Source organism: Caretta caretta, chromosome 11 (genome assembly GCF_965140235.1).
Source record: "Caretta caretta isolate rCarCar2 chromosome 11, rCarCar1.hap1, whole genome shotgun sequence".
Taxonomy (NCBI): domain Eukaryota; kingdom Metazoa; phylum Chordata; order Testudines; family Cheloniidae; genus Caretta; species Caretta caretta.
The window spans coordinates 3834917-3907005 of NC_134216.1; the positions used below are offsets into that span (position 1 = coordinate 3834917).

The window sequence follows — 72089 nt, forward strand, 5'->3', positions numbered from 1 at the left end:
ACCCATGGCAGTCCCCTGAGACCTGAGGGAGACTCTTCAGTGCCGGCTGGTGGAAAGTCTGAGGGGCAAGCCAAGGTCTGCGGGGGGTGGGCAGCTGCCCCCTTGCAAATGATGCCTCTGCCCCCATCTCCTTATGTATGGGGAAAATACATATAAAAAGTCACCACCTCAACCTCTTTTAAATTCCTCCTCAAAACCTGTCACGAAGGCTTCCGATCCCTCCCATCCCAAACTGGGTAGGCGAGTGGAGAGCTGATGAGTCCATTTTTCAGCTAAACACTTCTTCATGCTACCTCTGTCTCCAGTGTCTTCTCCCCCTTTCATCTAGACTGTGAGCTCTCTGGGGACGGGATTGTCTACTTCGTTATTCGTCCATACGGTGCCTAGCACAACGGGGCCCTGATCCTGCCCTGGGGTTCCTAGACTGTTTTAACAATAACAACAGCAGGTTGGTTTTACTCCATTCCCTGAAACAGCCACCACTGCCCACCGTTGGGGTAGGATACCAGAGTGGAGGAGCCACTGTCTGCTCTGGTAGAGTGGTCCCATGGCCTGGGATCTCCTACCGCGCTGTGAAAGAAGCAGGGCGCCTCCCCCGCTTTCTGGCCCCTGCCCCTGCATGCAGACAGTGTGCCCACGCTGCCCTGAAGCCCGTCTTGCATCAGTGACAAGTAGCCACCCACCCCGCCAAGCCTCGGAGACACAGGCTCTCTTGCGGTGGCGGCCGCACTCCTCCCAAAGCCGCAGAGATGATTTACAAGGGCTCCTCCTTCTCTTCGCAAAGGTAGCAGGTAGCCAGGGCTGGGCTGCAATATTTATCTATTTTTATTATTGACCTTTTCCGAAACCTCGGCAAATGCTTCTTTTCTTTTCCAAAACACAGCAGCCGCGCTGGGGACATATCAAAAGCTGACGCACTCGATTTTTTAAAGTATTTTATATTGTATTTATTTATTTCCAACGCCCTACCAAAGAGCCAACCGGATGGAATTGTATTTTGGAAAAGCATGAGAAACAGATGCGAATGTGCGTGAGTCAGACGAGGCATTCTCCAAAATCCCCTCGGTTGGAAGAGCGGATTTAGAAAGACATTTCATGCTGGCAGCCTCCCGAACTGTTACAAAGAGCCTCGGCAGGAAGACAATCCATGTAACTGTCTAAACAAACAAACAAGCATTATGCACAATTTCAAAAAAGCAAAATCCCTTGAAGGGGAATTGCAAAACTAGAACTGGGATGAGCAACCAGGGTGGGATCCTTTTTTGCTCTCTCATTAATCTGTTTAATAATTTTCATTAGAGGGGATTGGAACTCAGCACCTCCCCTTGTCCTATGCTGGGGTTAGAATCTGGGATACAGACTTTCTGCGATATGTGCTAATGCCTTGTTGGGGGCCCTGGGAGACTAAAGTCCTGTCTCTATCTGCAGAACAGGCTGCAGCAAGCGAAAGATTTCTCCATGCCTCCGGTGGAAAAGAAGGGCCATACTGCATCAGACCAATGGTCCAGCTAGCCCAGTATCCTGTCTTGGATGGTGGCCAGTGCTGGATGCTTCAGACGGAATGAAGAGAACAGGGCAAACACTGAGTGATCCATTCCCTGTCATTAGATGGGGTGGGATCTGAGTTACTACAGAGAATTCTTTCCTGGGTATCTGGCTGGTGAATCTTGCCTATATGCTCAGGGTTTAGCTGATCGCCATATTTGGGGTTGGGAAGGAATTTTCCTCCAGGGCAGATTGGAAGAGGCCCTGGAGGTTTTTCGCCTTCCTCTGTAGCATGGGGCACGGGCCACTTGCTGGAGGATTCTCTGCTCCTTGCAGTCTTTAAACAACGATTTGAGGTCTTCAATAGCTCAGACATAGGTGAGTGGGTGGGTGAGATTCTGTGGCCTGCGTTGTGCAGGAGGTCAGACTGGATGATCATAATGGTCCCTTCTGATCTTAATATCTATGAATCTATGAATCCACTCCCAGCATCTGGCAGTCTGACCACGGGGTTGTGTCCCTGTCTAGCTTGGCTAGTAGCCATTGATGGACCTATCCTCCAGGAACTTATATCATTTGTTTTTGAACCCCATTATAGTTTTTGGCCTTCACAACATCCCCGGCAAGGAGTTCCACAGATCGACTGTGCGTTGTGTGAAGAAGTATTTCCTTATGTTTGTTTTAAACCTGCTGCCTGTTAGTTTCATTGGGTGACCCCTGGTTCTTGGGTTATCTCAAGGGGTACCAAGAGGGTCACTTGAATTGGTGGATGTTTGCCTTCTAGGAACTGGACTGTGAATACCAATTAGTTTCCTCCGGGCTACCGACAATTTTCCGTCATTCAGACTTAGAGTATATTTGAATCAGCAATTTAGCAATGAACGATGCCTTAGGACAGTCCATATTCTCAGAGCTACCCACCATCCTGTCATCCATCTCTGAGGAATATTTATAAGTGGAATGTGCTAGACGGAGCCCTGTCTTGTTAACACTGTGCTAACAAACTGAAGGAGGAGAGATTGAGATGATTTCCCTGCTTCTCACCAATTCCCCAGTTCTCGGTGCTTATACACAGGCTGGCTGCACAGGGTTTAGCTCAGGCTAAAACAGAACATTATTGTGGGAGCCCCTTGTTATACTGTTGACAGCGCATCACCGGTATCCTGTGACACAATAGAGACCTCTGGTCTGCCACCAAAGCTCCATGCACACTTATATAAATAGGATTTGGTGTGATCCAATTCCTGAGGGTCTTACTCAGCTCTTAGGAGAGGCTTCTGTTGAAGTCTGTGTGCATTTTGCCCCAGTTAGAACTGAGTTAATGCAGACTTCAGGATCTGGCCTATCTGGAGCTGAAGGTGCTTGGCACCTTGCAGAATCAGGCCTTGCTAAATGAAGCAGATGGGAATGATATTCACAGATGGGCAGATTCTTAGGTGGTATAAATCAGCAGAGTTCTTCAGCTGAAGGAACTTAGAAATTAGCTTGTGGAACTCATTGCCACAAGATATCACTGAGGTCAAAAGTGTAGCAGGGCTGAAAAGGGGGTTGGTCATTTCTGTGGATCAGTGCTGCAGCCAGAGTTACAATAGTAGAAACTAGGACTAAGAGATTTGGAACTGTTGAAAACCTTCCTTCCAACTTCTAATTCATGGGAGTTAGAAAGAAACTTTCCCTGGGGGCAGGTTATGCCATAACTGCTGAGTTCTTGCACTTTCCTCTGAAGCCAGTGCTGGTTGTTGCTGGTGACAGGATTCCAGGCCAAATGTACCATTATTTCTGATCCAGTCTGGCAATTCCTAAGTTCTGTTGACTTCCATGGACCTGCATCTATTTACATATGGCTCTGGCCCCATATGTAGATTTCAAATATCAGAAGTGACCCAGGCTTCCCAGATATTCTGACCTGGACCCACCAGATGGGCCTGTGCTGTGGTGTCAGACCATTTATTATTATTTATGCACTGATTATTACCTGCCATTGTGATGGTTAATCCCCAACAGTATGCCTGGGAATGGGACACGGTGCCCTATAGAGCAGACAAGCACAGGGAGACTCAGAAGATAGATTGATCTCTGTCCTGGCCTTTGCCCCCTTTTCCCAGCCTGAAGGCTGCTCTAAATTACCCTGTCTCGCAATGGCCACCAGGAGCCATTAGCGCAGCTTGGGATTGAGTCCTGACCAGGCCCCCTTCTTCCTGGTCATGCTCCCTACTCTCGCTGAACGGAGGGATCCCCAGGGCTAGTCTTGTTGGCTTTCAAGCACTGGCCTCGTGCAAAGTGGCCATCCAGGATCAGGGCCAACATGTGGGTGACTGGGATTTTACTGATGCTGTTTAGCCATGTGCGGCCTTCGTGGTGGAGGGATGGGAAAGGAGAGCGAGCGTGTGTGTCTGGCATGCTGAGCTCGAGAGGGAGCTCCCAGCAGGGGCATGAGGACAGCAGATGGTGAAATCATTAGCCTGAGATTATCGCTAGAGGTGAACTAGGATAGCAGGATCTATCTCCAAAGCTCAGGGACAACAGGGTTTGGTTTGGGCCCGTCTCAGACTATAACTTCACTGCAGGATCCAGCAGAAAGACACAATAGGCCCAAGGGGAAGAGCACTCTTATTCAAACACCAATAATTGCCGTAAAAGCAGAGAGGACGCGGTGACACACCTGCCAAGTACATGTTTTAAACAATAACGCTCTCTCTCCTTTTTTTTTCCAGTGGGAAAGCCCCTCCCATTTTAAAATGTTATCTAGTGCTTTTATTCCCTTCTCCTTGAGACAGTCCATCTCCTTGCAGCTTCCCTAGCACAGTGATTATGGTAGCTTCTCTATGTGAGAAACACAAGAACCGAACCCTCAGATCATTTCCTCTGCTAGCAAGGACGTGAGCTAGCCTCATAATGGCAATTGCCCTGTAAAGATAAAGGATGGACAATAGTGATCAGAGGTGGACCCATGCCAGCATACTGGATCCAGACGCCTTTTGGAAAAGGTTTCTGGCAGAGATTAGAATTTTGCGGCTCCAGGTCTGCTTCATTGTTTTTATGGGTCAGGGAAAGTGTGGGCCCCTTACTCAGTGGGGGAGGCAACCTCGTGACAGATGATGTGGAAAAAGCTGAAGTACTCAATGCTTTTTCTTGCCTTAGTCTTCACAGACAAGGTCAGCTCCCAGACTGCTGCCCTGGGCAACACAGTATGGGGAGGACGTGAGCAGCCCTCAGTGGTGAAAGAACAGGTTAAGTACTATTTAGAAAAGCTGGAAGTGCACAAGTCCATGGGTCCGGCTCTAATGCATCCAAGGGTGCTGAGGGAGTTGGCTGATGTGATTGCAGAGCCACTGGCCATTATCTCTGAAAATTCGTGGTGATCGGGGGGGGGGTCCTGGATGATTAGAAAAAGGCAACTATAGTGTCCATCTTTTAAAAAAGGGAAGAAAGAGAACCTGGTTTAGTTGGGGATTGGTCCTGCTTTGAGCAGTGGGTTGGACTCCTGAGGTCTCTTCCAACTGTAACATTCCATGATTCTATGGAGCAACCATTCATAAAGAACCATTAAAAATGGGTGGGTGGCTGGGTCATTGTAACCATCGCACAGAGAACGTTCCTTCTGGGGTCATGATGTTTTCATGTATTTGACCTGTCCCAGGAGCAAAAGTCCTTGCCCCGCCGGATCCATTCGGTGCGAAGCTGGGGAAAGGTTCTGCGTTAGGAAAGAATCCTGCTCCCAGGCAGTGAAACTGCAGCAGAACCGTTCCAAGGTCACTTCTGCAGCTTCCATGTCTGCTGCCTCCCAGATCTCAAGGATGCAGTGAGGCTGGTGGATCTGTGCAGTGGTCCTGCTACACATCCCAGGAGATGGCAGCATCACTCACTCATACGTGCCAAGCAAGTACATTATACCTGCCCTGCTTCCTAAATCCCATAACATTTTGCACAGAGAGATTTCACAGCTGTGGGATCTGCAACACCTAGGAGGAGGGTCCGCTCCTTGTGCGGACTTCAGAGAATCTGCCTCCTCTACAGGACTAGAGCAGCTTCTTTGTACTTGACGTTTCCATGTCATGGGGAGCACAGGGCAAGATTTCGCCCCATGCAACAGCACCGAGTTCAGATTTGTGATGGGAACTCCCACAGATGCTGATGGGAGCTGCATGCTTATATCCAAGGGCTGAATTTGCCCTGGCAACAGTGCATGAGTGCTTGAACCACGTGTAATAAATATGTTGTAAACTTCAACACTGGGGCATTAGTTTATGCTCTCACCAAGGAAATGCTTTTTTTTAAAAAAAAATCCAGGCCAGATTTTGACCTTTTACATAGTTAGACTGTAAATAAACAGAGACTCATGGAGACTTCTAAGATGGAGACCTGGCAAGGCATCTTTGCAAAATATGAAAAAGTTAACTTTTCCAGCTGAGTAACGAGGCTTTCAAGTTGTGTGGACTGTGTGACAGCACTAATTGGCAAGTGATAATTGGCAAATTTAGGAGCTAATCCTTCAATGGGGAAGTAAAAAAGGCATTCAGCAATAATCCCCCTTGGAACAAAGACAGGAAATTCAATCTCTTTGCAGAGTCCAAAGTTAGACCAGGGGCCATGGAGTTGAGTGAACAGCGTCTCCAGGGATTGCATTTGTAAACCATAAGAAGATTAAGAAAACTCACTCCCACAAAACAGCCTCATCAAGGGGACTTTTTTCCCCCCTTAGTCAAATCCCATCTGCTTTCATGTTGTAAAACCTCCAAGACTCATGGCAGCAAGGCATCATCCTGTAATGCAAGGTTTTGTTTTCTCTTCACAGTGGCTTTAAATATATAGATGACGCAGAGCAAATAAATGGTAGGGCTTCCCTGAAAGGCCTTTGATGTATCACACTGCCCCTGGAATGGTTAGGTTTCTTCCCCCAGTGCTACCTGATAGTTCCCCACCCCACCCCACCCCTCCACACTTCTGGAAACTCTGCATATATTGGCTCAGAAGAAGACCTCCGAGTGCTGGACTGGAAACGGATATGAGTGAGGCAACAAGAACAGAGAAATTGCAGCCGGGCAGGGTTGCTTGGAATCAGCCCTGTGACTCAGCTGAATGTCAGAAGGAGCCCCATTGTAGAGCAGAAGGGCCAAAAGCACACACCATTACTCCAGTCCTGGGCGGCTACTCTGTCCCTCCGCAGCGATGTGCCACTTGGTTTTGTGCCCACGGAATTCAGCCTGCAAGCAACTGCTCTTCACGACTGCTGTGCATGCCGAAGGAAGATTCAAGGAGATGGAAGAACCCTGGGATGAAGTGTCCTGATTTGCCGGTGTGTGCGCGTTAGGGGCCTGATCCAGCTCCATTAGATGTCAGTGGGAAGATTCCTGTTCTTGAAAAATCGGAGAGGGTGCGGAGAAGAGTCACAAAAATAATTCATGGGATAGAAAAATGACTCGCAGTGAGCACCTGAAGGAACTCAATCTCTTTAGCTACCTAAAAGAAGATTAAGAGGTGATTTAGTGCCCAAGTTCCTCCAAGGAGAGAAAATCCTGGGTACTAAAGAATTCGTTACTCTAGCAGAAAAAAAGGCATAGCAAAAACCAATGGCTGGAAGTTAACGACAGGCAAATTCATATTAGAAATAAGGCCTGGGTTTTTAACAGTGCACATGGTTAATCACTGGACCAAACTGTCAAGGGAGGTGGTGGATTTTCCCTCTCTTGAAGTCTTCAAATCCAGACGGGATGTCTTTCTGGAAGACGTGCTTTAGCCAAACACAAGTTACGGGTTCAATGGAGGAACCACTGTGTGAAATTCCCTGGCCTGTGCCATGCACGAGGTCAGAGTAGATGATCTAATGGTCCCTTCTGATCTTAAGATCTATGAATCATTGTCCTCAGTGGGAGATGGCTCCGGTCCTAGATTCAGGCTCTGGGCTTTGGCAAGTGGCCAAGGCAGCATTTGGGGATTGTTGCAAACTGTTCTACCTTTCACCTTGATTGTTCTGCTTCCTGAGATACCAGAGAATCCCACGGAGGACTCATAGATCCAAAATTAACAGTTGTGTAACCCTTTGGGTTAACCAGCAGTAGCAATGACAGTTTCTTCATGACCTCCAGCTGGAGAAAAAGCCTCTCTGTCATTGCGGATTGGAAGAACTACACAGCCGACGATGAAGATTAGTTATCCAGGCTGCTTCCTTAACCTCTTTTATGCTAGGCTCTCTTTCCTGAATTCCTTTCTTCTTGTAAAGTGAATTTAGTACTCGGGAAAGGTTAGCAATTGAGAGGGGAAGGAAAGGGTCTGGCAGACTGTTTGCAACTGTGTTCTGTTTGCTTTTGTTAACATCCCTTTAACTTGATTGACCAACTGGCAGTTTGGAGAAACGATATATCTGTTATACAGTCACTCACCTTGCCCTTGCGGTTAAGGTCCGAGAGTTCTAAGATGCAACAAAACCAGCGAACGCCAAGCTAGACATTCCTCTACATTTATAAGATGAAAAATCAGCTGGGAAAACGATCATTTCCAAGGCCTTTCCTCTCCATCATAAAGAAGCAAAAGGGCACAGTCCTAAGGTTTTAAAAAATCTTTTGCAAGGTAACCCTTAAGCTGCCCTTAAGGTCAGCCATTACTGATGGTGTTTTGTTTACGGGGGCGGCTCTACCAATTTTGACGCCCCAAGCAGTCGCCGCCGAATTGCCGCTGCCCCCGGAAGAGCGCCCAAAAGCCGCCGCGGGACATGGCCTGCCGCCCCATTCTCAATGCCGCCCCAAGCACCTGCTTGGAAAGCTGGTGCCTGAGCCGGCCCTGTTTGTTTAACCTGAACACCTGCCCACTAGGAACTACATTGAGATCCCGAGCTCCCTTCACAGAAACCAGTGAAGATCCATCAGTGCATAGCTACTTGTAATGAACCCTGGCTTCAGACATAAAGACACCACATTCACCAGTGGGTCTAGGGACCTGGGACGTTCAGCCCCAAGCAGACAAGGCCCAGCCATTTGCACAGACATCTTATCTGTGGGAACATGACCAAGCACTTCAAGAGAAGATAGCAGCAGATAGTCTGTGTCCATGGAATGAGCAAAACCAAGGCCTCATTAATGGAGCTTTAACTGTATAGAATACACTTAGATGTTGTAAGTGCTTTAAGAAAGCGTGGAACACTGCAGAAAAGTTAAAAATTTGGTACTCCACTGCAGGCCAGGTGGCGTGGAAGAAGTTTGTTTTCCCTCCTCAAATACTGTTGCAAGACAATGCAAGGTCCGGAAAGGGCCGGACTTGCACTGCTGTTTGCACCGGGGGACACTTGCATGTCTTACAGACAGAGTTGCTGGTATGTGGTTTCATTCTAGGAGCACAGTCGACAAATTTGCACAGTACGGTTGAGACCCTGGGATGCTGGTAAAGTAAAAACAGCGTATACTGGTGATAACAAGTGTTGTGTGGTGGTCCACTTTCTGGTTTCTTATCTTAATTGGCCTATGTTCTGTTTCACACATAAATCTCCCATGATAATAAATTGAAAGAATTTTATATTTTGTGCCAATGTGTTCTAATGTAATAAAATCGAAGATTGCCATAAAGGCAGAAGAATCTTATAATGTAGGATTACACCCTGACGGGCTATGCCAGATAAGATGAGCTTGCATCCCCGGGTTCGTACTTTGAGCCTGGTATACATGGTAGGTCAAATTATCACAACTACTGCGATTTGGGAATGTGTTGCTGGCTAGTTAACTTAAAAAAAGAAAGCACAAAAAGATAGGAGTATGATGCAAATGAAACAAATGCTGGGGCAGGGAGTAGGGGTATGGGGGAAGGTCGGGGGTGCAGCCTCCAGGCGGCGCTTACCTCAAGCAGCTCCCGAAAGCAGTGGCATGTCCCTACTCGGGCTCCTATTCGTAGGGGCAGCCAGGGTGCTCCATGCACTGCGCCCCCCTCAGCTCCCATTGGGAACCGCAGCCAATGGGAGCTGCGGGGGTGGCACCTGCGGACAGGGCAGCGCACAGAGCTGGCTGGCCGCGCCTCCGCATAGCAGCCAGAGGGGGATGAGCCGCATGAGATAAGCACCACCCGGAGCCTGCACTCCAAGCCCCTGCCCCAGCCTTGATCCCCCTCCTGCCCTCCGAACCCTTTGGTCACAGCCCGGAACACCCTCCTGCACCCCAAACCTCTCATCCCCAGCCACACCCCAGAGTCTGCACCCTCTGCCACAGCCCTCACCCCCCCTGCACCTCAACACCCTGCCCCATCCCAGAGCCCCCTCCTGCACTCCGAACTCCTCAGCCTTAGCTTGGAGACCCCCTCCTGCATCCCAAATCCCTTATTCCCAGCCCCGCCCCAGAGCCTGCATCCCCAACCAGAGTCCTCACATCCCCCGCACGCCAACCCCCTGCCCCAGCCCAGTAAAAATGAGCAAGTGAGTGAGAGTGGGGAGAGTGACAGTGACAGAGGGAGGGGAAATGAAGTGAGCGGGGGGCAGGGCCTCAGAGAAGGGGCAGGGCCTTGGAGGAGGGGCAGGGCAGGGGTGGGGCAAGGGCCTTCGGTTTTGTGTGAGTAGAAAGTTGGCAACCCTACCTATACCCACCCCTATGCTTGAGTCTGATCAACTCAACGTAGCTTTGCTACATGCCAAATAAAAGAGACCTGAGTGACGAGACTGGCATCGGACTGAATTCTTGGGGAACCAAGTGGAAGAGGTCTCGGGGGAACCCCAACACTCCGTCTTTAATATATTTAGCCACATACCATTTCAGTGAGGTAAGGCAGTGCTACTATCCCCATTTTGGAGAACGGAGGCACAGAGAGATTGTGACGCATCCAAAGAGTTTGTGGCAAAACAGGGAATTGAATGCTGGTCTCCTGAGTCACAGCCTAACATCCGAACCAGTGGACAACCCTTCCTTTCACCAAGCCATTTCTAGTACTAACCAGAGGTGAATGAATTTGACCTTGAGGCTGACGACTCCAAAGCCCCATTCATCATTTTTCACAAACCAATTGAAAAAATCACTCTGCTAGTTCCTGCCCAGCATACAGTTATCCCTCCAAGGTGTATATTGGCTTCCCAACATTCAGCAAGTGCATGTGTAACCCACACGCCTTCTCGGTGTGGTGTTCAGTCCCAGTGAGTGGCACTGAGACCATGTAGAGAGAGAGAGAAATTGAGTCCGCTCTATAGCCTTAGCTAACAGCCAGTTGGCTTTTAGCTCATGCAGTGAGCTCCAGAGGTCCCAGGTTCGATCCTGCCTGCTGACAACCGGGATCTGTCGGTGTTACACATGCATGGATCTTTCTGTGTTGTTTTAACTTACTGTTACTGGATAGTTTCGGAGGATAGGTTTTGCCTGGTCACACTTAGTTTGATTGCTGTATTTACAGGAGGCAGATTTGAAATTTCAAACCTACTGGTGAAATAAGCTCAGATTGCAGGACGTGGTAGGGCAAGGAGTCTCTCATTCGGGGACTGATCCAAGTTCCATTGAAGTCAACAGAAATATTTCCACTGACTCCAGCCAGACTGTGCCCTTTGTGAAGGGAACGATAAAACGGTATATTATTGTCATTTGCATTAATTCCATTACTTTGTTTACATCGCACCACAAATGTGGGGAGAGAGAGAGAGACTTCCTTTGTGTTTGTGGATCTTATTTTTGGAGTTAGACTGAGCAGGTATGTCAGAGTGGTTAAGCACTGGAATAAATTGCCTAGGGAGGTTGTGGAATCACCACCATTGGGGATTTTTAAGAGCAGGTTAGACAAACACCTGTCAGGGATGGTCTAGATAATACTTAGTCCTGCCTTGAGTGCAGGGGACTGGACTAGATGACCTCTTGTGGTCCCTTCCAGTCCTATGATTCTATGGTAAAAACAGAAACAGTTCCAGTGACAAGTAACATCTTCCTTCTTCTTTGACTTGTCCCATCTATCGGGATTAGTGATCTTGTTCTTCATCTCCAAGTGTTCTTGTCAAGTGTGTCTCCCAAACTGACTCTAACCTTCTTCATGTCCTCCTTCATCTCTTTTTAGGCCTTTGACCTGGTCTTTGTCCTGTGACCACTAGCTCTGGAACTCTCTGGACAATAACATAGAATCATAGACACGTAGGACTGGAAGGGACCTCAAGAGGTCACCTAGTCCATTCCCCTGCACTCAAGGCAGGACTTAAGTATTGTCTAGACCATTCCTGACAGGTGTTTGTCTAACCTGTTCTTAAACACCTCCAGTGATGGAGATTCCACAACCTCCCTAGGCAATTTGTTCCAGTGCTTAGCTACCCTGACAGTTAGGGAGATTTTCCTAATGTCCAACCTAAACCTCCCTTGCTGCAATCTAATGGCTTCTTGTCCTACCCTCAGAGGTTAACAAGAAAAAAATTTCTCCCTCCTTGTAACGGTGTTCAAGTACATAAAAGATTGTTATCATGCCCCCCTCCCCCGCCTCAGTTCTCTTCCTCAGACTAAACAAACCCATTTTTTTAAATCTTTCCTTATAGCTCATGTTTTCTAGACCTTTAATCATTTTTGTTACTCTCCTCTGGACTTTCTCCAATCTATCCACATCTTACTGGAAATGGAAAAAATATATCCCACATCTCCTCATCTTACATGACCCAGGCATCTCAGTCGATACTCCCTCTGCTTTTCCATGATGGGGGCTTTGTGCATCATGGCTCGTACCATTTCCCCACGTAGCCTGTCAGCGCTCATCTTACCCATCATCCACCTGAGCATTCTCATTTTGACAGTGTAAAGTAGTTCTCTCTTCCTCATTGGCCGGCATTCCAATCTGACAGCACGGCTGACCTAATCATGATCTTGAACACTGTTCTCTTTAGTTTACCTGTCATATTCTTATCACAGAGAACTCCCAACAACTCCGTCTACTTACACCAAGCGCTCTTCATGAGGCACCCTACTTCCGCATCCACATTCCCATCGTGGCTCAACATGGAACTGAGGCATTTAAATTGTTGCACAGACTCCAACTCCATACCCTCTAGTTTTACTGGCCTTTCATTGTCCCTCTCAATGAACAGTGCTTCATCTTTTGTCAGCTGATTACTAAACCATCTTCTCCTAATTCAGCCCTCCATATTTCTAGGTCCCTTCCCACTTTGTATGTATCTTCACGGCACAACATAATGTCATCGGTGAACAGCATACTCCATGGAGCCTCTCCCCTGATCTCCTGGACCCAGGGTCTACTAAAGTCACAAATTAAAATGAACTTAAGATCCTTGATGTAGTTCTACCCTCACAGTGACTGACTCATGGTGGCCACAGCTGCTTCTCACTACTGTTGTGGCTACCCTTCTACGTGTCTGTGATAGTCTGAACATACGTCTCCAGCAGATTATGTGGCTGCAGGCACCACCATAACAATTCCATAGAAACTCTGTCATAAGCTTTCTCGAAATCCACAAACACTAAGTGGAATTCCTTGTGTTTCTCCCTGTACTTCTGCAATGTTCAGGCTGAAAACACGGCTTCCATTGTTGACCTTCCTGGCAACAACCCTCCTAATTAATTGTGGCTTACTCAGTGCTCTGGCTCCTCCTGAAGTCTTTTCTCGATAATTCTTTGCAGACATTTCATCGTGTGACAAATGAACTTGATGGTTCGGTAATTGCTACGGTCTTGCACTAGGGATATCTTTCCAGCTGCAAAATATGAGAAGGATAATTTTGCCCATTTTACAGATGGTTAAAGGAAAGCCTGGAGAGATTGAGTGACCTGCCCAAGGACACAGATTGAGTCTGGGATGGAACCCAGGAGTCCCGACTCCCAGGCCTAAGACTATGCTGCCTTGTCCCAGCAAAGGTGGATTCTCAGAGAAATATCACACCAGCGACAGACTTGGCCCATTGAGACTTGCATGCTTTCCATCAGAAGCCTTAAACAGGCTGATATTTGAAATTCAGCCTGAACTCATGCAAAACATGACCCTATCTTGCCACAAGATTTATCAGTTGGCAGTGCAAAGTTTCTGACAGCTCCAGAGTTAAGTGAGTGGCGTCCGATGGTGCATGTCTTTGGCTCTGCTGGTACTTCCGTCTTATTTCAACTAAAAAAAAATCCCCCAAAACCCCAACTCAACAGCGTACATTTCTGTTACCATTCCCCTTCTCCCCTGTTCACCTACCTGCATGTACATCTGCAATATAAATCATGTGGATTTATCCCATAGGAGTCACCGAAGGGAGTGTCTTCTCCAGCTAGATCCAGGCGCCAGCACCTCTGGGCTCTGCAGCTCACATGTCTAGACTGCTCATGAGATAACATCCTTCTCGCCGCAGGTGCTAACCCTCAGGGCACAGATTATTAATGCATAAAACACAGAGGGAGGATTGCACCACTTTGCCCCACTCGTTCCCTTTTTATTTATTTTTTCCTCTGCAAGAATCCATTTATTTTAACCCTTCGGACCCTGTGAAGAAGCCACTTCGCTTTTTGAACTCCTTGCCTCTTACATTTCCACCCTTGGGCTTATAACACTGTGTCTGCAAAATCAGATCAGCTGGGTGCGCAAAGCACTTAAGGCTTCTAGACAGACTTGGATCCTGGGACACCTGCTCCTTCTCCCTTAGAGAGTAACAGCTCTCAGGCTAGGTCCTCAGCCCCACTCCTGACTGCTTGGAAACGCTCAGACAGCAAAAAACAGCTGACACATTGTCCTAAAGAAGCAGCTGTGATTCCCCAGCACAGGGGAATCTCTAGGTGGCATAAATCATAAAATCATAGAATATCAGGGTTGGAAGGGACCTCAGGAGGTCATCTAGTCCAACTCCCTGCTCAAAGCAGGACCAATCCCCAACTAAATCATCCCAGGCAGGGCTTTGTCAAGCCTGACCTTAAACCTCAAAGGAAGGAGATTCCACCACCTCCCTAGGTAACACATTCCAGTGCTTCACCACCCTCCCAGTGAAAAAGTTTTCCCTAATATCCAACCTAAACCTCCCCACTGCAACTTGAGACCATTACTCCTCGTTCTGTCATCTGCTACCACTGAGAACAGTCTAGAGCCATCCTCTTTGGAACCCCCTTTCAGGTAGCTGAAAGCAGCTATCAAATCCCCCCTCATTCTTCTCTTCCGCAGACTAAACAATCCCAGTTCCCTCAGCCTCTCAAAAATGATTGGGGGACTGGAACACATGACTTATGAGGAGAGGCTGAGGGAACTGGGATTGTTTAGTCTGCGGAAAAGAAGAATGAGGGGGGATTTGATAGCTGCTGTCAGCTACCTGAAAGGGGGTTCCAAAGAGGATGGATCTAGACTGTTCTCAGTGGTAGCGGATAACAGAACGGGGAGTAATGGTCTCAAGTTGCAGTGGGGAGGTTTAGGTTGGATATTAGGAAAAACTTTTTCACTAGGAGGGTGGTGAAACACTGGAATGTGTTACCTAGGGAGGTGGTAGAATCTCCTTCCTTAGAAGTTTTTAAGGTCAGGCTTGACAAAGACCTGGCTGGGATGATTTAGTTGGGGATTGGTCCTGCTTTAAGCAGGGGGTTGGACTAGATGACCTCCTGAGGTCCCTTCCAAACCTGATATTCTATGATTCTATGTCCATTGAAGGGCAGGACAAGAAGTAATGGGCTTAATCTATAGCAAGACAGAGAGTTAGGTTAGATATTAGGAAAAATGCTCTAAAAAGAAGGATGGTTAAGCTCTGGAATTGGCTTCCAAGGGAGGTTGTGGAATCTCCATCGTTGGAGACTTTTAAGAAGAAGTTGGACAAAGACCTGTCAGGGATGGTCTAGGTTTACTTGCCTCAGCACAGGGGGCTGGACTACACATCCTCTCGAGATCCCTTCCAGCCCTACATTTCCATGATTCTATTAATAGAATTGCCTTATGCCTAGTGACAAAAAACAGATCCAGGCTTCTCTTTTCCTAAGCGTTGAAAACCTTAGGGGACATGCAGAATCATACCTATCCCATCACAATTGTAAAGCTCCATTGGTGGCTGGAGATGATGATGTTATTAATAATGATGCAGAAAAGAAAAAAAGTGTTCAGTAAATATTTTTGTTCTCTAATTGCAAAGAAGCAGGATGCCGTGCTGTATCATATGAGGATGATGAATACTTTAGAAACTAAGGAGGATGCTAAATATCTAGTAGGGATAAATATTTGAAAAATCAGCAGGCATAGATAATTACATCCAAGAGTCCTAAAAGAGCTTGCCAAGATCTCTAGTCTGCTGATGTTAATTTTTACTATATCTTGGAATACCAGGAAAATTCCAGAATACTGGAAGAGTGCTAATGTGGTAGCAATACTCAACAATGACAAGGGGGATGGCCCACAAAAACTATTGGCCCTGACATCAATCCCAGATGAAATAATGTGAAAGCTGAAATGGGATTCAATTAATAAAGAATTAAAGGATAGAAATCTAATTAATGCCAGTCAACACTGTTATAGGGAAAACAGGTCTTGTCAAACAAATCTGATTTCATTCCTTAATGAGAATATAAGTTTGGATGAAAAGGGTAACTGCGTAGTTGTAATGTGCTCACACTTTTGCAAGGTGTTTGACTAGGTACCACCCCATATTCTGATTAAAATAAAAGTTCTATGTAATATGAATAAAACACACATGAAATGAACTAAGAACTGTCTGTCTGAGGATCCCAAAAGTAGTTGTCAATGGGGAATCATCATAGAATGCGGGGGTTTTCTATTGCGGTTCCAGAGGATTGGTTCGAAGCCTTACTCTATTCAATATTTTCATCGACTATGGAAATAAATATAAAATCATTGTTAATGAAATGTGTGGAAGATACAAAGCTTGATGCAGAGATAATTAATGATGAGGGCAGGGCAGTCATACAGAGTAATCTGGATCCCTTAATAAACTGGGCCTAGTGAAATAAAATGTGTTTTAATACAGCCAGATGCAAGGTCCTGTATCTAGGAACAAAGAATGCAAGCTGTATTTACAGAATAGGAGAATCTATCCTGAAAAGCAGTGACTCTGAAAAGGATGTAGGGGTCATAGTGGACAAGCAACTGAAAATGAGCAACCAGTGCGATGCTGGGGTAGAAAGAGCTCATGTGGTCCTTGGATGTATAAAGAGGGGAGTAGTTAGCAGGTGTAGGGAGATGATTTTACACGGCATTGGTGAGACGGATACTGGAATACTGCATCCAGTTCTGGTGTCCACATTTTAAAAAGGACGTTGAAAAATTTAAAAGGACACAGAAAAGAGCCAGAATAATTATTTAAAGGCTGGAGGAAATGCCTTAAAGTGAGAGATTCAAAGAGGTGCATCTGTTTAGCTTATTCAAAAGAACATTTTAGAGTTGACTTTTAGAGCTCACTTAGCTGGGAGGAGAGGGAGATATGCTGGAAGGTAGGGATAGGATCCAGAGTGACCAAGACAAATTGGAGGATTGGGCTAAAAGAAATCTGATGAGGTTCAACAAGGACAAGTGCAGAGTCCTGCACTTAGGACGGAAGAATCCCATGCACTACTACAGGCTGGGGACCGAATGGCTCGGCAGCAGTTCTGCAGAAAAGGACCTGGGGATTACAGTGGATGAGAAGCTGGATATGAGTCAACAGTGTGCCATCATTGCCAAGAAGCCTAACGGCATATTGGGCTGCATTAGTAGGAGCGTTGCCAGCAGATCGAGAAAAGTGATTATTCCCCTCTATTCAGCACTGGTGTGGCCACATCTGGAGTACTGCATCCAGTTTTGGTCCCCCCACTACAGAAGGGATGTGGACAAATTGGAGAGAGTCCAGTGGAGGGCAACAAAAATGATTAGGGGGCTGGGGCACACGCCTTACGAGGAGAGGCTGAGAGAACTGGGCTTATTTAGTCTGCAGAAGAGAAGAGTGAGGGGGGATTTGATAGCACCCTTCAACTACCTGATGGCGGGTTCCAAAGAGGATGGAGCTAGGCTCTTTTCAGTGGTGGCAGATGAGAAAACAAGGAGCAATGGTCTCAAGTTGCAGTGGGGGAGGTCTAGGTTGGATATTAGGAAACACTATTTCACTAGGAGGGTGGTGAAGCACTGGAATGGGTTACCTAGTGAGGCGGTGGAATCCCCATCCTTAGAGGTTTTTAAGGTCAGGCTTGACAAAGCCCTGGCAGGGATGATTTGGTTGGTGTTGGTCCTGCTTTGAGCAGGGGGTTGGACTAGATGACCTCCTGAGGTCCCTTCCAACCCTGATATTCTATGACTTGATTACAGTGTATAAGTACCTCCATGGTGAGACAATACCACGTACTAAAGATCTTTTTAATCTAGCAGAGAAAGGCATAAAATAACCAGTGGCTGGAAACTGGATCCAGCTAAATTCAAATTATAAATAAGGCACACATTTAACCCTGAGGATGATTAACCATTGGAATAATCAAGAGAAGTGGTGGATTCTCCATCTCTTCAAATCAAGCCTTGATGCCTTCTGGAAGATGCTTTAACCAGACTGGTGAAATGCAAAGACCTGTGTTATACAGAAGGTCAGACTAGATGATCTTATAAATGCTTCTGGCCTTAAACTCTATGTATCTATGAACTTTCATCGTCATCTCCCTGTTGTTACTTGAGGGCTGACTATAGTGTTTGACCCAAAATGTGCTGGAGTCATCCCATCCTTCTACTCTTAACTGTTGGGCAAATTCAACTCTGCAGTAAATCCAGTAAAGTCAGTGGCATCCAACTGGAATGATCTTGCTCCATGCTTGATTGTAAACTCCTCAGGGTGGACATCTTGTTTTCTTTAGATCTAGTCAATAAATGGAAAAGATCTTTCAGGGGATATTCCAAAATCATTTGTGTAGGCAGGTTTTGGGAAGGAACAATTTTTCAGTTATTCAAAACTTTTCACAAAAATGTTTTTGAAAAAAATTAAGTTTTGAAAATGTTCATTTTGGGGCTTTTATTCCTCTTTGTCCTCTGCCCCTTCCCCCAGCTTCTTTCCCTCCTTTTTCTTCTTTCCATTTTGTCACTGAAAAAGGGTGGGGGGAATAAAAAATGAAAGGTTTTTTTTCCATTTTCCAATTTCATTGAAAACATGATTTTTTTTTTTAAAAAAAACCTACCGTTTTTGGCACAGATTTTTGGTTTTTTAATAAAGGCTATCTTTTTCAATCTTTTTTTTAAACACAGCCTCCTGTTTCCATACTTATTTGCAAAGTGCTTATTCCATGTTGGCTCTCTGTAAATAAAATAATAATAATAATAGCCAATTGCAAATGATTAATCACAATGATGCACCTGCTCTCAATCCAGGCCCCATAGCCCAGTGTTTACATTGGGAAGCAAAATGTCAAACAGGGTTTTTACAGCAGTCAGCCAATTTCACAATCTTTCCCCGACATCCCCCTTGTCCTCTTTCCTGGACTCTTAAGCACTGAGGACAAGGTGGAATCTCTTGGTCAATCAGAGATTATTCAGCTCCTTCCCAAACACCATCCCTTTCAGCTGAACTCATTGAAATAAAAGGGTATGTTTACATTGCAGTTAAACACCAGCAGCTGGCCTGTGTCAGCTGACTGAGACTCACAGGGCTCTGGCTGCGGGACTGAAAAATGGTGATGTAGATATCTGGGCTTGAGCCGGACCCAAGCTCTGGGACCACATGTAGGGGGAGGGTCCCAGAGCCTGGGCTCCAGCCCAAACCTGTATGTCTACACTGCAATTTTATAGCCCTAGCCCCGTGAGCTCAAGTCAGCTAACATGAGCCAGCCGTGGGTGTTTAATTACAGTGTAGACATACCCCAAGAGAAACAACATTCTGCAAACAGTCTTCAGCTGGGGTCAGGTCTTCCTGATTCATGCTTAGCATTTCCCAAGGCCCAAATATTAATCATTTTCAGACCAGTGTAACTTTAAAAGGGAAAGAATGTGATCCAAATGACGGCAGGATGGCTCGGGGGAGAGGAGCTGGATTCTGGATCTTTTCCTTTCAGCGTCACTGGTTTGACTCCTGCCCAGGTCATGAGCAAGTGGATGTCATGGTACCTGTACTGGCTGCTTGTTGATGGAAGTGAAATGAGAAGTAAAGGGTCCTGAACATCTTGCTTATCCCTAGATGTAATCCCTATAGGCCAGGGGTTAAACACACCAAGAGGGAGGAGTGTGGGTTGGAGAATTGAGTTGCTGCTGCCTGCTTTGTGGAAAGTTTTTTAATAGTCTGAATAGAAGTCCCTTCCTCTCCCAATTGCTCAACTTTTACTTCCTCGGTGACCTGTGATGTCATAATCCTTCTATTTCCCCACTCACCCAGAGAGGAAAGCGAGCTCGACAAGACCGGCATTTCTGACATGTCTTCTTTATCCATCATAAAGACCAGGGCATAGCCCCTTGCTGATTTTCCTTTGTGTAACCCTTCTGCCCATCAGAGTTGGCAGCAACAAGGGCCGGGTTCGGTATCTAGGGGTTCCATTCCAATAACACAATGCAAAACCGGCTCAAGCCCCCACCCAGTGACCTGGGACAAATATATACCAGCCCCGCTGGGCGCCTCCAAGAGGCAATTCTTCCCCTCTCGCAAGCACAGAGTCTGAGTGTAGCAAAGCCTTTTAATAACAGAGAGAAACAATGTGGCATTATGTTGGGGAAACACCACCAACAGGATTCATAACACAACCCATGAGCAAAAACCCACCCCAAGCAAATTGGAGCGTGTCCTTTCCCTTTGGTTCTTTATTCCAGCAACCCAAAGTCCCAAAAGTCCAACACCCCAAAAGTCTCTGTCCCTGGTCAGTGCAGCCCCAGAGTTTGAAAGTTTATCTGCAGAGTTTTACCTCCCAACCTGGGTGAAGATGGGGGGGGGTTTAAGGGGCACCTTACGTGGTCCAAAGCCGATTGCCCCACTTCTCCATGGGGCTCCACTCCGCTCCACAAATCGCTCCGCTCTGCCAGCCGTCCCCATGAGCTGGTCCAGGCATCCCACAAACTGCTCCGCTCCTCCAGCCCCTCTGCTCTGCCAGCCATCCCATGAGCCACTCCAGCCGTCCTGCGAACTGCTCTGCTCCAAGAGCTGCTCTGCTCTGCCGGCTGTCCCGCAAACTGCTCCGCAATATATCTTCAGGCTCCCCCACTACCTAACACAACACTCAGTGATTTCCGCTCTTAGTAAGTTTAGCTCTTTTGTGATTTCAGCTTGTAGCAGAGGAGCCTCAGTGCTGGTGCACCATTAGCCCAAAGTGAATTCAGCTCAGCAGCCTATAACTAGATTCCTAATAGAATCAAAACTAGCTCTGATATTCCACAGTGGAGAGAGGAGAAAGTACAATTAGCATGTAAGGCCCTCGCCAGAGGGCCCACACTACTAGGTATTGATACCTATCCCCAACCTCTCTCCATTCACTAGCTTTTGGAACCCATGACCCTTGCCTAGCGAGTGCTGCTTAGTTGATGGTGAGTCCCTCCATCATAACAAAAGGCCAAGTACAGTTCCATTGTCCTTGATTCACATAATCAGGATAATAACAATTTATTCCTGCCCCAATAACAGAGAAACTGGGGCTCCTACAGCAGCCAAAGTGACCATCTAGGCAGGGTGGGTGTGCCTATGCAAATGAGATCAGCCCCTAACGTTCTTTTCCACAACCCACCATGACTCGTCACCGGATGTCAGGGTAGAGCTCACCCTGACTCTGCTTACATTTGCAAATTGGCTTTAATAAAACCAAATGTGGGGCCCTAATTTACCTGCCAAAACCCGTCTCAATCAAGCTGCTCCAGATCCATTTCTTTCTCAGTCATTACTGAGCTGTTAGTCGGGCAATGACCTCCTTTGAAGTAATGATGGCAGAGTCTGGCCAGCCATGTCCAGAACTTTTGAGGTACATCCATAGGGTCACAAGCTCTTTGCGTGGCTGCCTTCATAGGTTGGGCGTTTTTCACTGTCGCCTCTGCCCATGTGTATATTTAAATGTGAACCCTGAAGATGACTCTGGCTCGAGGCGACTTCTTTTGTAAAGGATTTATTTATTTCTGGCTTTGCAAAGAGGAAGCTGCCTGTCATAGTTGTGGGAGGGAGGGAGGGAAGAGGGTATGTACTAAATCCAGTGCAAAGAAAGAGCCTAATTCATGCTTCACGTACATCAGTTTCAATCACCAATCTCTGTGCAGAGCGAGTGGTGTCAAACTGGGGTGAGCAAGCTCAGAATCAGGGCCTGTAAATTTCCACCTCTTTTGCCAAGGGCACAAAAAACCTCCCTGAGAAAGCTTTCCCAACCCCTTCTCTAGCACATCCAGGAGGAAACAACAAGGCTTCATGCCCTACCTTAAAGGTCAACCAACTCAGGTTCTCAAACAAGGGAAGTAAGTTCACAGGCCCTCCCTGACAAATCCTATCATCAGCACCCAGACATTTAACTCTAAGGCGTGGTAGCTCCTGAACCCAGCTGGGCTCAGCTGGTGCCACCTCAAGAGAGAAGAGGTCTGAGTTAGCACAGATCCAAGCCATAAGGGATTTCATAGCTCAGAATTGACCCCCTGGATAACAAGGAGACAGAGCAGCATGTTCTGTGACATCTTATGGCACCACATCCCCCGTGCCTTGCTGTCTCCTCACAGGCAAGCTGACTAGGGGGACAAAATAGAGCATTGCAGAACCGTACACAAGATGGCCACTGGGTCACTGCCCCCTCTCCCCCCCCCCCTCCCCAGAACAACCTCCAAAACTTCTCAAAGAGGAAAGAACAAAATCGTGTACGCTGGCAGATGGATTCCAGAGGATAAGACTGGCTCTGTTGTGCGTGTATATGTTTCATTAAATAGCCCATGTGAATCCAATATTTGGCACTGTATGTCTTTCTCCAGGACAAATTATGTCCCTTATGACACCTCATGTTCTTCCATTTCTCTCTGAATTATAAAACAGGTAATTTAATCCAACTGAGAGCACAGACAAGGGGCAAAGAATCACTGTCTTCTAACAGGAAAAGTAACTGCTAATGAAAACCAAGTGCCCCGGGTAAGTTTCTCACAAGAAAAACTCAAAGAAAAACTTTGCCTCTGAAAAGGGTTTTATATTTCCCCAAAGCTAGGAGCAGCCGTGTTTATACCAGTTCCACAGCTCGCCTGCTATTAATACGTCAGAGTTGTCTTTGAAAACCTCTCTTTCTTCTGATAAATATAAACCCAGACAATTTGCACCCTTCTGCAGGACAAATCATTATGCTATTAACCAATGATCAACCCAACCACATGGGGAATTTATAATTTGTTTATATGGGGGAGTTTGGGGGATCAGGGAGGAGGGGAGGTTTGTTAAGTCCTTTTAAACTGACTTCTTCTCTTTCCATCTGGTTGCACTTAGCTCTGAGATATAATTTTGAGTGCTGAACACTTCTGGGTAGACCATACAATTAAGGTATTTGAAAAACAAACAGCTCCAAACCAGTGATCATTAAAAAGATGGTGTAGCAAGCAACAGTCCATTTTCCATAGAGAAATCAGCTTCCAGTCCCAGCGTTGTTGGGAAGACGAACCTGAAAACTTAAGTGGAAATTTAAAAGGAAGCCAAAAAACAGCAATTTTGCTTCCTCTCTAATTTGTATGTATTTGTTTAAAATATATTTTTCATTGCATCAGGAGAGGCAGCCAGGTTTCCAATGTGTTTGTGGATTTGTACTAGCCTGTGTATGAAGAGGTCACACAGGGATGCGGCCTGCAAAAGTTGGAAGGCCAGTCATTTGTATCAAAAAGGCGCAGATTTTCCCAGCCGTGCTACTGTTCTGGCCTTTTCATTCTAACCCCTAGTTTCAGGTATAGATGCAACAACCAAGATGATGGGGATGGAGGCACAGAAGCAAATTTTGATGGATACTTGCTGGTATCCATGCTAATATCTTTTACTTCCACTACTATTCGCCTGTCCTTATGTGGCTCCACTTCTATTTTTAAGCATTTATGGCTCTCTCAAAAAATTCCCTGATGAAGGCACAGGTTCCTGTTATTTCTCACCTGGATGATGAATTTAGTCAGGACGTTTGGTAAAGTTCCATTTTGGTTGCTTTATTAGTTATCCAGAAAGATGGGGAGGAAACAAGATGGCTGAGTGGTCCAGTAGCACAAGAGTGAGAGTAGGGAGGCTCAACAGGGAATCAGAAATCTGGAGAGGAACTGCCCTGAAATCTGGGAGAATTCAGATCCAGATTTGAACTTTGCTGCTCAGGCCCATCTCTATAATGGACCAGACCAAAACCCCGGATCAAAACTTTGGGTTAGTCTGGATCCAAGAGCAAGGCACAACTTTACTAATAATATTGCATTAATATTTTGTATTTGATAACATAATGTCAAATCTTGGTCCCACCAAAGTCAATGGTAAAGCACCCATTGATGTTAATGGCGCAAGGATTTGGGATCATGTGTAGGAAGATCAGGGAGAGGCAAAGGAGGAAACCTCTGGAAACTTAGCTAAGCTTTGGATAAGCATCTGAACACTTGGATGCTGGAGCAAACTAATCCTCTGAGCCTTTGGCAGACTTACCCACAACTAGTTTAAACACAGAAAGACCAGGTACTTAGCTGATGTGGCAAGAGCAATTATGGAAAGCATGTGAAAGGTAAGTGAAAATCCATCTGCTACGTGGCACAAAGACCTGCTTTTGTAACTAGGTTTTTCATATTTATATTTCGTTTGGTTCAACAGCACATTGGTTTTTATATTATCAGAAATGGGGCTGAATGGGGCTGGGGAAGGGGTTCATAATTTTAGTTTGGCCAAACCTTTGACCAAAGTAGAAAGCAACTATCTGAAGAGCCCAAACTTTGGGTTTTTTTTTTTTTTTTTATAAAACAAGAGCTATCAAATCCAGCTCTCTGCATGATTTCCTATTGCGTTGGTGAAAATCCCAACCAATGAGGTTTTGCCAACCCCCCTTTTGTGCCCCTTCCAGCCAAAATAGACTAGAGCCAAACTCCCAAATCTAGACACCCCAAACTTTGTGGGGGATTGCCTCCTAGCATTCTCAGCTCCTCAGGACAAGGAACATTGCTTGCTGAATGTCTGGAAAGCAGCCAACATGTCACAGGTATGCATATAACCAATTTCAAATGATAGTGTTAATTAATAGCTGGATATCCCAGCCAACTAGAATCTCATGGGAATGAAAATCCCCTTAGGAAGGTCAGTTCTGGATCTAACCTTCACAACTACAGCCTGACCCTTTCTTTCTAATGAGCAGAAGAAAGACTCCATTTCAAACATCTCTGAAATTTCACAGATGTATAGAGTCAGTGACCAGAAGGGACCACTATGAGAAACCAGTCTGATCTCTTGCAAAATGCAGTCCAGAGAATTTCACCCATGATTCCAGCATCTAGCGCAAAGTTTTTGATTGAGCTGGAGCACGCTTGAAAGACATCCCTCCAATCCTGATCTGAGTCACTGCAAAATTAGAGCAGAACTGCACGACTATCTCAAAGCCAAAACCCTTGCAAAACGCAAATCAGCAAATGTTGTGCAGCTCTGGCAGAGTGCGACATCATTCTCATCCCATTGTCACTGGAACCTTCCTGGCAGGGCTTGGGGAAGTAGTGAAGTCTGGATTCAGGTCCCGCAGCAATAATCTCATGCTCATACTCAAGGGGTACTTGCTAACTACACAAGCATGCGTCTGGCTCCTCCACTCTCTCAGAACACCATTCTAGGAAAAGATTACGAAAAGCTTCAGATATCTGCAGACTGATACCCAAGTCACCAGCTCACCCCCACTTCGCCCTGCAGGATGTTTTCATTAATTATTTTAATCTTTCCCTCTACTCAGTCCCTTCAGCCTCCTAATTCCCTGAACTCCCTCCACTTTTGTCAATGCTGTCCTAGTACCGTGGTCCCCAGAACTGAGTGCGTTAGCGGGAGCATAGACAGCAGCTGGGTTCTGCAGACAGGAGAGGGTGATTCAGACCATGCAAGATGATTCTCTCGTTCCTCTGCCCCAGTCTGCTGGGGCACTCAGCCGGGATATTAGCTGTCTGGTTGCATTTGTCATAGGGAACATGGTGTAGTAGGTACGCTCTCCTGAGCAGATGGCTTCTGTTCTTGTTGAGCCACTCGTCCCCTTCGCTTACACCATGTGCCTGTGTGAAGGGCTTTGGGGCCAGCATGGCAACTTGTTGATCGCCTCACTGACTGCAGCCCACCTGGTAAGGATAGGCGAGGCTTCAAGTTACTAACCCTGCAAATAGGGTTGTGTAATATCAGCATGGCAGGGCCCTGTTAAGACTCCGGGCATTGTGACGGTGTTGCTCTGCTCCCCGCTGGATGGCTCGGGAGATCAGCTCAGTCAAACCGACGCCACTTCCAGCAGTTGCACGTTGTCTCTCTGGCAGCCCCTCTCGCTCCAGGAACTGCGGCAGCCTCTCCAGCCAGGTCCTTCCAAGTCCCTGTCACTCTTGCAGCGACCCAGGCAGTCTTCCCACTCACTGCCCCACAGTGCCACTCCCACAGTGGCTGGCAGGGCAACCCGGGCCCACCTGCTACTCCGGGTCCCAGTTCGGGGATCTACACAACAGCCGCACCCGTTCCCAGCACCTTGATGCCTTTCCCCGAGCTGCTTCCCTACCTACTGGCCCTCCCCACTCTTCTAGGTTGGCCCGTCTCTTCACCCATTCTTCCCGGGGGTAACTTTAGGCAACTCATCTCTGCAGCCCTCCCAAATGCTCCTCCCCTTCTCCCAGGGAGAGACTGCAGACTTCTCCTTGTCACCTCCTCCGCTTCTAATTCCCTATCTTTTTGTAGAAGCTGGGCCTGTCCCTCACAGGTGCGTTTTCCTCTAATTAGCCGCCTCCAGCATAAAGCTCCCCCCTTTGCTGCCTAATTAGCTGATTGGGCCCACCTGGCCTAATTGAGCTCTTGCGTGGGTCCAGTGAGGGGAGTACACCCCATCACAGGCATGCCCAGTGTGAACAAGCAGAATCCAGAACACTGAGCAGACTCCGTATGAGCAGCGTGTTCCAGCAATTAATACAATACAAAGTGTTGTGCTTTTGCTCCTAACAAACCTGATTCCTGAATGTTTTACTCAATAGCATGCAATGTAACAGGGGAAGAATTTTCATCTCTCTCTCTCACTCATGGAACAGGGCACTATTTATTGTTAGTATTCATAGAATCATAGAAAAGTAGGGCTGGAAGGCACCTTGAGGGGTCTTGAAGTCCCACCCTCTGCACTGAGGCAGGAACAAGTAAACCTAGGCCCTCCTTGACAAGTGTTTGTCAAACCTGTTCCTTAAAACCTCCAATGACAGGGATCACAACTTCTCTTGGTAGCCTATTCCAGAGCTTATCTGGAGTGACATATGCTGGAGATCTCATGCTGCCAGTACTAAACACTGAAGATGACCATTTTCTAACTCAAAAAGCCAACACAGGGAGGGTTCTTTATTAGACTTTGTCCCAACAAATAAGAGAAACTGATCACAGAACTTAAAATTTATGGTAGTTTAGGTACAAGTGATCATAACTTGATTCCATTATTAATGAGCAAGCAGAATAAAGTCCAGACCAGTAATACGTATATATGTATGTATATGTACTTGGTGCTTTAATAGGGCCAGTTGCACAAAACTGAAAATAATTATGAGCCAGATCAGCTGGGAGGAAGAATTTAGTCAGAGAAATGTGAATGATAATTGAGAATCACTTCAGAACACCACAACCCCACAACTGAAAAAGAAGGTTGTGATGGCTAAAAATCTGACCTGGTTTAGAGGGGAAGCAAAGGCAGCTATGCAAAAGCAAAAAATAATATATAACAAATGGAAGAAAGAGGAGGATGATAGTAATCAATATAAGCAGAAGTTGTGAACTATAGAAAACTGATAATGGAAGCCAAGGGACACATGGAGGAATCTATGGCTAGCAGAGTTAAGGACAATAAGAAGGAGTTTTTAAAATACATTAGGAACAAAAAGAATCCAAATAATGGTATTCATCCCTTACTTGATGGATATGGTAGAATTGTCAATAATATGGCAGAAAAGGCAGACGTGTACAATAAATATTTCTGTTCTGTATTTGGGGAAAAACATAAGATATAGTCACATCCTATGATGATGATAACATTCTTGCCATTCCACTAGTATCTCTGGAGGATGTTGAATACAAGCTAGTAAAATTAGACTTTTTAAATCAGTAGGTCCAGATAACTTACATCCAAGAGTTTTAAAAGAGCTAGCTGAGGAGCTCACTGGACTGTTAATGTTAATTTCCAATAAGTCTTGGAACACTGGGGAAGATCCAGAAGACTTAAAGAAAGCGAATGTTGTGCCAATTTTATAAAAGGGTAAACAGGATGATCCGGGTAATTATAGGCCTGACATCAACCACTGGCAAGATAAAGGAGCAGCTGATAGGGGACTTGATTAATACAAAAATTAAAGGAAGGTAATGTAATTAATGCAGATCAACATGGGGTTATGGAAAATAGATTCTGTTAAACTCACTTGCTATCTTTTTTTCATGGGATTACAAATTTGGTTGATAAAGGTATTACTGTTAACATAATATGCTTCTGTAAGGTGTTTGATTCCTCATTTACAGTTACTTTTGAGGCCTATCCATTCGCCATCTTTTAATCCATCTAATGTGTGCCATGTTCATTTTATATCATTCTAGTTTTTTAATCAAAATGTCATGGGGTACCATCATCAAGCAAGTGTGTTTTCAATTGCGTCCCGCAGTGGGGTTCTTGGCTCTAAGCTATTTAACGTTTTCATCAGTGATCTAGAAGAAAACACAAAATCATCACTGATAAAGTTAGCAGATGACCCAAAAAGTGGGGGGCGGGGGGAGGATAGTAAATAAGGAAGAGGTCAGGTCATTGATCCAGAGCCGTCTGGATCGCTTGGTAAACTTGGCTCAAGCAAACAATATGTGTTTTAGTACGGCTAAATATACAAGTGTACAGCTAGGAACAAAGAACACAGGCCATATAGATAGGATGAGGGACTCTGAAAAAGATTTGGGGGTTGTGGTGGATGACCAGCTGCACATGAGCTCCCGGTGTGACGGTGTGACCAAAAGAGCTAATGGGATGCTAGGATGCACAACAGGGGAATCTCGAGCAGGAGCAGACAGGTTACTTTATCTCTGTATTTGGCACTGCTGCAACCACTACTGGAATCCTGTATCCAGTTCTGGTGCCCACAAGAAGAATGTTGATATATTAATTGGAGAGGGTTCAGGGAAGAGCCATGAGAATTAAAGGATTAGAAAACATTCCTTATAGTGATAGATTGAACTCTTTCAATCTTAGAGATCTTAACAAAGAGAAGGTTAAAGGGTGACTTGATCACAGTCTATAAGTGTGTACATGGGAAACAAATATTTAATAATGGGCTCTTTAATCTATCAGAGAAAGGTCTAACACGATCTAATAGCTGGAAGTTGAAGCCAGACAAACTGAGACTAGAAATACGGCTTACATTTTTGACAGTTAGGGTAATGAACAATTTACCTGGTGTGTGTTTGGGAGGGTGGATTCTCCATTACTGACTATTTTTAAATCAAGATTGGTTGTTTTCCTAAAAGATCAGTTCTAATAATTATTTTGGGGGAGGAGATCAGTCTAGACCAGTGGTTTCCAAACTTGTTCCACCGCTTGTGCTGGGAAAGCCCCTGGCGGTCCGGGCCGGTCCGGTTTGTTTACCTGCCGTGTCCGCAGGTTCGGCCGGCTCCCAGTGGCCGCGGTTCGCTGCTCCAGGCCAATGGGAGCTGCTGGAAGTGGTGCGGTCAGAAAGTTTTTCCTGTTATCTAACCTAAATCTCCCTTGCTGTAGATTAAGTCCATTACTTCTTGTCCTACCAACAGTGGATCTGGAGACAATTTATCACCGTCCTCTTTAGCACAGCCCTTAACATATTTGAAGACAGTTACCAGATCCTCACTCAGTCTTATCATAGAATCATAGAATATCAGGGTTGGAAGGGACCCCAGAAGGTCATCTAGTCCAACCCCCTGCTCGAAGCAGGACCAATTCCCAGTTAAATCATCCCAGCCAGGACTTTGTCAAGCCTGACCTTAAAAACCTCTAAGGAAGGAGATTCTACCACCTCCCTAGGTAACGCATTCCAGTGTTTCACCACCCTCTTAGTGAAAAAGTTTTTCCTAAGATCCAATCTAAACCTCCCCCACTGCAACTTGAGACCATTACTCCTCGTTCTGTCATCTGCTACCATTGAGAACAGTCTAGAGCCATCCTCTTTGGAACCCCCTTTCAGGTAGTTGAAAGCAGCTATCAAATCCCCCCTCATTCTTCTCTTCTGCAGGCTAAACAATCCCAGCTCCCTCAGCCTCTCCTCATAAGTCATGTGTTCCAGACCCCTAATCATTTTTGTTGCCCTTCGCTGGACTCTCTCCAATTTATCCACATCCTTCTTGTAGTGTGGGACCCAAAACTGGACACAGTACTCCAGATGAGGCCTCACCAATGTCGAATAGAGAGGAACGATCACGTCCCTCGATCTGCTCGCTATGCCCCTACTTATACATCCCAAAATGCCATTGGCCTTCTTGGCAACAAGGGCACACTGCTGACTCCTATCCAGCTTCTCGTCCACTGTCACCCCTAGGTCCTTTTCCGCAGAACTGCTGCCTAGCCATTCGGTCCCTAGTCTGTAGCTGTGCATTGGGTTCTTCCGTCCTAAGTGCAGGACCCTGCACTTATCCTTATTGAACCTCATCAGATTTCTTTTGGCCCAATCCTCCAATTTGTCTAGGTCCTTCTGTATCCTATCCCTCCCCTCCAGCGTATCTACCACTCCTCCCAGTTTAGTATCATCCGCAAATTTGCTGAGAGTGCAATACACACCATCCTCCAGATCATTTATGAAGATATTGAACAAAACCGGCCCCAGGACTGACCCTTGGGGCACTCCACTTGATACCGGCTGCCATCTAGACATGGAGCCATTGATCACTACCCCTTGAGCCCGACAATCTAGCCAGCTTTCTACCCACCTTATAGTGCATTCATCCAGCCCATACTTCCTTAACTTGCTGACAAGAATACTGTGGGAGACTGTGTCAAAAGCTTTGCTGAAGTCAAGAAACAATACATCCACTGCTTTCCCTTCATCCACAGAACCAGTAATCTCATCATAAAAGGTGATTAGATTAGTCAGGCATGACCTTCCCTTGGTGAATCCATGCTGGCTGTTCCTGATCACTTTCCTCTCATGCAAGTGCTTCAGAATTGATTCTTTGAGGACCTGCTCCATGATTTTTCCAGGGACTGAGGTGAGGCTGACTGGCCTGTAGTTCCCAGGATCCTCCTTCTTCCCTTTTTTAAAGATTGGCACTACATTAGCCTTTTTCCAGTCATCCGGGACTTCCCCGGTTCGCCACGAGTTTTCAAAGATAATGGCCAATGGCTCTGCAATCACAGCCGCCAATTCCTTCAGCACTCTCGGATGCAACTCGTCCGGCCCCATGGACTTGTGCACGTCCAGCTTTTCTAAATAGTCCCTAACCACCTCTATCTCCACAGAGGGCTGGCCATCTCTTCCCCATTTTGTGATGCCCAGCGCAGCAGTCTGGGAGCTGACCTTGTTCGTGAAAACAGAGGCAAAAAAAGCATTGAGCACATTAGCTTTTTCCACATCCTCTGTCACTAGGTTGCCTCCCTCATTCAGTAAGGGGCCCACACTTTCCTTGGCTTTCTTCTTGTTGCCAACATACCTGAAGAAACCCTTCTTGTTACTCTTAACATCTCTGGCTAGCTGCAGCTCCAGGTGCGATTTGGCCCTCCTGATATCATTCCTACATGCCCAAGCAATATTTTTATACTCTTCCCTGGTCATATGTCCAACCTTCCACTTCTTGTAAGCTTCTTTTTTATGTTTAAGATCCTCTAGGATTTCACCATTAAGCCAAGCTGGTCGCCTGCCATATTTACTATTCTTTCGACTCATTGGGATGGTTTGTCCCTGTAACCTCAACAGGGATTCCTTGAAATACAGCCAGCTCTCCTGGACTCCTTTCCCCTTCAAGTTAGTCCCCCAGGGGATCCTGGCCATCCGTTCCCTGAGGGAGTCAAAGTCTGCTTTCCTGAAGTCCAGGGTCCGTATCCTGCTGCTTACCTTTCTTCCCTGCGTCAGGATCCTGAACTCAACCAACTCATGGTCATTGCCTCCCAGATTCCCATCCACTTTTGCTTCCCCCACTAATTCTACCCGGTTTGTGAGCAGCAGGTCTTCTTTTCTCAAGACTAAACATGCCCAGATTTTTTAACCTTTCCTCATAGGTCAGGTTTTCTAAACCTTTTATCATCTTTATTGCTCTCTTCTGGACTCACTCCAGTTTGTTCACATCTTTCCTAAAGTGTGATGCCCAGAATTGAACACAATACTCCATCTGAGGCCTCATCGATGCCAAGTAGAGCTGGACAATTACTTCCCCTGTCTTACATGCTACACTCCTGTTAGTATTCCCCAGAGTGGCATTTGCCTTTTTCACAACCACATCACATGATTGACTCATATTCAATTTGTGATCCCCAGATCTTTTTCAGCAGGCTGACCCACCAAGCTAGTTATTGCCCATTGTGTGGCTGTGCATTTGATTTTCCCTTCCTAACTGAAGTATTTTGCACTTGTCTTTGTTAAATTTCATCTAGTTGATTTCAGACAAATTCTCTAATTTGTCAAGGTCATTTTTAATTCTAATCCTGTCCTTGAAGGCCCCGCCCAGCTTGCTGTCATCCACAAATTTTATAAGCATGCTCTCCACTCTGCTGTCCAAGTGGATAATGACTAGTAGCAGACCCAGAGCATGTGTAGAAAGAATAATAAATATGGCAGGCTACCAGCTTGGCTTAACAATGAAATCCTTGCTGATCTTAAGCACAAAAAAGAGGCTTACAAGAAGTGGAAGATTGGACAAATGATCAGGGATGAGTATATAAATATTGCTCGGGCATGTAGGAATGGAATCAGGAAGGCTAAATCACACCTGGAGTTGCAGCTAGTGAGGGATGTTAAGAGTAACAAGAAGGGTTTCTTCAGCTATGTTGGCAATAAGAAGAAAGCCAAGGAAAGTGTGGGCCCCTTACTAAATGAGGGAGGCAACCTAGTGACAGAGGATGTGGAAAAAGCTAATGTACTCAATGCTTTTTTTGCCTCTGTCTTCATGAACAAGTCAGCTCCCAGACTACTGCACTGGGCAGCACAGCATGGGGAGGAGGTGGCCAGCCCTCTGTGAAGGAAGAAGTGGTTCAGGACTATTTAGAAAAGCTGGACGAGCACAAGTCCATGGGGCCGGATGCGTTGCATCCAAGAGTGCTAAAGGAATTGGCGGATGTGATTGCAGAGCCATTGGCCATTATCTTCGAAAACTCATGGCGATCGGGGGAAGTCCCAGAAGATTGGAAAAAGGCTAATGTAGTGCCCATCTTTAAAAAAGGGAAGAAGGATGATCCTGGGAACTACAGGCTGGTCAGCCTCACCTCAGTCCCCGGAAAAATCATGGAGCAGGTCCTCAAGGAATCAATTCTGAAGCACTTAGAGGAGAGGAAAGTGATCAGGAATAGTCAGCATGGATTCACCAAGGGCAAGTCATGCCTGACTAACCTAATTGCCTTCTATGATGAGATAACTGGTTCTGCGGATGAAGGGAAAGCAGTGGACGTGTTGTTCCTTGACTTTTGCAAAGCTTTTGACATGGTCTCCCACAGTATTCTTGTCAGCAAGTTAAAGATGGATGGACTACAAGGTGGGTAGAAAGTTGGCTAGATTGTCGGGCTCAATGGGTAGCGATCAATGGCTCCATGTCTAGTTGGCAGCCGGTATCTAGCGGAGAGCCCCAAGGGTCGGTCCTGGGGCCGGTTTTGTTCAATATCTTCATTAATGATCTGGAGGGTGGTATGGATTGCACCCTCAGTAAGTTTGCGGGTGACACTAAACTGGGAGGACTGGTAGATATGCTGGAGGGTAGGGGTAGGGTACAGAGGGACCTAGACAAATTGGAGGATTGGGCCAAAAGAAATCTGATGAGGTTCAACAAGGACAAGTGCAGAGTCCTGCACTTAGGACGGAAGAATCCAATGCACCGCTACAGACTAGGGACCGAATGGCTAGGCAGCAGTTCTGCAGAGAAGGACCTAGGGGTGACAGTGGACGAGAAGCTGGATAGGAGTCGACAGTGTGCCCTTGTTGCCAAGAAGGCCAATGGCATTTTGGGGTGTATAAGTAGGGGCATTGCCAGCAGATCGAGGGATGTGATCGTTCCCCTCTATTCGACATTGGTGAGGTCTTATCTGGAGTACTGTGTCCAGTTTTGGACCCCACACTACAAGAAGGATGTGGAAAAATTGGAGAGAGTCCAGCGAAGGGCAACAAAAATGATTGGAGGACTGGAACACATGAGTTATGAGGAGAGGCTGGGGGAACTGGGATTGTTTCGTCTGCGGAAGAGAAGAATGAGGGGGGATTTGATAGCTGCTTTCAACTAACTGAAAGGTGGATCCAAAGAGGAAGGATCTAGACTATTCTCAGTGATAGCAGATGACAGGACAAGGAGTAATGGTCTCAAGTTGCAGTGGAGGAGGTTTAGGTTGGATATTAGGAAAGACTTTTTCAGTAGGAGGGTGGTGAAACACTGGAATGCGTTCCCTAGGGAGGTGGTGGAATCCCCTTCCTTAGAAGTTTTTAAGGTCAGGCTTGACAAAGCCCTCGCTGGGATAATTTAGTTGGGATTGGTCCTGCTCTGGGCAGGGGGTTGGACTAGATGGCCTCCAGAGGTTCCTTCCAACTCTGTTATTCTAGGATTCTATGACCCAGGTCTGACCCTTGTGAGCCCCATTTAATACATATTATTACATACATATTTATTATTTATCCCAGTAACATGCAAAATGTGCCAGGCACTGTCCACACACATAAAGACAGTCTCTGCCCTCAAATAAATTGGTTAGTCTCTAAGGTGCCACAAGTTCTTTTCTTTTTGCGAATACAGACTAACACGGCTGCTACTCTGAAACCAGTCTCTGCCCTATAGATCTTAAAGGCAAATCAACTTTACAGTAGCTCTAGTAACTGAAAAATTGAGCGATAGTGCTCTTATTTGTAACCTAATTAAGCTGCTGTCATCACAGTCTCTCTGTGATATCATTGTAGATGTGGCAAAGAACAGGTTAAACTTCCCCAGGTTGTCTCGTGCATTAAAAATGTAGCTTCTCTTCCACACATGATGTCATTCTTCAGTTTACACATACATAAATATAGACAGTACAAAGCATCGTTTAGGAATAAGTATCATTTACCAGCGCTTCACTTATCAGCAAGTAGAGCCTATAAATTATCATTAATGTTGGGTTTGCACCAGCATTTACATTCAAATGAACGGAAAGATTACATACATTGCATTATGCAAAGTGATTCGAAAACAGGATGTGCCAACGTTTGAATAGTGTTGAATGATGGATAAATGAGATACTGTACTTACAAACCACGTTGAAATCATTAGCTCAACTGGTTATATTTATTCACTACCTTTAAAAAACACAGAGGGGTTACACTGAATCTCTTTATACATCACTCTCTTTCCCTGAGAAAGCAGAGTTGTCAGGACACAGCCTCTTGGAAAGGATGAATTCCAGGGATTTAAGTGTCCAGGAAATTCATTTTCCCCCACTACCTTTGTATCATGCTTATTTCAGTACAACTTGGCTTTCCTGACCTTGATCATTATGAATGGCTTGGAACTTAACTATGGAGCCAGCATACCTGCTACTTTATCTAAGCTGGTTTATGAGTTTGCAGGTGCCAGAGTAAAGATCAAAGAGTTCTTATCTTCAGCTTCATATTTATTTTTATATATAAAACTGAGGGGACCTGTGTTTTCCAATATATTTTCTACTAAATATGGAGACATTTCCCCCCATTTTAATTATACAAACCATCCTCTATCTTCATTTTAGCAGTGGGAGAGGCCTCTGTATACAGCACAAATTATGTTCATTTGGTGTTAACATTGTTATTACTAATAAAACATCATTTTATTAATAATTTGACTTACAGTCAAATCCTCTATCCCTTCCTTAAGCCAAATCCCCCTTGGCTCAAGTGTGTGTTCTGCCTGATTAAACCTTCAGAATTTGACACTTCAACAACATCTAACATTTATGCCTTTCATGCCAAAGGGCTTTAGAAAGCCTTTGTATGCAGATATCACTTTACCCACTGATGAACCGCTGTCACGGGTAGGGTGGAACACAGCAGCTGTTTAGCAGCACACAGCAACGCTCTTCCATGGGACAGGTCAGGAAGTGAAGACCACAAACTCCAAAGCAAACTGCAGGGGGAGTTTAGAGAAGTAGAATGAAGTTAGTAAGTTGGAACCCCGCCAAGACACCGGTGTTAGCAGTTACTAATCACGACACCAGTGAGAATGAACGAGCCTGCGCTTGCAGAATACACCTCTCTCAGGTTGGCCAGCCTTTAAAGGTAGCTGAGCTCAGCTGGACCTGTGTCAGATTAGCGACCCCTTTCCCTCCCCCAGCTGATCCTGATCACCTGGGTGATTGCCTTAAAAGGCTGAAGAAAGCTCACCCCATTACAGTGCCAAAGAGGCTTGTAGTGTTCCATCCAAACCAAAAACCCAGTGGTATGTTGCTGGGGGATAGGGCATAGATGATTAAGGACTAAGCACTGTCTTGACCTCTGCTGCAGAGAGCCTTTGGGAACTGGAAATTGCTGCTGATCCACAGAACAAGGGAGGCCGGCGGGGCCTCAGTGGGGTTTACGCACCCTGCTTGCTAGAAGGCTGTACAGTCTGAGGGATGGGCAAGGCCCGAGGATTCACCACTGTGTGGCACGCCCAGTCTTTCATAGAATCATAGAATATCAGGGTTGGAAGGGACTTCAGGAGGTCATCTAGTCCAGCTCAAAGCAGGACCAATCCCCAACTAAATCATCCCAGCCAGGGCTTTGTCAAGCCGGGCCTTAAAAGATTCCACCACCTCCCTAGATAACCCATTCCAGTGCTTCATCACTCTCCTAGTGAAAAAGTTTTTCCTAATATCCAACCTAAACCTCCCCCACTGCAACTTGAGACTATTACTCCTTGTTCTGTCGTCAGCTCCCACTGAGAACAGTCTAGATCCATCCTCTTAGGAACCCCCTCTCAGGTAGTTGAAAGCCACTATCAAATCCCACCTCATTCTTCTCTTCTGCAGACTAAACAATCCCAGTTCCCTCAGCCTCTCCTCATAAGTCATGTGCTCCAGCCCCTCCATCTCTATTGCTACGCTCATGCTCCATACCACAAAGATGTCTGTAGAAATGTAGAAAGAGCACCCTCCCCAGGCAGATAAAAATATGTCGCACTGGCCATTGGTAGGGTCAGTGAAGTGGTTGCTGTTATGCACTGCAGATGGCTTCCTGTGTGCCGCTCCCAACATGCAGCGAACACCCCTCTAAGGCTGGACTTTAGGGCTATGGAGGCTGCGCTGGGTATTTCCACTCCTGTTCCTATCCCTGCAGGTATGGGTTCCTCTTACGCCCCCTCCCCGACATCCTGAGCTGAGATTCTGCAGCTTGGTGGGGGCTCAGTGCGGTCACCGGGGTGAGGCGTGTGCAGGAATGCAGCGATAGGACCGCCTACGGACAGCTCCGTAAAATGTACTGTCAGGAAATCGTGGTCTTTGGGGCTGTGATTGGCTGGATGAATCCTTCCCTTCGCGTATAATTGCCCATGAAATTGCAGCCCACACGGTTAAAATATTAAACAGGATAACATTTCACTCTTTAATCCACCATTGAGACAAAGCACCGATCAGGAATAATCGGCCTGACAACACCGCCTTGACGGTCTGATGAGCGAGCTGTCAAGTGGCTTTTAAGGAGAAACGCATTTTTAATGTTACATAATCTGAAGCTTGGATTCCCCCTCCCCTTCCTTGAATTAAAGCTAAATATTAGGACAAATTAAAAATTCTTTGGGCCTTCAGTGTACAGGGCACCTGCAGCAAGAATTTTCCTTTCTTTTGTTCCTGAGATCATCACCCCATACAGTTTATTTCTGTAGGGCATCGTGCACAGCAGAGGCAATGCATGGGCGGGGGGGGATGTGGGGTCATGTAGCCCCCCCCCACCCCCCAGTTGCTACTTTGTTTGTACAAAACACGTTTACATGGACTGAGCATGCTCAGTAACACTGCTAAAGCCAGCTGCCCTCACTCTGCCCCCGCCCCCGCCCCCGCTATCAGCAGGCACGAGTCGTCTCTGGTGCATAGAGTCATGCTCCCAGATCTTACGGGCCTGATTCAGCTCTTACTCAGTACATCCTCCGGCAAAACCTATGGAGATTTGCCCGAACAAGGATCAAGGATTGAATAAAAATGGTGGAAGGAACCTGGGATCTGAGCCACAAAAATTAGACCATCAAAAGACCTCTTTGAATAGATCATTTGGTTTACACCCAGGAACGGTGCTGGGTTGTTCCCTATAGTCAGTTCTCTAGTGCTTAGTCTGTTGAGGCTTCTGTGAGTTGACCTTGGAGATAAGAGGTTCGTGGAATTAAGAACAGGTTGAGTTAAGATGAATACCATCTCATTACTTCTAGTTAAACTTCCTGGGATCACCCTAACTCCTCTAGGTGGGAGGCACATGAATGGAACACTTACATTTGTTTTTTTTCCCCTGATGGATTCCTATATGGCTTCTTGTATTTAGATATGATTAAGGATCAGACCTGAGTTTTGGTTTGAGAGGTGGTTACCAAGAGAAATGCCCCATTTCTGGTTTTACTTGTATTTGGACTGGGATAAATCGTCAGTGCCAAGGCCCAAATGGCCAACTTGGGTCCTTACAATAAAGCAGCGACATTCATAGGTCGACGCCTCAGTACAAGTGGCCTGGTTTTCAGGAATGCGGCTCCACGAGACCTGTAGGTATTCAGCGCCTCTGAAATGCAAGCCGCGTTATTTCAGGTGCCCACTTGTCTGCTTGAAGTTACACGCCCACCTTTGAAAACTTTGGCTCTCATGCCTCTCACGCCAGTTGAAAATTTTTTTTTTGACAAAACGGTTTCCCACTGAAAAAATGAGATTTCATCAAAAAATGGCAGAGCTTATGGCAGTGTTGATGAAATTTTCATTGGGAATGTTCCTCAGGTAGGCATTTCTGTTAAGAGAGTCCAGTGATGAGGATACTGGGTACCCAGCTTCAAATCCCTCTTCTGCCTGATTCACAGCAGACTTTTTCATCCCAGATCACTTCAAATCAGGCAGACGAGGGAACTTGACCCGCAGTCTCCCATATTCCAGACCAGCACCCTAACCACCAGGCTATCACGAGGCCCCGTTTTTCAGTCTAATGTGGAACGAGAGCAAATTTTGAAAACTTGAAATGTTTCACAAAACAGAATTGTTCTTTTCCAGGCAGCCCTACGTACTGCCATGCCTGGAGTTCAATTGTAATGATGAGTGAAACTAGCAATGTCCATGTCCACTTCTGGAGCACCCACCTGGGAAAATGACCCATCCCCTTCTTTGAACTCAGCCTGTTGCAAAGCAAAATTCAAGGCAAGAATCGTTTTGTTCCAGTTTTTTTTAAAAGCAGTTTACTTTTTTTTTTCTCGACTAAGCCTCAGAATTTCATGCAGATGGAAGGCTCTGAGATAATATCTTGAAGGAGACTAAAATTAGTGCCAACTCATAGATTCCAAGGACAGAAGGTATCACTGTGATCATCTAGTCTGATCTCCTGTATAACACAGGTCAGAGAACTTCCCCAGTTGTGATGGTGTTTCGTGCGATGCACGCACTTGACTACTAGGAACGCAACTGAGATCACCAGCTCTTGTGAGAAAGGCCACCAAGCAGCCCTGGATTTGTAATGACTTTAGACATGCAGGCCCTATCGGTGGGCTGGGCTGAAATACAACTGTGGCCTAAACAGGAGCCGCTCCTATTGGCTTCAACGCGGAAGGCACCAACAAAATGGCTCTGGGGCGGCCGTTGCCATGACAGCGCTAGAGATGTGCTTGCCCATGATATGCTTGGCAAACAGGGACGTAATCTGCCCTCCACTTCCCCCGAAAAAGGCTTTTTCATTACAGGCTCAGCGGAAAAACCCAGGTGGCTGGGACCAATGTTTGGCCAATGCAAAAAAGACAAACATATATCAATACAGATGTGATTTCCAAGCTTATGAGAGGGTATTACAGACCACATTTCTGGCCCGCGTGTCAGGCCCTTGCCCAGTAGCAGCTGTGTTTTATGCACCCGATCCCCCCTTGATATTTTCCATTTTAGCCAAGACTCAGCATACTTCCGCCCCTCCCGCTCTCTTTCGCTCTGAACCAGCTGCAGCCCACACCGTGCCAGGCGACTCCTTCTTTAATTTTTTTCTCTTTCACTGTAATAATAAAAAAATTAAGCTGGTTGATGCTGTGTGAATGAGGAGGTTAATGGGAAACAGATCCCGCCTAGCTGCTGTTCTTCTCACATGGGCTCTGGTGGTGGGGTTGATTCTACTTTGCCTGTGAATTCTGATGCAACTCGCTGAGTAGGGCCTGCCGTTGCAGAGGGTTCACTATAAGCTAGAGTTTCAACCAGAGATGAGCCATCCTAGAGGCGGTGCTAAGTTCCCACTCTCAGCGAGTCTGGCAGTTTTCCTTTCCTTCCCAGCCTCCAGTCTGAGGTGACTGCTTACTGGAAAGCCATGCAGTGCTTATCATAGCTAAACATTAATAAGTGTTCTCACAAAAGGCCGTTGTGGACCATTTGGAACACATGTCTGTTTATTTTCAGTTCTCATTTATTACATTTTAAAATCCAGCTAGTTCTTTCCTCCGCTAGGTTGGAATTATGGAGGCCTCTACAGTTCTGGGCAGAATAATTTGAGCGTACATATATGCTCAAGGGACGACGCCTCAAACTCACAAACCAAGCGACCACAAGCCGCTCAGCTGGGCTGGAGGGCACTGATCAGCATTCATGTCACACTCCCCGTCAGAACCCAGCCCAAGCCAGGGAAACTAATGATCCAACCAGTGGACCAAATTTGGTGATGCATCCTGGTCATGTGCCCCGTGAGGCACATTGCGCATATGCTAAGAAGACTCAGCTGGGAACCTGGAGATCTGGATTGAATTCCTAACCCTGTCACAGACTCACGGGGTGACCTAGAACAAGTCCTTAAGGTCCTGTTTCTCAGAGGCGCTGAGCGCCCAAACGGACCAAGGAGTGCTGTGAGCGCTTAGCACATCTGACCATCAAACCTTCAGTTTCTCTGTGCACCAGTCCCTGTCCGTTAAATGAACATATTAATACCTTTGTCTGTCTTGCCGATTTAGACTGGAAGCCAAATGACTGTAATGACTCTTATTATGTGCATGTACAGCGTCTAGCACAGGGGTGGGCAAACTTTTTGGCCCGAGGGCCACATCAGGGTTGCTAAACTGTATGGAGGGCCGGGTAGGGAAGGCTGTGCCTCCCCGAACAGCCTGGCCCCTGCCCCCTATCCCCCTCCCACTTCCCGCCCCCTGACTTCCCCCCTCAGAACCCCCGACCCATCCAACTTCTCCGCTCCTTGTCCCCTGACCACCCCCTCCCAGGACCCCCACCCCTAACCGCCCCCCGGGACCCCACCCCTTATCCCACCGCCCCTGCTCCCTGTCCCCTGACTGCCCCAACTGCTATCCACACCCCCGCCCCCAGACAGCCCCCCCAGGATTCCTACGCCTATCCAACCGCCCCCGCACCCCGTCCCCTGACTGGTGGGGGGAAAAAAAACAACAGCTTCACTCTCAGATCCCAGGTGGGCTTTGGGGCTGCTGGGAAAAACAAATCATCTTTTGCCTGGTAAGAGGAGACGGTCTGCCCTGGAGGTCAGTGAAGGACGTGTTCTGGAAAGGAGAGTACGAAATGTGCACTTTGGGTGTGTGGGTTACACACTCACCCACATGCACGGAGGGCAGAGAATTGCAATCCTTCCTTCCAGGCTGCAGTAGCTACCAGGGAATCCCCCTAGCAGCCACTAGGACTGAACATGGTCAGGAGCAGCAGCAGCTGCTTCTGCTCTCAGACCCACTTCCCTGGGCTGAAATGGAGTGGCCCTGCCCCTTTAAGGGCCCAAGGCCTTGAGCTGGCCAGCCCCCTCCAATTAGCCCTGTCTGCCACACCTGAGGTGTGAAGTTTAATTGGTACCAGCTGGGCATAGCAGAGCTGATTCCTCTGTAAAGGGCAGCAGGAAGCTGGAGAGAGATAGAGAAGCTCAGAAAACTGTCAAGAGACTGTAGAGAGTCAGAAAATTAGGGACTGGTCCTGCTTTGAGCAGGGGGTTGGACTAGATGACCTCCTGAGGTCCCTTCCAACCCTGATATTCTATGAAGGGAAAACCCTAAGACCAGGGGAGTTGTGCCAGCTAGGAAGGGCTGGGAGAAGCCTGCTAAAGCAGGGGAGACCCCGAGATACCTGGGGAGTTGGGGGGCACCCAGCTGAATGCTGGAGGGAAGATTTTGGTGTTTATTTTTTTTAATTCTACCTTATCAAACCGCACCGTAATGAGGGCTGTTATGGGATTTGTAAATGACTCTTTTTGGACTTACTGAGGAACCAAGAAGGGGAACTGAAACCAGGAGCTGCTTGTAGGGCTGCCCTGGGGCCTCAAGGGAGGAGGCTGCTCATTGGCATGGATTAATAGGTCAGTGTATTTCATGGACCTGCTGACCGGACTTTATGGCAACTGAGGATTCCCCTGGCATCGCCGCTCCCAATCCCACTCCTGGATGGAACCAGGGCAGCCCTGCTCCATTATAGGGCCACTTTGCAGCCTTTGGGATTTGACCGTGATGAGGGGCCTACCAAATTCACAGCCCATTTTGGTAAATTTCATGATCACGGGATCTTAAAAATCTTAAATTTCACAGTTTCAGGTATTTAAACCTGAAATTTCAGGGTGGTGGAACTGTGGGGCTTCTGGCCGAACAGGGGGCTGCGAGGGTGGTCACAAGGCTACTGCAGGGCAGGATGCGGTATTGCCCCCCCTTACTTCCGCACCGCTGCTCATGGCAGCGCTGCCTTCAGAGCTGGGCTCCCAGCCAGCAACTACTGAGCTTCCTGCAGCCAGGGAAGGTGTCCGGACGTGGGTCTGACCTGGCCCTGTGAGCGGCCAGTGCAGGGGAAGAGGACGTCGCATCCCTTCCCAGCTGGGACTAGCAGCTGAAGCCCAGCACAAGGTAGGAGCCCCTGGCCAGGGCACCCTCAGCCCTGCCCCTCCCCAGCTCCGGACCCAACACTTGGGGGTTAAAGGGGCCTTGGGCTGGCTGTCGGGGGGGAGGGGGGAAGGAGGGGTGACCGCATCTGTACGCTGCGGCTGGTGGGGCTGCCTTCACAGCTGGGCGCCCAGGCCCTTCTTACCGCTCTGACTAGAAGCTGAAGTTGCTTCCAGCTCGTTAGAGCAAAGCAGCTGTCTCTGGAGAGCAGGTCACACTCTGCCTTCTGCTGGGGCGAAGGACATTCATGTGGTCTGGCAACGAAAGCCTCCCCGATGCCTGCTCATCCTACCCAACGCAGGCACTTGTTTTCCAGCTGGAAACTTTTGGTTGAGCATAATCTTGGCTAGGAAAACACCCTGGCTCTTCAGCCTATTCTTTTTCAGGGCTGAGGGGAATGGCTCATCATATTGCTTCAGCCTGGCGTACCCGCAGAGCCCTCCTCTGACCTCTTCCTCTTTCATTTCCCGAGCAACTGGTGAGACTGACCTCCCTAACAGCAGCCGACGCAATGTTGTTTCTCCAGATGCCAGCTGGTCTGGGAAGCAGGTTTTCATGCTGATTTCTGTCACGTGACTTTCTTATAATTCCGTCAGGTTTTTTTTGCTTTTTATTTCAAAGTGCATCCAAAAACAGGGTTGGCACTGCCAGAATGAATCAGACCAGGGGTCCATCTGGACCAGTATCCTGCCTCTGACAGTTGCCAGTGCCAGCTGCATCACAGGAAGGTGCAAGGAAACTTTGCAATAGGCAGAGGAAGTGTCCGCCACCCCCATTAATTAGTTTTCTATTAATTATGTTGTTTCTCACATACACTGAATAAACCTGGAGTGACTCCACTGGAGATGGTGGAGTCACTCTGGAGTTCATATGTATTTTGTGGCCAGAAGTGTTCATTTTGATCATCTTGTCTAGACCATCTAGATCATCTAGACCATTATAGTCTGCTGGAGAAGAATGGTCCAGTGGTTTGGGTACTAGCTCAAGATCATTTGGAGTCAGTTTCCTGCTCTGCTACAGACTTCCTGTGTGCCCTTGGTCAAGTCACTTTCTCTCTCTGTGCTTCAGTTCCCCATCTGTAAAATGAGGTTGGTAATACTTTGGGGGAGGGGGGGATGCATCCGATGAAGTGAGCTGTAGCTCACGAAAGCTCATGCTCAAATAAATTGGTTAGTCTCTAAGGTGCCACAAGTACTCCTTTTCTCTTTCCGAATGTGGTTTCCATCCAGACGCCTGAGTTCTTCTATTATTATTATTTATTATTATGTATTAATTAATAATAATGCATTAATAACAATGTGCACTGTCAGTTCCCTTCAGTATCACTGCAGCTGATAAAAAAAAATCCTACCACTGCACCTTGTGCGCTTTAGTCAATATTTTTATTTTACAGATGGGGAAACTGAGGCATGGAGGAGCGAAGTGGCTTGTCCAAGGTCACAGAGTGAATCAGTGGGAAAGACAGAGACTCTCTCATTCTGTATTTTGACAGTGCCTACCACAGCAGGGCCCTGTTCTCAGTTGGCCCCTCAGTACCTCTCGTAATAAAAATACAAGAATAAGACAATTAAAGCAATGGGCTGGGGCACCAAGATTCCTAAATTCAAGATTCTTGGTGCCCAGTATCTTGCTCTAATCATTAGTTGACTCTGCCTTACTCATAGCTTGGTGTAAATATCTTTCCTTGAGCCGCCTTCTTCAGCACTTAAAAAAAAAAAATACAAATGATCCACGTACCCAAATGATCAAACATATTGAAAATCAATCATGATTGTTTCCCCACTCTCCTGTACTGTATGCTGTGTGCTCTCCATTCCCTAGCCCACTCAGTGTCTGCTTGGTCCAGACCAGGATTCACAGCAGCCTTGTGTGATGGCCTCAGAGAGAACTGCTGAGTCTGTGTCCAGCCGCCTCCATCTTTGCTCAATGGAGCCTTGTCTCTCCTGTGCACTCGGCTCTGCCTATCAAAGGAAACTGCAGCGAGTCTTTTCTCTTTTCAAATCCTGTCTCCATCGCTCTTTAAACCCAGGTTTTAAGGGCCTAATTTTACCAGCTGGGCTGCGTTTCTAAGTCTTCCAAACCCTTGCCCACGCCAGTGCATCTGCTTAGCTGCCTGCCCATAAATCTCAGCTCTGTCAGGCCAAGAGAGGCAGGGATGGTGAGGAGAACCCTGAAGACACCACCGGTGGAAGGAAGCACAGAGTTCTGACCAGCAGAGCGTGTTTGGGGCAGCTGTGGGGTAGAGCAGAGACAATGGGGTTAAGTTACAGATGCACGGGAGCTTGTCAAGGCTGGATGGCAGGGAGGGGCCTCAGCTTGGCCGATGTTTGCCTTGTGCTGTGACATGATGACATCAAGATACAAATGTCATCAAGGCATGACATCAGCCCGCAGTGCCCCAGGTGACGGAAGCCCAGCCCCGGAGCTCAGGTGGCAGGAGACAGCCATCTGCATAAGTTCTTCACTGGTGACCTCATGTCAGGACATGGGTCAGGGTTGAGTTTTCAGGTCGGTAGGAGGAAAAACGAAGCCGATGGACATTTAACTAGATGAGGAAAGCGACATGTGTGCTGGGGATGCTGAAATGTGGAGCTACCTGAAGACATGGACAGAAAAGAAGGGCTTATACATCCTTAGCCTGGAATTCAGCATCATCTCCTGTTAACAGTATCAGAAGCTCTGCATCTCCTGTGGCCCTTGAGTTCAGGGGTTCAAGTCAATGGGTCTGTCTTAAAAACAGCAATGATGAGAGATTTCTAAAATGGGTTATAAATAGGCTAAGCCACAAGAAGTCCAAGAGTAAGGGAAATGGCCTTAGCATGACTGCTAAGGAGGGCGGGGATGTGTGGAGATGCCAGGGAGGTGGAGGACTAGGTCCACTACTGTTGATAGCTCTTCCCCTAGGTCATCAACTCGGAGTTCAAAGTTGACATGGTTCCCCGTAGAGAGCCTCTGCAACTTCTGAGAGTCTCAGTCCTCACTCAAAGCAGACTCAGAAATAAGTGGGCGCAACCTGAAGAAAGGGAAGGCTGGGAACCAAAGGTAGAAGACATTTACGTGTCGGGTCCTTGTTACTTGGGCAGGTGTCTAGATTCTACAGTAGTGGGTACACTAGAAACGCAGATCAGGTGGTGCGTGAAATGATGGACCAAAGGCAGCACTTGAAATGGTAGCCGTGACAGCAGACTCGGACATGTGCCTTTACTGAAATGTTAACACCCTTCCAGTATTGCAGCACCTACGGGTCACAACTGAGACCCGTCATACTGGGTGCTGTATATACATATGAGACAGTCCCTGCTTCTGAGAGTTTACACTCTAAATAGACAAGACTGATGACAGAATATTGTTTTCACCATTATACAGGCAGAGAGCTGAGGCCGACCTCCTGAAAGATATTTAGGTACCTAGCAGTCATTGATTTCAAACCAGAACCCAGAGCCAAGAATCGACCCGTGATTTCTAGGCCAGTGCCTTCATCGCCAGACCATGCCTCCTACCAATGCAGTTTTAACTCCAGCACACAGAACTTCTAATGTACCCGGTGGAGAAAACAGCTGTTCTTGTAACAGAGAGCTTTGTTTTTAATTCCCCAGTTACATCTGTTAACTCGTTTGTCCCCTGGAACAAGGAAAACGAATCACCGATGTCTTGCACTGGCTCACTGTTAACAGCCCTGAGGAAAAGCCCTAATAAAACACTCATTTTATCCTGGTCTGCTGAGCTACAGGTCTTTTTGGTCCCCGAGAGGAGCTGACTGGTCTCTTAGTCAGGGGACAGTCCAAACCTTTCTTCATGCTTTCCTACATGCTGGCTTACCCCAAGCCAAAACCCCTGCTCCCTCAGGCTCTGCTATGCTTTTATTTCTTAAAGTTCAGGGACAGTAAAGATTTCCAAATGCATTTGTCCACATTCCTTTTTTAATGGTGCAGAAAAGGAATCTATTCGCTGTTGCAAGGAAAGGACAGGGGTTATTGGCAGAGGACTGCTCCCCACCGGTGTGGGGGGACTAAGACATTTGGAGCCAGAACCCAGAAGGTAGCTGCAGAGCCTTTGAAGGCATTATGCCAGCCAGCTCACCTCGTGAAGGCAAATGTTCCTGCTTTCTGAGGCAAACCCCCCTCACGCACACACACGTGGAGTCAGCAATAAAGGCGGGTGAGGAGATGCCTCATCAAGCTATGGCTCTCTGTGCTATCTTTGATACTTTTGTTTCCAATCCAGGTGTGCATTCCCATAGCAATGGGACAAGGCACAGCTGGAGGGACCATTCTCCCTCCCTGCCTCCCCACTAGCCTGACCCAACCTTGTCTCTCTCCTTCGCTGGATCCTGATGGCTCGCAATAGGAGTGAAATAAGTGCCAGTTAGTTTGTTATGTAAAAGCACCAGGGAGAGAGAGGGGAGAGGGGAGGGCTCTGTGGACTTTCTGCCAGCTCCCCCTCTGAATAATCATTATGGGTAATGACTTGCAGAGCCTCAATGTGTTCTGTATTACCTCAGGCTGATTTGTTCCATACAGTGACCCGTGTGAGTCTGCAAGGTTCCAGGCCTAATTACATTTGAGTCTCTCCTTGGAGACTGCAGCAAGGGGCTGCTCTGATGGCTTGACGGTGCTGCTGAGGCCTTAATCCCGCTAGCTGAAGCTTTTCCAGCTAGTAGTGGTCACACACAGGCCCAGATGTATCTAGCAGCGTCTCATGCTCTCCACCCATGACTCATCAACAATGAAGCGATGGCGGGGGTGAGTTTTGACGTCTTGATAACCCTGGCCTATATGTCGGTAACAGGTACATTCAGCCTATAGCAAGGAAGAGCAAGTAACTGTTGAAGTGCAGCAATTAGCCTACCATCTCTTCCAGGCTATCCTCCCGGAGGCAAATGCTTCCCTACCCATTCTGCCATCCCAGATGCAAAGTGCTTGCAGTACTATTGCCCCTAAGGGAGAAATGTTCAGCTGGCAGGTGCTGCTGGCTTCTGAGGGCCTGAGTAGGGGGCAGATATGACACGCTGGTGCACAATTCCAAAGCGATGTACAGTCAACCTGTGGAACCCCCTGCTGCAGGCTAGTTATTGAGGTAAAAATATCTCCTTATGTTTGTATACATAAACAAGGGCATGTGCACTTGAACCAATGACAAGAGGGTGTGCATTTACACCAACCAGGTTAAAAAAATGGCAAGAGGCACCAATCCTTGTGCTTCAAGGCCTAAACTCATCACCAGGTGGGCTCAGGAAGAGAGATCTCCCAGAGGCAGCAAATTGCAGAAATGTCAGTACATTAGGGTTTCCTCCAAGTATCCCATATTGACCACTGTCAGAGACAAGCCTTTGAAGTCCATGGGCTTCTTCCAGTGGGGCAACTCTCATGTTCCTACTTGCCTCTGGGATCTCTCATGGCTCTGGTATATTTTATTTGTTTCCTTACCTTGGGAAAAGGTATCCAAGAGAGAAGAGGGTGTGGAGGCAGAAGAGAGAGGAGACAGAGAGCAAGCATACATCTTAAAGGAACAGTTATTTCTGAGATATGGGGACAAATCTTGCAGTCCTTACTTGGGCAAAGCTCCAGTTGACTTCAGTGGTGGTTTTTGCTGGCAGTTAATTGACACAATTTGAGAAAACAATGGGAGAAATCAAGTTTTCAAACAGAGGGTTGAAAGAACCAGGATTGTCCCCCCCTTTCTGCTAGAGCAGGTTGTTCCTGCCTGGGTGTTTTATCAGCAAAAGAGTCACCAGGCAGGCAGTGGAATCTCGTTGAAATTAACCAATGATCCCCGTTGAACTTTGAAGAACTGGGTGGGACTTGCAAACATGCCGGAGCCTGAAAAACAAAGCATGTATTTAAAAGGAAAAAAAAAAAACAGCCAGAAATCCCTCAGAAAACATTGCTCTAGTTTAACAGGGCATAAAGCATTCTTGTTTCCCTGGCAGACTTTGCATATGTGGGAAGAAAATAAAACAAAATTACAGCTAATAAATTTTTTAAGTGCAGAAGACTTCTTTTTTTTATAGTGGTGCCCAGTAGCTCTACTACGTTAAAGGTCTGTCAGCATTTTCATTAATAAACCCCAAATTTTCACGGGTTTCTTATTCAGCCATAAAAATTTGCTTCACAGTTCAAATTGGCACATGCCTTTCCATTCCCCCAGAGCGAGTACAGTCTCTGAGTCTGATTCTTATCTCACGCACCCTTGATTTTCCACCAGCAGAACTCCACTGGAGTTCCTCTGGATTTGTACAACAGTGTAAACCGAAGAGAGGACCAGCCCAATGGGCTTCAGTGAAGTTATTCCTGGTTTATGCCACGCAGGGAGTATGTTTGGAATGAAATCCCTCTTGTCTTTAACAATACTACAAAATCAGGCGGCCTGGTTTAAAGCCGTTGGAATGCAAAGTGGAAGAGGAGGCAGATTTCCTGGTGTTTGCTTCTTGTGAAACAGTTTGGCTTCAAGTTGGGGGTGTGGAGGAAAGACAGAGAGCCACTCTGATGTTTCTGTGTCTGACACGATGAGATTATAACCTCTTCTGCTCTGTGGCACTCTGAGGTTTCTCTGCTACAAAGAGATAAGATCTAACCTTCATGCCTATTATTGTTTGTATCGCAGGGATCAGCTAGAAGCCTCAACTGCGATTTGGGCATTATTGGGCTAGGTGCTGTACAAGAGACAGTCCCTACTCTGAAGAGCTCACAGTCTAAATAGACCCAGGTGAAAGGGGAAACAGAAGCAAAGGGGCTTGCCCATGGTTGCTGAGCAGGTCAGAGGTAGATTTGGGAAGAGCAGCAGATCTAGTCTTAGTGCAGTGCACTAGCCATAAGCAGGCTGCCTCTCAGTCTTAAAAGCAAGATTCTCTGTCTTAGATATTGATCAGGCACATGAGACTTTGTCTACACTTATGGTGGCAGGTAGAGTACACGTGTAGCTATATGCCACAGTGGCAGAGAGAGGCTGCATCCACACTTGTCACTGTGGTCTGTGTAGCTACACGGTGCGGTGAAAGGCTCCAGCAGCGGGGAAAGGATCTGGCAGAGCCTTTCACTGCAGTGAGGAAGGGCTCTGGCGTGGGGGGAGGGGGGGAGACAGTAGGACATTACACTGGTAAAAATAGCAGTGTAGACATGCGAGGCACTGCTTGAGCGTGTAGAGAGCCATGTATGGGGTAGACCTAGGGTTCAGGCACGTGGGGCACTCTACTCTGTTCTACTCACCTAAGCCTAACCCTCACCATCTCCACTGCTGTTTATACCCGGGCTAGCTCGGTGGGCAGTGTCTGTACCCTGCACACTGCCAAAGTGTAAACGTCCTTCAAGTGCCAGGCTACACGAGGAAGGTGTGCAGAAGTCCAGAGCACCTGTCCTCTCACAGCCGCTCTTTCCCTCTGTCAAGGTTCCTTCCCCACTCTGAACCTAGGGTACAGATGTGGGGACCTGCACGAAAACTTCCCCAAGGTACAAACTATTTTACCTTTTGCCCTTGGACTTTCGCTGCCACCACCAAACGTCTAACCAGTTTTATTTTATTAGGAAAGAGCCCGTTTGGAAACGTCTTTCCCCCCAAAATCCTCACCAAAACCTTGCACCCCCCCTCCTGGGGAAGGTTTGATAAAAATCCTCACCAATTTGCATAGGTGACCACAGACCCAAACCCTTGGATCTTGAGAACAATGAAAAAGCATTCAGTTTCTTAAAAGAAGGATTTTAATAGAAGAAAAAGTAAAAAGAATCACCTCTGTAAAATCAGGATGGTAAATACCTTACAGGGTAATTAGATTCAAAACATAGAGAATCCCTCTCAGCAAAACCTTAAGTTACAAAAAGACACAAAGACAGGAATATCCATTCCATTCAGCACAGCTTATTTTCTCAGCCATTTAAACAAACAGAATCTAACGCATACCTAGCTAGATTACTTACTAAGTTCTAAGACTCCATTCCTGTTCTGTTCCCGGCAAAAGCATCACACAGACAGACCCAGACCCTTTGTTTCTCCCCCCTCCAGCTTTGAAAGTATCTTGTCTCCTCATGGGTCATTGTGGTCAGGTGCCAGCGAGGTTATCTTAGCTTCTTAACCCTTTACAGGTGAAAGAGTTTTTCCTCTGGCCAGGAGGGATTTTAAAGGTGTTTACCCTTCCCTTTATATTTATGACACCCTCCCATCCTGCGGGATGGATACCATTGGGTAATGCTGCATTCCTGTAAGGCACAGACACTCATAGAATATCAGGGTTAGAAGGGACCTCAGGAGGTATTCTAGTCCAACCCTCTGCTCAAAGCAGGACCAATCCCCAATTTTTGCCCCAGATCCCTAAATTGCCCCCTGAAGGATTGAACTCACAACCCTGGGTTTAGCAGGCCAATGTAGGGATTGAAAGCGATGAAGTCCAGGGGCTGCTGTGAAGGCTGCTCCCACCAAACTCACTGCTGTTGGTGAGCGTGCTACCGGTCCTGAGGCCACTGTGGGAAGTCTGGGCTGCAATTAGAGAAGCGCACACTGAGATCGCCTGAATGTGTTACCACAATCACGTCTGGAGCTCAGGGACGTGTGGATCTCTGTGGCTGCATCCTTTGTCTCTCTGGATAGGCCAGGCCTGCTCCAGGCTAGCACTGATGGCGATATTAGCCCCCAACGGGTTACAGAGAACCATGACCCTGTTCCACATGCCAGCAGAGCAAGGCCAGCATGGATGGGCAACAGATTTTGCACCCTTTCTAATGGTGTAGCGAGGGCTGGGCTGGGCTCCAGGAGTCACTGCCCCTGACTCTGTTGTTGTTATCATTAGAGGGCACCCTTGGAATGATAGACTGTACAGGTGGAAAGATGTACTGTATTGGGTTGGCCTGGATAGTCTTGCCCCAGCCAGAGAAGTAGCGTTCCCTGCCATTTCTCCTCTGGTGGTATTGCCCAGCTCACTGCATGAGACGGGATGCTATGACTATGCAGTGGTTAGCACACTGCAATGCAGCTTGAACCCCAGTCATGACAGCTCTTTCACTGTCTAAGTCCTAGATTGCAAGCTGTCTAGAGCAGGGGCTTGGGGGTGTTGTTTATTTGTACAAATAACAGGTCAAATAATAGGCCCTGCTGCCTGGTTGTGACTGTCACACTTCAGGGCAACTGCATCTGCATTCACCTTCCGTGGTCCCTCAAGGGAACCCACTCTAGTCTCCCAGCAACTCAGCTATCACCACACTTCAAGAAGGATGTTGATATATTGGAGAGGGTTCAGAGAAGAGCCACGAGAATGATTAGACGATTAGAAAACCTGCCTTCTAGTGAGAGACTCAAGGAGCTCAATCTATTTAACTTAACCAAGAGAAGTTTAAGGGGTGACTTGATTACAGTCTACAAGTACCTACATGGGGAATAATTATTTGATAATGGGCTCTTCAGTCCATCAGAAAAAGGCTGGAAGTTAAACCCAATGGCTGGAAGTTAAAGCTAGATAAATTCAAACTGGACATAAGATGTAAACTTTTAACAGTGACAGTAATTAACCATTGGCACAGTTTATCAAGGGTTGTGATGGATTCTCCATCGTGGGCAATTTTTAAATCAAAATTGGATGTGTTCCTAAAAGATCCACTTTAAGAATTATTTTGGGGGAGTTCTATGGCCTGTGTTATACAGGAGGTCAGACTAGATGATCACAATGGTCCCTTCTGGCCTTTGAATATAATGAATCTATGAAAGCCTCCCTTGGGCAGAGACCCAGGTCTCTCTCTCACTCCTTCCTGGAGGTTTTCCAGATTGCACAGTTCCCTGCCTACACTGTGATATTCCATGCAAGCCAGACCGCCTAAAGTAGCCAGTGTCTGCACTTTGTTTTCTCTCCAAAGGCTATGCATGGTGTAATTTCCAGCAGTAATAATTCACCATGCAGCCCTTTCTAAGCAAGCACATTTATTCTTAAGGTGAAAGCATTATAGAAAAAATATTAAAAACAATAAGAGAACTCTACAAGTGCTAAAATGCTTACCAGAGGCCACCCCAAGTCCAGCCTCAAGCTCTTCTAGGTGTCAGTACTTCGAAACCCACAACTGGGTTTTTCCCATGGTTACATAGTTCATATTGGCCTCAGATTGAGAACCAGAACAACTGTGAATAGTTCATTCTTTCTGTATAAAACCTGGCCCTTTGATTGTGGCCTCATGTAAAAGGTGATCAGCAGACAATGGCCCACTCCTCAGGCCATCGCTTGGGTTTTTGCATAACCAAAGGTGGGCAATTTGTATTCGTCTCCCTCTAGATATTCCTCAGGAAACTACTTAACAATTTTTGTTCCAAACATCCATTCCTGTCTGGCACATTGTTCAATATATTGAACTTTGAACTCCCAGGTCTCACCTCTGTCATATCCCTCCCCTCAAGAGGTTACGTACAATCCTGGCCCACAATAATACTTAACCATTAATTTAATACAGTGGATCCCAAAGATACTTAAAAGTAATTCAGTAAGGCCTCCCAAGGATATTGCAGGAAATTGCTATATCTATCATGATAGTCCTTAGGCATTACATTATTATTATTAATTATTATTATTTATTATTGTTGTAATTATTAATTTTTCCAGGAGTCTGCTCTCTGCTGGAAGCAGCTGCCATTTTGTTTTCAGCTCAGAAGCATACCAGTATGAGTCCTGTCAGTTTAAGCCTTTGTTTTTTCTCTGTACTGTACCTTCAAATTTCTAAGGTGTTATCCTCCCATTAGTCCAATGCCGTCTTTAAGACAGAGTTGGTGCAGCATGTTACAGAGGAGACACACACGCTGTGCTCTCACTCCCTTTCTGCTCCCAGCACAGATTTTGCTTTTGTTCTTTCTTGTTTCCCATTCTTTCGTCAAGAATAAATGAGCCATTCAGACTGAAGAGAAATGGGTGCTCCTTATGTAGGGAAAACACCAACCAGTTGAACATCTTGTCCCATCTAAGGGCACCCACCACAGGCCGTTATTTCCTTGTGGAGCCCTCGAGACCCAGCTCAAGGGAGGCCTGATTAATGAGGGGGTTGGTGGAGAGAGGAGCTGGTCCCCAAATGCTGTCAGCTAGAGGACTGGGAGGAAATTCCCCCTCTCACTACCTGCTACCCCAAACCAGAGGTCCAAGTGGACACAGAGGATGGGTCACAGGCCTCTTGGTTGGCTCTGGGCCAGCCGGCTGACCCAGGAGCAGCCCTGGAGAGAGGGCAGCCATTGCTTCTGGAGGGAGCAGGCCCAAACCTAGCCTGGAGCCAGAGGGAGGGGAGCAAGCCAGGGGCATGGCTGCAGCCAAGCTGAAGGAGCGGGCTCAACCCTGCCCAGGAATCTGCACCAGCACAATGATGGGCACCAGGCAATGCAGCGGAGACTGCGGATTTGCCTCAACAAGCTGTTTGGGGACTGAGAGACTGTGGCTATGGGGCTGTTTGGGTTCATAACTGGGTTAAGGAGAATCCCTCGCAATGTCTAGGCATTAGGGTCTCAGCACGTTGCTGGGGGGGAGAGAAGGGATGTGTGAGGGGATCCCCAGCGGGCCCCCGGATGGTCTTTTGTACAAATCCTGGGCTTGTTTCTGCCCAGAGAGAAGTGTTGTTTCATTCTGAGGGCCGCGTTTGTTCCTGGGGTTAGCTCCTGCCTCCTCAAAGGCTGGGGAAGGGATCTAAGGGGTTTGGGCCTAGCGGGTCTCTCAGGCACATGGCTGGGGAGTGGGGAGCCACTTGACAAACCCGGGGTGCCCCACCTGCGCAGCAGGGACGGTCGCTTAACAATTCGCCAGCACCCCTTCGCCACGCCTGCCAAGCAGCCCGCTCCCCTGGCCTCCCTTCCTTTGGCAACCTGCTCCAGCCCCCCAAAAGAAGCTTCTTCATCGCCTGGCAGGTGGAAGATTAATACTGTCAGGGGATGGATTTCTAGAACAAAATAACTTTGAAAGCAAAATAGTTTGGAAGGGAAAGTGGGGGGCAACGCTTGAGGGAAGGCGGGGGGGGGGGCAGAGCCAGCTGGCACCGTGCCGCTCCTGTGCTGGAGAAAGAAACTTGACCCTCAGGCTGACACCGGCTGCCCAGCTCAGTGCTTTGGCAGTTCTGCTTCTGCCGCTGCTTACCTCTCCCCCAGCTCCTGGCACGTCTGTCTATTTAGAGGCATACAGGGCACCAGGGCTTAGAGCCAAAGATTGCACCCAATACAGCTTGGAGGAAATGTTCGAAGCATGTAACAAATCCTGCCTGAAAAAGCAGAGCTCCTTTATCCCGGCTTCTTCCTCAGCCTGCTGTAACACAGCCGATTAAATCCGTGATGGGCTGCAGGCCCTCACATCACATTTCTGTCCGTCCCCGGCCCCCCCCCAACCCCGCCACATGAAAGCCAATGGATTTTGTTTTTGTCCAGTCTTGGGTTCTTTTCTGGGTGGCTGCTGAGTAGCTGCCTCCTGCGGGTGGCATGGGGGAGCTCTGACTGAGCGCACACTTCCTGCCCCGATGTCCATTCAGGGGGAATCTCTTTTATGAGGTGTCTTTGGGAGCCTACAATCGCTTTCAAAGGGAGAGCGAATGAAAAATTGCACAGCCGAGGTGCTGGTAGCCATCTCCTTCTTGTGGGGCCAGCGGGGCATCAGAGAGCGAAGTTTCCACAAAGGAGAAACAACTGACCGTTTTTGCAATGTCAGATGATTTGGGCTTTTTTTATATAAGGACAGCTCTCCTGGTGGCCATAGCGTGGCTGACAAGTTGAATGTTTGGGGAAGCTGGGGGAGTGGGTTCCAACTGGGATAAACCCCACGCAGCCGTGGGTACTATTAACCAACATTTATATTGCAGTAACACCTAGAGGTCAAGGGCAAACGCGTTGGGCCCCATTGTGCTAGGAGCTGTACAAATAGAAGATGACCCTCATTTCCCCTTGATTCTAGTATGTGGGAATGGCCTGAACAGAATGTGACTGACTCATGAGCAATTAAAGGGCTCTGCTCTGCTCTACTGGTTCTTCAGCCATCCTGATCACTGTAATAGCAGAGCACCTTCACGCTGTGCTTTAAATGATGGGGGTAACATCACCACTGACTTGCACTGTGCAGGGTCATTTACATCTGTGCAAACTGGGTGTGAAGGCTAGCAGGGCAGCACGGTAGAGGTTTGAACCCACTGTATCCACAGTGTGTACATGGCAATGCAAAGTGCAATGCAGAGGAGAAGGCCAAAAAAGCTGCTGACCATAGATTCTTGGCTGGCCCTTGATGCCAACGGATTGACACCAGGGTATGTCTTTGGCCTGATGGTGTTGTGATCCCACACAGCAAGCACTATTTCTGGCTTGGGAGTTGCTTTCCAGATGTCAGCCATGGGTCCCACCTCCCAGCAATGCAGACGTGTGAGCAGCAGACTTGAAGCCACCATGATTAGAGTGACTCACTGGAATATTTCAGAAACCACTCTACACATTGTTAAAGGAACGAACCCAATGTACAAAACAACGGACCTTTGACAGGAAAGCAGCAGTCAATGCCTCTTGCCCCTCCAGCTTCCTCCTGCTTTGACACCAGCAAGTCATCATTGGCTCACGTTACAATTTCACACTCAGCTACACCATTGCGCTAGGAGAAGAAGCAATTCCCACCTTTTCAAAGTCCCCGGGTCTCCTTTTAGTTGGAGTTGGTGCCAGGGAGGAGCTGTCAGAACTCACTCTCCCCTAATACAGCAGAAGCTATCCATAAAAATCAAAGATGGGCCTGAGCCGTGAGTTTAGACATGGATCTGTATCATGATCTGAACTTTCCCTAGGTTCACGGGTTACTTTGGGGTTCCAGTTCCATTCATTATAGAGAGAGGCTCCAGCATGGAGTTTCCCCCAAAGTTTGTGCAGCTCAAGAGCTGGGGACTTTGCTTGGGATACAGCTGTGCACCAAGAGTGAGGACTGAGATGGCCCAGCTGTTGCAGATTCTGTTCATGGTGGTTGTTGGCTGCATCGAGGAGCTTGTTGGGTGAGGAAAGTAAGGTGTGTTTGCTCTTGGCTACCATTAGTGGGACGAGAAGGGGCCATATGAGGAATGGCTCCTACTGTGATTATTAAGCCTATACAGAAGCTATTATGTAGAGAGTGCTTTGCAGAATATAGAAAAGACGTGCCCCAAAGGCATTGAATAGAAACAAGATGTGATAAAAAATCGGAATGTCGATGCAAAGGAAAGAATGTGGGATCGATGGTGGGGGAAGAAGTGGGTCTTGAAGGAAGTTGTCTGCTGGACAGGAAATGGTCTAAGTCCAAGCAGCGCCAGCATGAATGAAGGCTCCTAGTGCTTCCATCCTGCCTTCAGCTGCCGCTCACACATTTGAAAGCTCTGTTCCCATTCAGCTGCTAGGTATGCTGCCTCTGTCCTTACCTCTGTCTTCACTGCAGCACACTCAACTCACAGACTGCCAAGAGGGGAACTGTCTGGGATGGGGCCGTGGTCCCCCTTTAAGGAAACAACCCCTGTGGCGTGCTTTCCAAAAAGTCCATGCTCATCAGGACACTCTCGTCACTGACCAGTGGTAGGGATGCAATAAATAAATGAATAAAAAAATCAGCATTTTTAAATAGATGCAACGATTTCAAAGGGATGGAGTAAACAGTTCCTCCCACAAGGGCAAACAATATTTTTCCTTCTCTAAACAAGTTGTCAGTGCTGTGTAGAATTACTGGAAACCACAGGAATAACATTTCTGAGGCAAGGGATCCTGTAGGACAGAATCACCATGGAGAACTTCTTCAAGTGCCTTACTCCATCCATGACCAGCTGAAAGACATCTTAAAGAAATGGATGTTCAAGGGTAGGCACAAATCCCCGACTAATACAGCAGGGACAGTACACCAAGAGACAATCTCTTTTCCTCTAAATGCTGCTGGAAAGTACTGGATCTATAGCCTGGGTACATTTATTTCACCACAAGAGGTACATTAGTGGTGAATGCAAATTTGCCCCACGCTGTCTTGTCAATATCTTGCCTTGCTCCAGACCCCAGGGATTCAGCCTCCATGATCCACTCAGCTCTTGGCTCCCCTCCTTAAGGTGCCAATGAGTTTGCTGAACTTATTTGTTATAAGTCACTCAAGGGCCATCAGATGGTAACAAGCCTCAACCACAGGTTAGCTGGATTGTTCCTACCTCTGTTATCTTTGGTGCATTGTCATGAAAAGACTTTCCAGAAGAAGTGGACTGTAGGGCAAGATTTGGAAGAGGAGAGGAAGGGCCAGATCCAAAGGATCCTATTGACCTCAGTGAGCTTTGGATCCTAGTCACATTAGTGTCAAAGACAAAGGAATGGGTTCCATATATAAGAGGGGCCTGGGTATGGGTGGAAAGAGAAGAATAGGAGTAAAGTAGGGAGCCCACCATCTTTCCTGAGGGCAGCTTGGCTTCACTCCTTTTGGGAGGCAGTGGCCATTCAATTCTGAAGCACGTAGAGGAGAGGAAAGTGATCAGGAGCAGTCAGCATGGATTCACCAAGGGCAAGCCATGCCTGACTAATCTAATTGCCTTCTATGATGAAATAATGGGCTCTGTGGATGAGGGAAAAGCAGTGGACGTATTATTCCTTGACTTTAGCAAAGCTTTTGACACGGTCTCCCACAGTATTCTTGCCAGCAAGTTAAAGAAGTATGGGCTGGATGAATGGACTATAAGGTGGATAGAAAGTTGTCTAGATCGTCGGGCTCAATGGGTAGTGATCAATGGCTCCATGTCTAGTTGGCAGCTGGTATCAAGCGGAGTGCCCCATGGGTCGGTCCTGGGGCTGGTTCTGTTCAATATCTTCATTAATGATCTGGAGGATGGTGTGGATTGCACCCTCAGCTAGTTTCCATATGACACTAAACTGGGAGGAGAGGTAGATACGCTGGAGGGTAGGGATAGGTTACAGAGGGCCCTAGACAAATTGGAGGATTGGGCCAAAAGAAATCTGATGAGGTTCAACAAGGACAAGTGCAGAGTCCTGCACTTAGGACGGAAGAATCCAATGCACCGCTACAGACTAGGGACCGAATGGCTCGGCAGCAGTTCTGCAGAAAAGAACCTAGGGGTTACAGGGGACGAGAAGCTGGATATGAGTCTACAGTGTGCCCTTGTTGCCAAGAAGGCCAATGGCATTTTGGGCTGTATAAGTAGGGGCATTGTCAGCAGATCGAGGGACGTGATCGTTCCTCTCTATTCGACATTGGTGAGGCCTCATCTGGAGTACTGTGTCTAGTTTGGGCCCCACACTAGAAGAAGGATGTGAAAAAATTGGAAAGCATCCAGCGGAAGGCATCAAAAATGATTAGGGGACTGGAACACATGACTTATGAGGAGAAGCTGAGGGAACTGGGATTGTTTAGTCTGCAGAAGAGAAGAATGAGGGGGGATTTGATAGCTGCTTTCAACTACCTGAAGGGGGGTTCCAAAGAGGATGGATCTAGACTGTTCTCAGTGGTGGCAGATGACAGAACGAGGAGTAATGGTCTCAAGTTGCAGTGGGGGAGGTCTAGGCTGGATATTAGGAGACACTATTTCACTTGGAGGGTGGTGAAGCACTGGAATGGGTTACCTAGGGAGATGGTGGAATCTCCTTCTTTTGAGTGTTTTAGGGTCCAGCTTGACAAAGCCCTGCCTGGGATGATTTAGTTGGGGACTGGTCCTGCTTTGAGCAGGGGGTTGGACTAGATGACCTCCTGAGGTCCCTTCCCACCCTGATATTCTATGATTTTGAAAGAGGGCATCTTTGCTGAGGACTTTTTTAGCCTTGAGGTCATTGAGAACAATAGATGGCAGCTATTTTGAAAGAAAGCCATTCTTTATGGAGTTCCCTGTAGAAGAACATTATTCTTCTGCCCTTGCTGAAGAAGACACTGTCAGTAATGAAGAATAAAAGCAAAAAACTACCATTACTCCTCAATATATTGAGTTTCAAAAACCACCCATTGCACTTTCACTCTGAATTTGTAGTGCTTATTTCTGGGATGATTACAACATCCCGATGTTAATTTTTCCCCTTAAATTCCTCATGTGCAATCAACCTTAACTCCAAATTAACAAAGAGTTTTTATTGTAGAATACGCTATTTACAGACTGACTTTAACAAGTATGCGCTTGGTATTTCATATGACATTTAAGTTCTTTGTGGCGATGATTTATGAGACTCTTTTTCCATCTAAGGCTCTCAAATTTTGCAATTATCTGATGGAAAAAATAAAGGGCGGATTATTGATTCCAAACCTGCACCAAACAGGAAAAAGCCTCCACCATGCAGATGGAATGTCCTCCAACCTAGTCTGCCAGGAAGAAGCTGCCCGAGGCAAAAGGCACAGAGAAAAGGCAATGGAATGTTGCAATCAGCCCTGGGATAGAGGAGGGGAGAAGAGATAGTCATCACCATAGGGAAGAGAAAGAGTGGGGGGGAACAACTCATGCTAAATAGGAGAAGTTTTCTTGGGCCGATCACAAAATTAGCCAGAGCTCAAGTTAACTGGTCATGTAGGGAGACTAAACAAACCTTGGATGGCTATACATAAGGGCCATCTTGTTTTCTGTACGGCTGTAAATCAGCTCCTGGGAGTTGCCTGAAACTCACTGTGATCAGGCCAAGAAAGAAAGACTGCGGTCGGGGGAAGAATAAAAGCAGAGAAATTGGCAAGAGCAGTTCCTCCAAGATGGAAGGCGTCTGCAACAAATAGGAGCTCACAGATGTTGTGACCTGATGGAGATCACCTGCCTCACTGCCGTGCACGGGATGCAGCCTTCAGGTGGTTCTTTTCCCCAATGAGTTTCATGTGCAGTTAATGTCGTTGACCCTTCAATGAGGGAGCAGAGCACGGTGAGGAGGCTGTCGTTGGAATATCACTGGCTATACAGGGCGGCCATTGAGAGAGCTACCGTCCAAGAAACTATTGGTTATCTTGAGGCTGGGTATTTAACCATGAGATGGCAACATAGCAAATGGTCTCATTAACCCAGGGACAGAGGTTGACTCACTAGATTGCTGTGCCGCAAGTATAAACGCATGTGACCAGATCCTCACCCCCATGCCCTTCCCAACCCTTTCTTCCCACTGTTGTCAAGCCCTAAAGTGCTCAGGGCATAGAAGGCTGCTGTAGTTGAGGCTAGAGTGGTTCAAAGCCTGGACAAAGATTTTAAAGAGGGATGGGGAGGAAAGGGTGGAGTTCAGAGATGTGGCAGGGAGAGCCACGGTGGGACTCAGGCACAGTCCATGTGTGGTGGGTGCAGGAGAGAAAAGCGTTGAACAGGACCCTCCAGGGATGCAGAAGTTTCTCCTCCTCACTTCCAAAGCTTTGCACGGCTCTGCCCAAACTCTCTGGGCCTCTCTGCCTTTACCTCCCCCTGCTGCCTTTGCCCATGCCAAAACTTCCTTTGGCCAATCCTTCCTTCATGCTTCTGTCCACACTAGGAATGCTTGGGATATTCCTCCCTCCCTCTCCTTCACCAGTTATTCTGCCAAACCTCCGTGGTTTAGGACCCAACTCCGTGAGGTGCTGGACTTGTCCTTCTGCCATTGACCTCAACGGGAGCTGTGAATGCTCGGTACCGGGCAGCACTGGACCCGGACACTATGTCTGCTTGCTGGACTGTCCCTCTTTGCCTCTGTCAGCCCTTTGAGCAAGGCCTGCCTGGTTTATTTGCCAGGCTTTCCCTACTGAACAGCCACGGGTGGACAGAAGGTGCTGGAGAATATAAATCAGTAACCAGGGGGTCAGAAAATCTAAGCCATACTTGATCATGTCCAATAAAAATAAAATCGGCGTGCCTGAAAAGAGCAAGGGATCTCTCTTACTCGCATTTCTGGAATGACTGGTCTCCTGGATCCCTCCCCAGATCTGCTCTCACCCTAAGCAACCTCCCATGTGGAAGGCATAAGCAGCCAGTCAATGTTAAAACAGTTAATGGAGGCATTTTTACAGCCTTTATTAAAAAGAGAAGGAGGCTTTGATATAGGACAATATCCCCTGGATGATGCAATTCATTTATTTTGGCTGGCCGGCACTCTCGCCTGGGTCTGTGTGTTATTAGAGGGTGGGGCAGGGCCTGTTCTTCCCACTGCTTTCAGGCCCTAGGGTCAGGTTCTGCTCCACCAATAATATGACTCATCCCTCCTTAAAACAATTCCTCAAATGATACCAAAGTGACCGCAACATCAGTCAGCTTCCAACTACTAAAATCCAGCCGGGACAGATACCGCCCCAGAACGCAGTCCTCTTAGTGCTGCCTGCACACTCACTCTTAACCGCAGACAAGAGGCAGGAAGAAATGTGTGCCTTTGCACAGCCTATCACATATAAGAGGCGCTGTATTGCAAATCACTCACCTTTGGGTGTTGCTCATGCATCCTGGTGAACGTTCTTTCAGCCAGGGCTTCTTCATGCAAATTAGGGCCTTTGTCTTCATGGTCCAGGTCCGATTTTGAAGGAAGAGCTCATTGGGGGTGGGGGACAGAGACGGAATCCTCTAAATCTGGGGATCTAGAAGAATTAGCCCCGGAGCAGGTTCTTCATCACCCTGCATGTTGGGTAATAATAGGCCAAAGAAGGGCTGGAAGTGTCAACCAGCTCCTCCCACTTTTGGGAGCTGAGAACAATGCATCCCATTGTGGTTGGTCCCTGCTCATGGGTGCTAGTGAGGGGAAGGCTACATGCACCATCTCCCCCTACTGGCCACACATTTGTACTAAAACAGCCCCCCAGTGTGGAATTCACATCCCACTCCGGGGGAGTCAATGAGTCACATACCATGACTATATTTTTGTTTTAGAGCCTGGATAACTGGAAAGCTATTAATGACCATTGTGAAGTAGTTACCTGGCCTGCAGCAATCTGCCCCTATTCGGGAAGGACAGACACTGGTCAGTATGGTGAGGGGAACTGGAGAAAAAGGTTCAGGTTATTCAGAAGGGACCTAGTTTGGTGGGGCACCAGGGTGAAGGAATGCAAAGTGTAGCAACCTATATGAAACTTGGAGACAGGAACTCAGGTTGCAGGAGGGAAGAGTTTGGAGGAGTCGCTAGAAAGTCAGTCTGTATGCACATGGCTGGAATGCCTGCTACAGTTACAGCCTCTCTGTAAATAGTTATTTTAATAAAGAGTCAATTTAGTTTTAGACACATGGAGTCCTCGCCTATGATTACCCAACAGGCAGCACACCAGCCACTGGCCTCTCAGCATGCTTAATAAAGATCTCTTTCCTATAACTCCTGTGATGATGGCTGCACTCACATCTCATGCATCTAGTGCATAATTTAATCTACAAAGGCCAAAAAGGAAGCTCCTCTCCCCTGTCCCCCTCCCACTGGCAACCGTTAGTTACAGACATGAACTTGTGGGCCTTAGATAGGCAAAACACCCAGGGAAGTTTGGCCTATGATAGGGCTGAAGATCAATCCCTACGTATATTATTAACGTTGTTCCCTTTCCTCTGGGGGAAAGAGACAGGATTCCAGACTAACAAAAGTGATGGTCTTATCTGGACTGCCATTGCTCAGGGTCCCTCTGGCTTTAACAGTGCTATGCAGTGCTGAATGGATTTGTGCCTGAACAATCTGCCATGGCTGATAGGAGGCAGTAGAATGTACCCTTGATATATATTGTCTTAGGACAGGGAAAGTTCTTGGGAGGGTAGGGGGCAGCTAGAGGGTGGCTATTTTTGGCCACTGCTGTGTGATGTTGGCCATTGTAAGTGCCCGTTATTCATTCATAGGGTATGCATGGGTTACAAATCTGGCAAAACTACAAGATTCATGTACAAAACAAAGCCACTATGCCCAGGTATTTCCAGTCCCTATTGCTCTGGCATGTCAGTACCGATTCCCTTTTTCCAGGAGTCATCGCGTTCCTATTTCACTGTGAACTGAGCCAAGATCCAACCAAACTCATCATACTTATGACCAAACAGGGGGGAGAAGAGTGCATTTTATCTAGATGCATGAAGGACTGGTATGTGTGAATCCCTCCAGAGTGGGGTGAGAATTTACACCTGGGTCTCCTGAACTGAATGGCAAGCTAAATGTAGACACAGAATGTTTTGTGCTAACCCTGCCCTGACTCAGGACTCAAGACTGGAGCCAGAGAAAAAGGAGATCTCCCACCTAAATTCTTCCTGGTAATGGATATCTGTGAGAGTAGCTACAGATTCATGAAAACTTGTAGCCTGCTTTCATCAGACAATTATATTCATGTCACCAGCCTGGCAGCATTGCATCCATCTCCAGCAAAATCTTAGCTATGATGTAACAAACCTTGCAGAAGATTGGGAGTGTAGACGGTGTCTGTACCAGTGGGCCATGATCCCCCAGTATATCTATGGGCTAGTGCTTGTCACTCACAGAATAACATGTCAGAGTGAAACCCTGAACTCTCTTTCAGCTCAGACAGGATGCACCAAACCAGAAGCATCTGTAAGAATCATTTCACACAGGCTGTATGTTATTACAGTACGAGACAAGGTCTGCTGGCCAGCTCAACACACAGAGAAGCACATGTACATGGGAGACAGGATTAATGCTGTTATTTATTATTGTAGTGCTCATGCCCACAATGTGTTAAGTGACGTCTACACATACAGAAAGACACAATCCATCTCACTGAAAGCGGATGTTCTAAGAAGACCTGAAACTCACAACTGGTGGGTAAGAGGGATAGAATCAAAGCACAGACAAGTTTCATATAGGTTCCATGCTTTTTTAAAAATACATGATATATAACATGGGCTTTGTGTTGTTGGCTTTGGGGGTTTATGAAATTGTTAAATAAAATACACCCGATGCCACTCAACCAATCCCATACGGGTTGGTTCATTTCTTTGTAACAAGTGATAGATCTTGAGGAGGCATTTAAACCAGAGACCAGTGACCTTATGGATCAGATGAGGGCAGCATGGGGGCTGTGGTTGGCCTTTAGGATCCATGACTTAACAAGTCTCCCAGTTCAGAGCCTCAACCTGTAATCTTGCCCAAGTGTCTCATTCTTCCGCTCTCATATTGTCCCGCTGAAGTCCATGGGACTATTCACCTATATGAAAGTTACATACGTGCATAAGGGTTGAAGGATCAGGGCCCTAGTTTAGGGGTTTCATTATTGTTATGATCACCGAGCGGTTACACATAGTGATGTCACTTATTGCCCCAGATCTTAAGGCAATCTCGTGATAGATGGTGCTCAGACCATTTTGTGCCCCACGAAGAGGACCACGAGAACAATGACGCTACGGTGTATCTTCAGAGTGTACATAAGCAATTAACCTCAGGAGGGAAGAGTCCTCCCAAGGGAAATATTCCTGCAGGGGAAATGGTGAACACCTGATGGTTGGGGCCCCTTAAAACTCAACTGGGGAACATGCTAGTCTGCAAGCACCAACTGAGCACTGGCAGGGGAAATGAACTAGCTGACCTGAAACTTCTTCCCATTTCTAACTTAAATAATTCCCTAATGGATCTCTCTTCCATGGCACTTGGTGACAGTCAGCAGATGAATCAACGTGAGATTCAAAACCAGCACTAAATTTAGCTGTCTTTCCAGTGCACCAGAGACTGCATCCATTAAGGTTGTTGATTCCTGACCTGATCTTATCACCTATGACTCTGACTCATGTTTTGTGGGTGATTTTATGCTTTCTAAAGGTAAAATGAGAACTGACGGGGTGTATTGCTTATTACCTTGGAACATGCAAATAGGTGAACACAAGTAAATGGGTTATTAAGCTTGCTATAGTTAAGGGCCTGTTATATTAGGATAATGCTTTGGGGAAGTAGTTATACTAAAGGCTGAAGTATATCTGAAATGACAGAGACCTAAGGCGATAACCCCTGCTCAGATATTTGGCACTTTCATTCTGAGAGACAAATGAGTGACCACATATGGGTATAGTACACCGCGTTGTTCTGCAAGAGGGGCGTTCTGAGGGGCTTTGGCAATCGGGTTGCTGTGCAATATTTAGGCAGTTAAAACACATTTATGTATAGGAATTATTAATCAATGACTGATGTCAATCATCAGTATTAACGTTTGATGCTTAATTATGGACACACAAAAGGCCATATATGGAAAGGATCCTTTACCCTTGTTATAATAAGGGTAAAGGATCAAATATGGCACATAGCCATACTGTTACCATAAAGAAGGGTATAAAATACCACACCTAGTTCCTTCAGGTCCCAGAGACAATATAAACTGAACCATGACCTCCCTTCAGATGGGCTCTGCTTTCTTTTCCTTCTGTCTTTGTCTCCAATGGTCTCTATAAAGTTTTAAGTATGCATAATGCAAGATTGTAAGTATGAATAATGCCGGAAACCACTTTACTGTACTGATCTTATAGTTATATTTGTGTATATTAATCTTTAACATAATATCAATTCTAGTTGCCTGTATCAAATAAAAGAGATTATGTGGATGAGGTCATATCTTTTATTGGGCCAACTTTTGTTGGTGAGAGTGACAAGTTTTCCGCTCTTCATCGGGAACAAGGAGACCTAAAGAAGAGCTCTGTATAAGCTCGAAAGCTTGCCTCTCTCACCAACAGAAGTTGGTCCAATAAAGATATTACCTCACCCATCTTGTTTCTCTAATATCTCGAGAGCAACATGGCTACAAGAATGCTATGTGTATCAAATAACATCTCCCTGTGTGTGGTTTCACCAATTTCATCTCCTTAATTAACTCTAAGTAACCATCTAAACAAAAATCCTGTTATCTGTGATGAGTGCATGTTGCACACCAATAGATAATTTTATCATTATAATAATTGTATATATTGTGTAATAACTGATCAGGCTACAAGGCACATGTTCCTCTCCCCTTGGTACATAATTTTAATTTCCATCAGCCATACAAGATCTTATGACTTGATACAGAGAACAGATTTCTCAGCATCCTTGTGACCTTAAAGATATAAACGAAGCTGAATTTGCAAAGAAGGCTTGAACTACAGAATTCAGATCCAGAATAGCATTTTGTGACAAAGCTTTGTTCTTGTCTCCATGGGTCCCGCGTTTCCTGGAGGATTTTGCTAGCCTCAGAGTCTCACTGTGACTCTCCATGTAGCCCTTCTCTCTCTAGAGGCAAGGGTCACAGCCTACTGAGCCATTTTCATCATAAACCAGCAAAGGAGGTGAGGAGAAGCTACTCTCCCTTGCACAGTCTCTGTGGTCTCCCGGTATCAATGATTAATCAGGGGGCAAAGAGGGGAGCCCAGGCCTGCCCTCTATTCTGGGCTCCAGCCCAGGAACCCTAATAGTATCCGCTATGGTAGCTGACTTTTTAGAAACAGGACATGTACAATTCCCTGGGGCTCTTCCCCACAGCAGCCCACACTTCCTCAAGCTTCACTTCACCCTTACCTCAGGGCCTCCTTCCTTGTGCCTGATATGGTGTGTACTGCTCAGTCTCTCCAACAGCATGACTTCCTCCTACAGCTCCTCAGACACACACACACACACACACACACACACACACACACACACACACACACACACACCTACCTGATTAACTGGGAGGCTTTTAACTAGTTTCAGTCTGCCCCTGATTGGCTTCGGGTGTCCCAATCAACCTAGCTGTCTTCCCTGCCTTCTGGAAAGATCTTAATTGGCCCCAGGTGTCTTAAATGAACTGGAGCAGCTGCCATTTGCTAATCCTGATAACAGGGATTTGTTTAGCCTGTGGCTAATATATCTGTTTCCCATTACTTTACTATAGCCATCTGGCCTTGCCCCGTGACAATTTGGATCACCTCAAAATCTAGGTTTGGTCAGGGGAAGGGTTTTCCCCCCCAGCCCATTGTAATGCCATTTAACATAAGTCTTATCTGGATCTAGGTTCATATTTTCCGCTCCCCTGAAGTTATGGGGTGTTTGGATGCAAGATTTTTGTTTGGGCCCATCTGCAGTGCAGGACTTTGTAAAAGATGCCATGAGGTTCAGAAAAAGTCAGAATTCCCTTGAAAAAACTTACCAAGGGTCCTGGGGGATTTTCCATCAATGGAAATTTTAAAATCAAGACTGGATGTTTTTTTTCTCAAAGATCTGCTCTCGTTGAAACAGGAGTTCATTCAGGAGTTAGGTCTGTGGCCTGTGTTCTGCAGGAGATCAGACTAGATGATCACAATGGTCACTTCTGGCTTTATAATCGATGAGTCTATGAACCAGTATCTGGAGCTGATTGAACTAGTGCACTAAAAATAGCAGCATAGCTTCAGTGGCACAATAGCTGAAGAGGCTAGCCACCCCAAACACGGTCCTTTCCAAGACCCTAGGTACATACTGGGGGCAGCCAACCTGGCAGGACCTTGCTGGGCTCCTGCCCGAGTGGTTTCATTCTCTTAATAGGCTTGTGGGCCAATCTCGCACAGACCCAGTGTCAGAGTAAACAATGCAATGGAGAACACATAACAACAAGCCTGTTGCTGTGGCAACTGGGCAGAACCATGCCATCAATGCTGCTGGATTCCAAGCTGATTTTGGAGGCTGTTCGGGGAACCTCCCTCCCCCACAGCCATTTTCCATCTCAAATGCAAACATCAGCCTCTCCCCACATCAACAGGACCAACCAGCCAAAGTGGGGGCGGAGGGTGGGGAAATATCAAAAGGGAAAAAAACCAAAAGCCCCAGTTCCCACTGCTTGTTCTTCATCCTGCATGACTGTAAATCCCCAGCTTCCTTGCATGGGAAACACTTTTATGCACTTCTCACAACGGGGGAGAGGTTTGGAGGATGCCTCAGCATCATGAGTCAAGTAAGGTAATGTGGAAAAAAAGAAAACAATGCCAGAAAAGAATACAAAAAAACAACCCAACAACTAAAGCAGCAAGGAAGCTAAAAGGTGCCAGCAACTTAAATGAAATGCAACTTGTCATGGGGTGTCCAGAGATGGGGATGGGAAGTGCTTGTCCTGAACATCTTGCTACAGTGGCTAGATGGTGTCTTTCTACAGTTGAGTGGCTGTGTGGTCTAGTGGACAGGACACTGGCCTGGTGGTTAGGAGACCTGACTTGATTACTGGCCTCTGATGTGATATTGGCCTTCCCCTTCTACCATTCTTGACTAGCCCCATCTCCATTTTACCTAACCCTCCACTTTCCAACCTCTCAGCATCTAATCGGAATTAACCCTTTGGGCCAAACTCATCCCTGATGTAAGTCATAGAATCATAGAATATCAGGGTTGGAAGAGACCTCAGGAGGTCATCTAGTCCAACTCCCTGCTCAAAGCAGGACCAGTCCCCAACTAGATCATCCCAGCCAGGGATTTGTCAAGCCTGACCTTAAAAACCTCTAAGGAAGGAGATTCCACCACCTCCCTAGATAATCCATTCCAGTACTTCACCACCCTCCTAGTGAAAAAGTTTTTCCTAATATCCAACCTAAACCTCCCCCACTGCAACTTGAGACCATTACTCCTCGTTCTGTCATCTGCTACCATTGAGAACAGTGTCGATCCATCCTCTTTGGAACCCCCTTTCAGGTAGTTGAAAGCAGCTATCAAATCCCCCCTCATTCTTCTCTTCTGCAGACTAAATAATCCCAGTTCCCTCCGCCTCTCCTCATAAGTCATTGAGGGCAAGGAAGTTACAGTAGGGACCTTTTGCACAACTGCTGGATTCCTGATTGGAGCAACTTTGGGTTCCCTGTCAGTTATGTCCCTTTACTGAGTTATTTCAGCTCAATGTGCAACTCAAGCACCATATATATCCCTGGAGAATTTCTCCCATCCTACCGTTCTTCCTCCATTTTGTATATTCCTTCACCTCCCCATCTTTTCTTTTTTTCATAATGTCCCCGGACATTTCAAATTTCCTGACAATTCTTAGAGCTCAGGATTTTTCCCTCCTCCCGTTGTTGCTGCTAACAGGCCACTCAGCCTGGAGCCAGAGTTAATTAGACCACACAAAAAATGAACAGCACTGAAGCAACATAAATGATTTGACTTCAATCCACAGGAGCCAGGAAATACAGAAAACAAAACAAAACACACCCTCCATCTTTCCCCTTCACCCTGCGCTGTCTTAGCTCTGGCACAGAGGAGAGGCATGCACAATGCTTATGCAAAAGCAAGCCAAAAAGAAAAAAAAAACATGGATGAGAGAAGCAGGGAAATCTTCAGAAGCTTTTGGCTCCACATCTTTCTTGTCTGTGGTTTTGATTTTATTCCAAGCTTTATGGTACTTACGTCAAGGTTGTTCCCTATAGCGGGGTCCCTTGCAAGGCAAAACACCTGCCTGCCCTAAGTTAGGAGATGCCATTTTTACATCCTTGTTGCTCTGACCATAAGTCCACTTTAAAGGAAGGTGGGACTGCATGACCGAACCATTGCAATTAACCTGTTTTGGCCTATGAAATAGACTGAAAGGCACCTGTGACCCAAATGCATACCTGGCATAACTCTATTGGCCTGGGTGGAGTTATACAAGAGAGGAATAAGGCCCTCTGTTCTTTGGAAAGCAATCACCCAACTTGTACATCATGCTGGATTTGGATAGTTAGCTGCTCGTTTTTTTTCTGGATCTATAATTACCAGCAAGCAATGTTGTAGCCACAAAGGTTAAAAAGACAGTGTGGTTTTATAGCGCATTGGAATGGGTGTTAATAGAGACAGGTTCTATTCCTGGTTCTCCAACCGATCTTGGGAAAGTCGCTGTGTCTCAGTTTCCCCAACTCTAAAATGGGGATAAGTGTATCTGCTTCGTAAAGGGCTTTCAGATCGATGCATGAAAATCACTATATAAATAAGGATTATGATTAGTGAACTGTTTGGCCGGGCTCTTTGTTTATCATAAACAATGAAGCTTTACAGAATGATTTCACTCCTGGAGAAGAGAGATCAGCGGTCTTCACACCACTCAGAAGAGACGATTCAATAATTATCTAAAACCAATCTGTGGGGGAGTGGGATTATTTCTGGATTTCTTTTGTTCCGCGTGCCCTAAAAGAATCCTGAGAAAAATATTTCTTTATCTTTTAGATTTAGAAAATAGCAACCTTGAAAGGTGCCTCTCTGTATCCTTTTGTGCACTTTGGGTAAATACCTACAAATAAAATAAAGGTTAAAAAAAAGAACCTCCTAGTATAGAACCCTTCTAGTTAACCAGTCAGAACACATATAACCAAATGTTCCATATTTCTCTACATAGGAACATATTTAGGCTCCTAACTCTCATTGATTTGAGGATCTGGACACTTGGGATTCCCAGAGTGGATAAGACTTGAGGTCCATCTAGTATAGTATCCTGAAGCATCGCTCCCCCAAATATCCACTTCTGCAGCAGCTAGATGTACCTTTCAGTGGGCTCTGCAGGTCAGTGGACTGGGGAAGCATATTCGAAAGGCAAAGGGAGCTCACAGAGAATGTACTCTCCCAGATCCAGCTTTAGTACCTCTGCAGATCTCAGCTGCTACGGCAGAATGTCATTGGGAGAGAGGTTGGTCCCTCAGTCAGAATGGTCCAAAGCCAAGCTGAGCTAGAGGGAATACTGGGGATATTTAAATGGTCTGTGAATGTAGGTTATTGCTGGGGAATAGTAAATACTTAAGAGGCCAGTGATACATTAGACTGAGCAACTCAGAGAGGGGAAATTAACTATTGATTGATTTTTAATGGACCTTAGAGACTTGGGTCTTGCACGTTGTCATGTGTTTGTGCAACAGGATGGTTAATGAGCATTGGAATACACAGTTACTTTCCATGCATGTCACTCTTTTACTTAGGAGACCGATGCTTTTTCATACCTGGGAAGGTGGCGTGAACCCTGACCCCAGGCTCATGACATTCTGGGGTATGTAGTTCTGTAGCAGGGAGACCATTTTGGTTGGAGGCTCTGTGTTGTGATTGGCTACAGCAAAAAATGTGGGTATAAAAATTTATTTTTTAAATTAAATCTTGGGTTGAGTTTCCTGGTTAATTGCATCATGTGTGAGATGGGGGCTTGGGGAAAAGAGAGGAAGATTTGAATGAACTTGCGGGGGGGTGGAGTTATGGGGTGAGGTTATGGATCATCTCCCCTATAAAGAGGGTGAGCTACATAGTCAGTCATGGTTTTCAGGAAGGTTCAGTGGGTTCTGGAAAGAGAGTGGGGATGAACTGGGCTCTGAGTGGGTGTTAGGCTGCATGTACCAGTTTGGTTTTTTAGATGCAGTTCATCAGGTAATCTGGTTGGAGAGTAGGAGGGGGTTGGTTTTGGTATTTTGCCAATCTTCTCTTTTTAAATAAAGTTACATTTTTATGCACCCCCATCCCCCCACTTCTCCAAAAACCAATGTCAACCTCTCATGTTAGGCCTATCTTTGGGACTCATCAACGTAGGATCTGACTAGGAAAAAGTTATCAAGCCAACAGGCGTTAGGCATACCACCTGAGCAGCATTGTGGATAGCTCATTCAAATGCACTCAGGTTCTTGTTCAGAAATAAACCAACAAGTTGCTAGACTGCAGCAAGAAAGGGAGAGAGAGTATCGCGGGGATTATA

The 72089-nt window shown here is 46.7% G+C and overlaps 1 long non-coding RNA gene across 1 annotated transcript; it reads right to left on the reverse strand.

Moving 5' to 3' along the window:
- Positions 1-13021: 13021 nt before the first annotated feature.
- Positions 13022-35650, reverse strand: LOC142068442 (uncharacterized). Its single transcript, XR_012664273.1, has 3 exons — positions 35611-35650; positions 13603-13765; positions 13022-13120 (listed from the first exon to the last, which is right to left on the reverse strand). It is a non-coding gene; the product is annotated as an uncharacterized LOC142068442 (long non-coding RNA).
- Between the last annotated feature and the right edge of the window lie 36439 nt (positions 35651-72089).